The 62,955-nt window shown below is 42.9% G+C and overlaps 2 protein-coding genes across 2 annotated transcripts; both read left to right on the forward strand.

Moving 5' to 3' along the window:
- Nucleotides 1-6,705: 6,705 nt before the first annotated feature.
- Nucleotides 6,706-24,410, forward strand: LOC147881026 (hydroxyproline O-arabinosyltransferase NOD3-like). Its single transcript, XM_087369770.1, has 8 exons — nt 6,706-7,889; nt 8,170-8,237; nt 8,357-8,558; nt 8,743-8,840; nt 8,945-9,014; nt 9,112-9,183; nt 23,586-23,699; nt 23,824-24,410. Exons 1-8 carry the CDS (start codon nt 7,500-7,502, stop codon nt 23,887-23,889), a joined length of 1,080 nt encoding a protein of 359 aa, XP_087225896.1. The 5' UTR covers nt 6,706-7,499; the 3' UTR covers nt 23,890-24,410.
- A 10,350-nt stretch (nt 24,411-34,760) lies between these two features.
- LOC147881027 (callose synthase 3-like) lies at nt 34,761-60,015 on the forward strand. Its single transcript, XM_087402195.1, has 41 exons — nt 34,761-34,950; nt 35,041-35,141; nt 35,369-35,484; nt 35,780-35,873; nt 35,971-36,081; nt 45,582-45,710; nt 45,855-45,947; nt 46,041-46,132; nt 46,364-46,490; nt 46,591-46,728; nt 46,829-46,905; nt 47,005-47,092; nt 47,180-47,305; nt 47,394-47,511; nt 47,663-47,982; nt 48,150-48,202; nt 48,294-48,354; nt 48,547-48,631; nt 48,753-48,802; nt 48,900-48,986; nt 49,195-49,320; nt 49,413-49,592; nt 49,671-49,837; nt 49,933-50,056; nt 50,182-50,273; nt 50,605-50,734; nt 50,766-50,923; nt 51,012-51,121; nt 51,199-51,294; nt 51,384-51,452; nt 51,552-51,741; nt 54,878-54,980; nt 56,293-56,412; nt 56,541-56,656; nt 56,725-56,808; nt 57,738-57,850; nt 57,944-58,173; nt 58,291-59,085; nt 59,209-59,259; nt 59,348-59,533; nt 59,625-60,015. The coding sequence occupies exons 1-41, from the start codon at nt 34,761-34,763 to the stop codon at nt 59,853-59,855; spliced, it is 5,727 nt and encodes a 1,908-aa protein (XP_087258321.1). The 3' UTR covers nt 59,856-60,015.
- Nucleotides 60,016-62,955: the final 2,940 nt, after the last annotated feature.

Genomic DNA, 62,955 nt, shown 5'->3' on the forward strand with positions numbered 1-62,955 from the left:
CCTCTTCTGCTTCTTTATCTCCCTCTTCTTCATCATCCAATTGCTCGCCTTCCCATAATTAGATGGCACTCTACTTGTGGAGCTTGTTGTCTTTTTGGTCCTCTCCCATGTTAAGCTATGGCTCATGACCAAATTGCTATGATGTTCTATATCCCCCACCTCTACGAGTTAGTTCTTGCACATTTCCACTATGCTTGCAACTTTTGCCACTTGGCAATCCCTACAAATTTTTAGTACTCTTGCCTCTTTTGCCTACTTGTAGTCCTTCCACTCTTGGAGATGCCTCCCAACATTTCTTAAACTCTCATAACATTCTTCAAGGTGACCAACAAAAAACAATTGTTTTGATTCACAAGGGTGTATTAATCATGTTTGAAGATGTTAGTGGTCAAAATTGCCATTTTTCGACTTTGCTTTTCTATTCTCTACCAAAATTAAAACTGAAATTAGTTTAAACTCAATATTTAATAAAAAGGAATAAAAGTGTTTTAAAAAAATAAGACTAACATTTTTTTCAAATAAAATTGAATAAAATCACTTAATTTTCAAATGGGTCTAAATAAGATTATCATTATTATTTTTGGTAATAAAGAAGAGGTTTGGATGGTTGGACAGAGAGGCCGAGGCAAGGGGGGGAGAAGAGAGTAGAATGGTGGGAAGGCGAGGGTAGAGGGGGCAAAAGGGGAGGGGCATGATAGTAGGGGTGGGAGGGGAGAGGAAGAGAAAGGGGAGTGGGAAAGAAAAGGAAGAGGGAAAGAAGCGGCGGGGGGGCTTTGTGCATGGGAGGGTTGTTAAAAAGAAGGGGAAGAGGGAAAGAGAGGGAGGGGGGGTGAAGTGGGAGGGTTGTTAAAAAGAAGGGGAAGAGGGAAAGGGAGGGGAAAGGAGGAGAAGGGAGGGAAAGGCGAGGGGTACCTTAGGTAAGGGGAGCATGGGGAGAGGAGTCACGAGAGTAGAAGGGGGAAGAGAAAAAGGTAAGGGGGAGGCTAGGCCAAGGTGTTGTGCATGCAACCTCTTGGGGAGATTTCAGGGGATGGTGAGGGGGTGAGAGAGTAAGGGTGAGGCCACTTGAGGGGAGGATGGGTAGAGGAGTCCAAACTGTAGAAGGGGGTAGGGAAAGCTAAGAGGGAGGCTAGGCCAAAGTGATGTCCATGCAACACCTTGGGGAGAGGCCAGAGGGAGGTGGGTGAGGATGAGGGGGTGAGGATAGTTAGGGTGAGAAATAGGGTGGGTCTAGGTGAGGGGAGGGCAACATCTTGCCCTCCCCTCACTTGAACACCCTCACCTTCTTCGCCACACCTCGCCCTTCCCTCACCAAGGCTCATCCTAAGCTTTTGCCTTTGAAATCCTCATTACTCAACCTTTGATTATTTTATTATGTCCCTCTACCTTTGGAAATTTCTTTGATCCATTAAATTTTTCGTGGGGATATTTGAGAGAAAATTTTATGGGGCAAAATAGGGCTGGTTACAACCCCATCCTACCCCACTATTGGGTGAAGAGAATAGAAAGCATGTGGCTTTCCTTTTGCATTTTCAAGTTTTGTTTTCCATCAAGTTTGTTTGTCCAAAATTACATTAAACATGCTGGCTTTTATTATATGCAAAATGAAAAAAATATCCAAAATTGGCCAACTGAAAAGGGATAACGGCTCATGGTCTATGTCGTATAGGCAAGAAAAAAGTAACTTGGATCTAACCATGAACACCCCAACTTCCTAGATACCAACCCTCAAATCCAAGTCTTCCCAACTCACACAAACAGGCTCCCATCAAGGAGAATTTTTCTTCCCAACTATTCTCCCAAAGGCTGCCAACAAGGCATCCTTCTTCCCAACTATTCTCCCAAAGTCTGCCAACATTTGTCTGGTCAAGCTAAGGACAACAGATTCTCTGAATTAGTTCTTACTCTATTCTTGAAAATTGACTCATTAGGTATAGACCATATGGACAACATCGTAGTAGCTTGTATGTGTTCCCAACATGTCGCAAAGGAAGCCCTTGAGTATATCCTAGCATCTATAGTTTCCAATCGGTTTTAAGAGAAGACTTACACACCAAGCCAACCTCCCAAATTGTTGTCGTTGCTATACATCGTAGCCTCCTAGAGACATTGCAAGCCCATTGCAAATGCATAGTACTCTCAACATACCATTCACATAAAGGGCACATGGGATTTTGTTTAGAACATTGGGCCATTCTACTCCTCACAAGACAATTATGAAGACTCTTCTAAAGAAAATTGGCTTTGCTCGATCACCTTGAATACCAACATTGTCTCCTTGTCAAACAACTCAAACATCCCTAAGAGCCCACACAAAATTCCAACTAGCCCTTCTCACATTCCACAAATGTAGCCAATATGTGATACCCTTTTATGCAGAGAAAGTGCTACTATAGTTCCCTAGGGCTTTATCTTGAAAGGTGACTATCTAGCTCCACCACACCCCTCATGCAAACTGGCATCACCTCGCAGAATTGCACGTCCCTTCCATTTTCATAACTTGACTACACCCTTTCCACGCATCAACTAAATTAGCAACCAAGTTAGGCATCTATTTTGACAAGCAATGCAACATTCCTTTTGTTGATATCCGGGAGCCCTAGTCCCCCATTATTCTTAGTAGCCTTCATGGCCTCCCAAGGTATATAATGCCATTTCCTCCTATCCCCCTCCTCAGCCCAAATGACTCCTCAAAGAATTTGTTTCAATCTTATTGGAACTGCCAAATAGAGACTAAATAAGTCATGGCCGCTAAAACATGCTTAACAATCAACACCCGTGCATTCCATCCCATTTTGACTCCATACCAGGCTCTCACCTTTTGTCAGATCCTATCTTTAAATCTCTATCTCATGGTTAAACATACCCCTAAGGGGTCACCCTAATACCAGACCACAACCCCTCTTTACACCCAATTCATCGGCATTTGCCCCAGCCAATCTGGCTACTCCCCACACTCATTGTCCAACCCGAATACTATGTCCCAACTGCAAAACAACCCTGAGGCTTGGTAGAATCTTTCTAGTACCAAGCATAGATTCTTCACACTCCCCTGCTCCTCCAAGGGTAAGGTCACCATGTCATCTACAAAAAGGGAAAGACCACCCCCTCTAATCTCCACTTTAGCTACCCCTTTCTTTATCAACTGAATTTAGGGAACGGTACACAAAGCAGACAATAATGGTGCCAAGGTACACCCCTATCGAGTAGACCTTCTTAGATCGAATTTGGCTACTACCCCACTATTCAAGCAATGCACAGTTGTGCTACATTACCAAATAGAGATTTCACCATTCTGCAAAATCCTTCACCGAAACCCAGCTTATCCAAGATTGCCAAGATAAAGTCCCACCGAACCTACCATAGGCTTGATCAAAGTCAAACCCCAACAACACACACTTCTAACCTATTTTTAGTTGCATAACCTAAAGTAGAAGAAACATCCAAAATATTCTCAAATATGTCTCTAGATTTGACAAACACATTCTGCTTCCTGTACCACAAATTTCATACAAAGATATCTGATTCTCCCATCCATAGCTTTTGCAACAATTATCTTGTAAGAAGTTTTCAACATAGTTATAATTCTCCAGTCCCTTATTTTCAGTCTATTTTGCCTTTTAGGATATACTTTTATTAATCCCAAAACTCTTCATAGAATTTTGCGTGTGAGCCCATCCGAGCTAAGGGTCTTATCTGCCTCCAACGAGTCAAGTGCTTCCCAAAGTTCCTTTTCAAAGAAGACCCTTTCTAGACCAACTCATTGACCAACATCAACTGGAGGGACTAAATTCTGAGTCAGCTCATTGAGATTATTCCTCCATGCTTCATCCTGATCACATTCAAACCCAACAATTTGTGCGAACTCCTCCCTGAAACCTCAGCCACATTTGATGCCACATTCCTTCAAGCAATCTACATAGATCCACCATTTCCCTTTGATGCTTCTTCCTAACACTCTGAGAGAAAAACTTAGTGGACAATCACCCAGCTCTAGATTTGAAGAGGGTGGTGGCTGAGAGCTCTAATGGGAGGAAATGTGTTGCTTGATTCTGCTTTGTCTAATCATTGCCCGGTACTATGGTCCTTCTCTATTCTTGGGGAGGTAGGTAGATCTTTAGATATTCCTAACACATTTAATAAGACTTGCTAAAGAGGAATGGGTTTTGTGAGGATGTGGGCAGGACGTGGAGAAATGAGACAAGAGGTATGTTAGACCCATGTGCTCACTAGTATTAAGGGTTGCCAAAGCTTGGGATTGTAAGTTGCACAAGGAAAAGAATCATTTTAATGGCTTGCTGGTGGAGTGCATGGCCATCCTTAGAAAGGATCTGGAGCTTGATCTATCTGATTCTATTTTAGTTACATTACTGACAGAAGTTGAGGAGGCATTGATGGTGGAAGCGATGGGGAAGACAGAGAGTGCTAGATTAAAAAATCAACTTACATTGCTCTATTCTCCTCCCCTTGGCACCAACCATATTTTCCTTACCTTTTCCAGTCACCCCAACCATATTTTTTATCCTTTTCAACACACCTTTTGGAAAGTGCTTACCTTACGAGCTAGATTCCTGCACTTGCACATTCCGACTTCTCCTCCAAGAGCCAATTCTTACGGTTAGCATCACGTAATTCCTCTTCTAAACCATTTGCAGATTTAACATCAATTGCAACAGCATTCTCGCTTCACCTTCTTTAGGCTTCTCCCCTGTCTGGGGCAGCTCCATTAGAACTTTCGCTTGATCCTTCAGTTGGCCACTCCTCCTACAATTGTAGAGGTTGCTTACCACGCCTCTGGACAACCTTCCAATCAGCCTCATCCATCGCTTCCTTCTCCTTACTTGATTTGCCTTCATCCACGAAGGAATCCACCACCATATGTACTTTATTATGTAGGGATGGAGCCCGATCCGACCTTCCCACACCTTGCATGCCACTTCTCTTGAGCTCAGTAGCCTCCACTCTCTTGGCATGCTAAGAAAACAATATAGTTTTTTGGAAGGAAAAACGAGGTTTTCAGTACTCTAGTGAAACTATGGATGTAATCAGCCTTTGTCCCCTTAAAAAGGGCAGACTTTTTATATTTTTTAGACTATTGTAAATATTTTTTGTCGTTAATATGAGTTACTTTTCACCCGCCAAAAAAAAAAGTGATCTAATCTAGACCTGAAGTGCAATGAGAGACCCCTAGAGTATACTCCCCAAGTCTTTTCTTGGGGGACTCTAAGGGAATGTGGTTAGGCAGTGGGGGCTTAAGGACCCCCCACACATCGCACTTCTCAAGGCTTTGTGCCCTCTAGACAATGTGATGCCCCTTCAACAACCACCCATTGTGTACATTCTTTAAATACTCGTTTTATCAATCAAGAACTTTTAAATAGGCAAGGAAAACGTCAAGGGAGAAATTCTCATCACACCAACACCACCTCCTTGTTCTTATTTTCATTACAAACAATCCGCTCCTACCTATGATTTTGCCAAGGAAAGGTATGCCCACTTCCTCTTTTTCTATCCCTAGCTTGAATTGTCTTTGCAACCAATACCACCTTCTCCCACTTGAATAAGTTTTGAGCTTTGTATTGAAAAGTGGCAGTCTTATTAAAGAATTTTATGTATAACTAATGTTTGGTTAAGAGGGCTCAAATGCCCAAGAGTATCTCTAAAATGAGAAGTGACTTACACAACAAGAGAGAGTGAAGGCAAAGAAGAAGATGAGAAAGTGGGTGCTTGAACATTTTGAGGGGTGGAGAGGGGAGAATGGACCTACAAGGACATGGAATTTAAGGCATGATTTACTCTTTGGTATATATGTCTTAGTCAAAAGGAGTTAGAGATAACCTTGTAAAGGAGGTTAAGAGTGGGTGGGATGATGCATCTTTTGCCATTTTGTTTGTGTTAAGATGGGGTTTGCAATGGCTCTTGTAATGCTATTGCCGATCCCATTACATCCAAGCTTGACGGCCTTCCAAGAGGTCGTGACCTCCCATAAGTGTGATGCTTGGTCACATCTTATGAAAACAGGAAGCCTTTTGAGGTTGCTATTGTTTGCATTGTATGGATGATGAAGTTATTCCCTAGTCTGAGCTCAAGTGAGGACCTTACCACCATTAGTGAGGGTTCGAGTTGGGTTGCATGCTTCTATTTTGCAAGGGCTTCAAGGTTGGGATGATAGGCAAAATGATTCCTAGGGGTGCTTTTGAAAAACTCTTATGTTAGACAATGAAAATTAGGATGAGCCTCCAATTGCTTGGTTATTTACACTCAACAAGTTGAATGCCTTTTGTCATTTAGAAGGCCTGCCGAAAAGGAGTTGGAGCAAGGCTGTAGCTTCTTGGCTACATCACGATAATGTGGGATTGGAGATCAAGAGCTTGAGAGCTTGAGAGAGAGAGAGAGAGAGAGAGAGAGAGAGAGAGAGGTTGTCTTTATAAGTGAATACCAAAATCTTGACTAGCGTGCCCACATTAGAGGAAAGTTTTTCCGAGGAATTTCCAATACGCTAATTAGGGATTCGTGTTACTTTAAGAAAGGGTCAACGACTTTTTGAACGAGGGACCCAATTTAAATATAGGCTTAACGACTTTTCGAATACTTAAGAGAAAAGTGTTAATCAACAGTCAACTACTCCTTCTACTTCTTAAGTATTAAACCCATTTCATTTAACCTTTCACATCATCCCTACCAATTTTCTTGTTCATTCCCACTTTGGGTCTCCTTAAACCCTTTCTTTCTTTTCATTCAACCCTCCCCAATTCTCATCCCATCCCTCTCTTTGAAAATCCATTTCCTCTTCATTCTTCTTCTTCCTTCTCCTTAACGCCTTTCTTTTCATTCCAAGTTCCAACCCTGCCCAATTTGAGCTCGCCTCATCCCTCTCTTTAAACCCCATTTCAGCTCACTCATCTCTGCCCAGTTCACCACACACAGATGTTGGATCAGCTCAAGGGGGAGGGGTTTAAAAGCGAGAAATTGGAAGCCTTGAATTCCATTTCACTCACTGCCCATTCTCTCAACTGTCTGCCCAATTCTTCTTCCCCTGTCCAATCTCACCTGTGCAGTAGCAATTAAGCCCTTCAGCTGCTTCATCCTCTTCTGCAACCCATTCCTTTCAAGGGCCACGCAGAACTCTCCTCAATTCTTCTTCCTCTGCAAGAAACAGAAAAACGCCATACTAGATGCTCTCCTTGAACCCATTCAATTGCTTCATTTCTTTTCATTGAACTCTGCACCGTTCTTGCAAATCCTGCTCTCCTTGAACCCATTCAATTCCTTCATTTCTTCTCATTGAACTCTGCACAATTCTTCCTCCTGCTCTGCGGAGCTTTCATGGCGAAAACCCAGCCGTTGATTTCTCGTGTCCTCATTCAATTCAAACAAAGCACATATTGCAGCTTTTCCTGTTGCTGTGTAGCTATGATGGATGATGATCTCTGGTGGAGAAGCTGAGTAATTCTTTCCTTGGATCTCTAAGCTCTTCTCTTTCATTCAATTCATTCGCCATGGTGAACTGTGCCCATCTCTTCTTCCTGTGCACCCTCTCATTCTTGGCCTTCCTGGTCACCTACACCACCATCACCACCTTCGCCCACCTCAATCGCACCTCCCATTCTGCACCCATTTCCTCCTTTGACCCCCTCATCCGCATGCCCTCTCACGTCCTCTCTCAGAATAAACAGAAACGCCTCTTCCATACCGCCCTCACTGCCACCGACGCTGCCTACAATCGCTGGCAATGCCGCATCATGTACTACTGGTTCAAGCATTTCAAAGACCTCCCTGGCTCCGAAATGGGTGGATTCACCCGAGTTTTGCATTCTGGGAAGCCTGACAATCTCATGGACGAGATACCGACCTTCGTTGTCGACCCCTTGCCTCAAGGACTCGATCATGTGCGTCTCAGACACCACCCGTAAGCTCAATTTTGTCTTTCTTTGCCTCAAGGAACAGGAATGTCTGCATCCGCCCCTCAAATGGGGAAATCTCCTGCACTTTTCTGCGATTGTCATACAAAACAAAGAGGAAGTCGTGAATGCTCTCATAGAGCATTCTTCAGTCTGTACGCTGTGCGGTGAAATATCACCCGAGTGTTCGATTCGCTTTTGCTCACATTGTCGTGAGGAGATTTTGAAAGGGTTTAAACGAGTTAATCTATACCGTTTTTCTCTGCAGGGATACGTGGTTCTCAATAGACCTTGGGCGTTTGTACAGTGGCTTTCGAAAGCCAAAATCGAGGAAGAGTAAGTCTGAACGCCTGAGTCCGATTCCATCTTCTCAAAATTTGGAAGATTTCGAGCCGAGTCCGCTTCAGAGATGCAACAACCTGATCTTTGCTTACCTGTTTCCTTCGATACCGCAGATATATTTTAATGGCAGAGCCTGATCATGTCATCGTGAAACCGTTACCGAATTTGGCCACGGAAGATCTACCTGCAGCTTTTCCTTTTTTTTACATTACACCGAAGGAGCATGAAAAAATTCTTCGTAAATATTTTTCGGTGGAGAAGGGTCCGATTACCAACATCGATCCCATTGGAAACTCTCCGGTTATGATCAAGAAGGTATATCTGATTATCTTATGTTCCAAGCTCCTACTCACTTCTCTTTAAATGTTCTGTGCCAGACATCTTGTGCCTCTTCCAGACTGAATTTACATTTTAAAGTTCAAAGTATTTTAGTTAAGTAGCAAACGCAATTTTATTCTCGGCGCTGTTCTAGGGCTCACATTTGGGTCTTATTACACAGGCATATCTTGAGAAGATTGCTCCTACATGGGTCAACGTCTCGTTAGCCATGAAAAATGACCCAGATGCTGACAGAGCTTTTGGCTGGGTTCTAGAAATGTAAGGCATACAATTTGAGAGGAAGATGAGCTTGAACTAAGGAAAGGGACACTGAATATCTATGATACAAAAGTCCTGACATGTGGTCCCATCAATGGCTGCAGGTATGGCTATGCTCTGGCTTCTGCCCTTCATGGAGTGCAACATATTTTGCGGAAAGACTTTATGATTCAGGTGATTGTATGTAATGACTTTGTGAGCACGTGTCAAGACAAAGCTGTAGGTCCAGGCTTGTGGCCCAATCTAACTTGGCACGTGCCTCTCCTTCCAGCCTCCTTGGGATCTGGAGATTGGAGAAAAGTTCATCATTCACTACACTTATGGATGCGACTACGACTTGAAGGTAAGACTATTGCTACATGGTTATGCTACGTCCATTTGGGCTATTGAGTTTCATTATGCTACGTCCATTTGATTATTGCCAGGATATTGAGTTCTATCGTCTAGGAATTTGCAGGGACATATGTTTCTTCTAGAAAATTGTTTCTTTACATTGATGATAGAAGTATGCCTGACATGAGGAGGTTTCCCACCACAAGCTTCTTATGAAACCAGCTTTCAGCCAAAATTGTGTCCTTTTAGCTTCAAGAAATGCTGAAAGAGACTACAGCGAAAACTAAAAAACGCTTGTAGAAATAGAATATGGCCAAAAGCGTGTCCTTTCAGCCTCGAGAAGAAGTGAAAGAGACTACGTGAAGCTAAAAAACATTTGTAGAAATAGAACATGATCAAAAGCCCGTCCTTTTAGCTTCAATCAAAGCTGAAAGAGACTGGTTGAAAATTTAGAAAAGGAAAGAACAAAAAAACATTTTTAGAATATTGTGATTCCATGGAGTACATGAGGAATGATTGAGCATGGAAGTTGGTCCTCTAGCAAGTTCAAAATAATTATTAATGACTGTCATAATAAATAGGAGTGCAGCCATAAATCAGTTAATGCTTCCTTTCTGTGCTGGGCCTTTTATCAGAAAAGCTCTTTGACAGGTGCCGGGACTCTCAAGGGTCTACTGGGAAATAATAGAAAATTTATATACCTTTGTAAGACTGGAATATATCCAATCATACACAACCATTTCCTATAGGGGAATTAGGGGTCCATGGGTTAAGGCATAGACACCTACCCCATCCTATTGGCTGAAACAGGTACGATACCTCTAGGAGCGAGGCATTATGTCAATTCATGGCTTACCTCAACAAAGTTTCAAAGATGAACACCAGTAGGATACCACATAAGGCGATGGAAGCTACACAAATCACGAGATGGCACAGAGAGGGAATGAAGTGGATGGAATCATGGGGTATAACAGCTGCTGATACACCAGAAGATGCACGTTTAAATCAAGGAGTTAGTGACACAGAAAATGTTACAGAAACTATGGCAAGACCTGGGAGCAAAAATACAATTCTATAAATAGGAAATTAACTCAATGAATGCAAAAATATATCGGGGGAGACATATGAATATTTAAAAGGCATATAATCTGAAAAATCAGAACCAGCTTACATGATCTAGAGGTGGAGAGGGGCAGGACCCAGAATCCCTAGAGAAGAAAGGATCTGACCCAAAGGGGAGGTAGAAAATGTGCAGCATGTACTCCTAAGATGTAGAGCCTACACACATATCAGAGAAGGTTATGTGGACAGTGGGCGGCAGAGATAATTCAAATAATCTGCTGGAGCAGCAAGCCAAAAAGCTAGGAACTACTTAAAAGAGGTTTTGGAACACAGCAACAAGGCACTAAGGCTAGCACACAAGCTAGCCTGACAAGTACTCACTACCTAGCAAATTTGTAGTATTTTCTTTCACTGAATGTAAGGGATCACTATTAGTTAGTAGTGATCGCAAGTCCCATAGATCGTGAAGGGTCTCAGGCGGACTTTAGTAGCATCATATCACATCATTTCTCTGTGTGTGTGTGCGTGCGCGCACACTCACACACACATAGATTGCACGATTTTGATTTCTCTGCACACACACAGATTGCACGATTTTGATTGCACATGTAAGTGCAGGCGCGGACACATTCTTGGGGGGGGGGAGACAGAGAGAAAGAAAGAAAGAAACATTTATTAACGTCTTCGGGAGGCCTCGCGGGCCTATGAGACAGTGCAAAATAGAGGTAACTTGTACAAACCACAGTGGGCTGAAGCAAAGGGCTCGCTAAGACCCTAGCTGAGTGCTAAAGTGCTAATCTAGTACAAAATAGCAAAGTAGCAAAATGTCCTAGTATCAAGTGCTGAGAGCTAGTGCACCAAGTGCATGTACAGGCTCCATATACCCTGGTACCGTGGTGGCTCTCTGATGGGTCGAGAAGAGCTCATGTATCCGCGTTTGTCGGGCTGCGTCCCGCGGCGGTGGAGGTTGTGGTCTCCTCGATCTTTGTATCCAGTGGGCTACATCGTCGCCCCTCGTGCCATATGCGCTCTCTGCGTGCCTCGCCTGACAGCGTCGTGGTGACTCCCACTATGGATCCACATTGCTCTCGTGTCCTCGAGCTCCTCCACCTCAATCTCACCCGGGACTGGCTCAGATGTGTAGAAGTCGGTGACGTGTGTCTGTGCTCGGTTAGGCTTAGTGTCATGTGGCGTCGTCTCTAGCTACTCCCTAGTCTGCCGCAGTGATACTGTCCTCGTATCTCATAGTATACCGGGCAGACACACAGAAGATGCTCCTTTGTCTCGATCTCTCCCATTGTGCAAACTCTGCAAATCCACTGATTTCTAGGTATGCTTGCAGCTCTCCCTGCCTCAATCCTTAGCTGGAGGGACGAGACCCGTATCTCTCCGATGGCAATCCTCAGTGCATGTGAGACTCTCCTATCCTCAAGGTATGGGGGTTTGATAACAAGCCCATGCTATGATAACCTCAGAAAGTGATCATGGTAGAATTGGATCTTGGTAGGGAGCACCTGGTCCCCCTCCCAAGTCCGAGATGTGTGGAGCTGGAGGAGGTCCAACCGTATGATACAGTTAATCTCATCGTGTGGGATCAGCTCGGGTGGAGTGTCCATGTTGTACTGAAAGGGAGGGAGCCTGTCCATCTGAATGCCGTGGCTATCAAACGATGTGGACACACGCGCATACCATGCTGTGTGAATACCACTCTTTGCTAGTCGCCTGTATGACTCTAGTGCTAGCCTCGTCATGGCAAACTCTACCCGTATAATCTGATGGGGGCTGAGGGCTTACTCCGAATCATCCTGGATCCCATGGTCACCTGTAGCCTCTCAAATCTCTTCTGCTGAAAGATCACTCCCCTAGAAGGGCAATGCATACATGGCAGTCAGTCTCACAAGAGTGTCGAAAAGCCAGCCCTTCGTCGGTGGATCCTGGAAGTGCGCATGGAAACATTGTCTCTCTAGTCAGGCTAAGGCACCCTGCCCTCGTGTGAGTCGTGCTCTTGCGGCGTGGGTCATCGTGAAGACTGGCCCAGTGAACACTGTCCCCAAGTATGTGTAGGACTGCACTATCTCCATTGGCTCCTCTCGGTAAGTGAAACAATGTCGGTGGAGAACTGCTCAGGATGTATTAATGTCCACGGGAGACCAACAGGTCAAGGGGATAGTAAGAAACCAGCTAGTACATCCGAGCAGGGAGGGCACAAGGCAGGCTGCAGCTCCAAAGGGGCCCTACATTGTACATTGTAATTCTATCAGCTTGTAGGATTGGCGACGAAGAACCTTGATTCGTATGTCTCGTGTGCTGAGTGAATTACGGCATGCCCTCCAGAGTAGCGAATATTAGTTGTGGAATCTGGTCTATCTTCATCATCCTCTAGCTACTCCCTAGTTTGCCGCAGTGATACTGTCCTCGTATCTCATAGTATACCGGGCAGACACACAGAAGATGCTCCTTTGTTTCGATCTCTCCCATTGTGCAAACTCTGCAAATCCGCTGATCTCTAGGTATGCTTGCAACTCTCCCTGCCTCAATCCTCAGCTGGTGGGACGAGACCCGTATCTGTCCGATGGCAATCCTCAGTGCATGTGAGACTCTCCTATCCTCAAGGTATGGGGGTTTGATAACAAGCCCATGCTCTGATAACCTCAGAAAGTGATCATGGTAGAATTGGATCTTGGTAGGGAGCACCCAGCCCCCCTCCCAAGTCCAAGATGTATGGAGCTGGAGGAGGTCCAACCGTATGATACAGTTAATCTCATCGTGTGGGATCAGCTCGGGTGGAGTGTCCATGTTGTACTGAAAGGGAGGGAGCCTGTCCATCTGAATGCCGTGGCTATCAAACGATGTGGACACACGCGCATACCATGCTGTGTGAATACCACTCTTTGCTAGTCGCCTGTATGACTCTAGTGCTAGCCTTGTCATGGCAAACTCTGCCCGTATAATCTGATGGGGGCTGAGGGCTTACTCCGAATCATCCTGGATCCCATGGTCACCTGTAGCATCTCGAATCTCTTCCGCTGAAAGATCACTCCCCCAGAAGGGCAGTGCATACATGGCAGTCAGTCTCACAAGAGTGTCGAAAAGCCAGCCCTTCGTCGGTGGATCCTGCAAGTGTGCGTGGAAACATTGTCTCTCTAGTCAGGCTAAGGCACCCTGCCCTCGTGTGAGTCGTGCTCTTGCGGCGTGGGTCATCGTGAAGACTGGCCCAGTGAACACTGTCCCCAAGTATGTGTAGGACTGCACTATCTCCATTGGCTCCTCTCGGTAAGTGAAACAATGTCGGTGGAGAACTGCTCAGGATGTATTAATGTCCACGGGAGACCAGCAGGTCAAGGGGATAGTAAGAAACCAGCTAGTACATCCGAGCAGGGAGGGCACAAGGCAGGCTGCAGCTCCAAAGGGGCCCTACATTGTACATTGTAATTCTATCAGCTTGTAGGATTGGCGACGAAGAACCTTGATTCGTATGTCTCGTGTGCTGAGTGAATTACGGCATGCCCTCCAGAGTAGCGAATATTAGTTGTGGAATCTGGTCTATCTTCATCATCCTCTGGCCATTCAATGCTATGTGCTAGAGTCTTAGTGTACGTATCCTCCTTGTTGAACCAGCCCTTAAGAAGGCCTTCGATCCTGATCTTCAATGCATTGCTGCGTCTGGCTTTGTGCTGCTTGAATGCTGAATATATTTACCTTTGTGTCCAGCTCTACAATGACTTCCTTCTTGATTGTTTGCACTTCTGTGTGAACAAGATCCTTGACTTTTGACACCACTTGGGGAGTAGTAGGAGTGGCCTTGCAGGTCTGCACAGCGATTACGGTTAGCTTCCCAGTCCCTTTGAGGTCCTGGATTCGGCCGGCTACCAAAGCTGCCATCTGTAACCTTAGTTCTTGTACTTCTTTCTGTAGTTTGTAGATAGAAAATCTGTTCTTGGGGGCCAATGATAGGCAGTCAAGCCCCCCCCCCCCCCCCCGCAACACACACAGACAGATAGAGATGATGATTTTGACATCCTTTGGAGACTTACTAGGACCTATGGGATGGTGAAGGCTCGTGCAACATAGAGCATGGATGGGCGCATAAGCAACTTATGCTATTCTAAGCTACATCAGTTATACACTGCGTGTCTTTAGATTAGGCTCTGAAATCCTTTATGAGTGCCTTGTCCATCTCGATGAATTGCTCACTTGCCTCCTTTTCTGACTTCTTTTACCTTTTCTACTTCTGTTTCTTTTTTATCCAATTGAGCTCTTATGAGTTCTTCAGCTATCCACACCTTGTACCTTTCAGTTTGTTGGTTTGTTTGAGATGTTGACTCTTTATATGCCTTTGTATTTAAAGTGATTACTGCATGAGCTTCGTCTTGCCTTACACCTGAGTCATCTTGTCAAACGATGCCTAGTGTTGCCTTACAGATTTTATCAAAGGTCTCATCGAATTCCTGCACATACCTGTCATTTGGGAGCCCACCTATTCTGACCTTGGTTGCACTTTCTTGCATCTCAACATACTCTTTGGACTCATCTGCCCATGTTTCAATTTCCCTCTTTAATGTAGAATTCACCTTGTGCTTAAATATTGATTCAGTTTCTTTCACCTTCAATGATACTAGTACCATCTACTGGCTTCTGGAGTGCTTCCAGCAGCATGCTAGAGGTCAGCCAGAGGCCATCTGGGCAGATAGAAAGGCTTCCATGTGGTCAGATCTGAGTACACATGCAGGCTGACATGTGGGCAGCACCCTAGGCTGTTGCACAAGGCCCTGCAGATACAGTCGGCTGACATTGACATGTTCACAGACTGGGTTGGCCGAGTTGTACTGGTGAGCTGGGATCTGATCTGGTCGGCTAGATTTGGAAGGGCTTATGCCCTAGATAAGGGCCCCATTGCTGGGGGTCTGACATCCATCTTGTGCCTCAGATTTGGGCTGCATCCAGAGCAGCAGGGAGGCCAGGGATAATTCAGGAGAACACTCTCTGCAGCAGCAGGAAGAAGATGAGGAAAGAGAGCATTTGGAGCCAGATCTTTCCAGCCCACTGAAGCTCCATTGGAGCATGCAGGTTGACAAAGATCAGAGGTGCTCGATGGAGGTAGAAGGCAGCCTATTGGAGTGCCGACAGTCCACATCTAGGCAGCACACAGGCTGCTAATGGTGGTGGTTTGAGCACAACAGTTTGTAACAGTCTTTGCCTGTTTTGTGAAATCTATATTATATGGTTTGGCTATTCTACTTCATGAGCATGCTTTAGATTTGTACGTGTGGTAGACCTCAAGAGTACTTGTTCAGACAAGTCTATGGGAGTAAGATTTGATTTACGCTTTGTGTGATTTCTGGGCATATTCTTCCATTGCGTGACTGTTGGCTACAGCAGGTAACCTACATCTTTGTTTTCTAGCATGGTATTGGAGCCCTAAGAGAAATTCACAAGAGCATACTGCCTGGAACAGAAGACCTTTGCTTGAAAGGTGACCTGAGTTCAGAAGGTGCAGAATTATGGTTGACTCCTTTGTTTGAAGGACAGGTATCTTTGCAAGAAGGAAGGGGACCTAGATTCAAATAACTGTTCTTGTTCAAGTAGGGATTGCAAGAGTTTGTATTAGTTGCATTTGTGTTGTTAGGTCTGTCCTAGGATCTTCAGTCCAATGGCTTCACATGTGCTGATCCCAAACTTAAGAGAGACATGACTGTTCTCCTGCCCTGCCTTTGGTTGTGCGCCCTACTGCTGTCCTGCATGGATGCCCACGGCTCCAATGGCAGCCGGATTGATTATTCTAGGATCTTCACTCCAATGGCTTCACATGTGCTGATCTCAAACTTCAGAGAGGCATGACTGTTCTCATGCCCTTCCTTTGGTTGTGCGACCTGCTGCTGTCCTGCCTGGATGCCCAAGTGGCAGCCGGACTGCCTATTGGCTGCCAAACTGCTTCATAGGCCCACTGTTCTCCTGACCTGCTGCTGTCGTGGATGACTGCCCAAGGCTGCATGGCAGCTGCACTGCCTATTGGCTGCCACTGGGCTCTATGGCAGCCTGCTTGGATGTCCACGTTGCATTGCTGTGTGTTCCTTTCCCCTCCCCCTTCCTTGGCTGACGACCTGCATGCTGCATCCTACCTTATTGTTTTCATCCCCCAATGCCATTGTAAATAGAGGTGCACAGATGGAGGAAAAGCCTATACTGCTCATCAAGATAGAAGATGGGGAAGCATGTGCATACCATTGAGGGATACATGTGAAATCCCCTTCTACTATGGTCAGAACAGTCTAGTCCACTTGCATGGCCTCCTTCTATGTGAACAAGATTCTGGATGATCATTGAAGATTGCTTGTCCATTCAAATTGCCTCATGAATCCACCTAGTGCTTGAACTTGTTGAAGAAAATCCTCTGTTCGCGGTCCTACATTTGAATCTATGAAGAAGAATTCGCTGTCCTCAGCATCATCTATCTATCTTGGATAATCCTCTATGGTGTGCCAATGCATGTTTCAAGCCTTCCACATGAAGGAAATACTGAATGTTGTCTCAGGGAGACACCCATATGTTTGCCAATCCCGTCATGGCCACATGCAGACTGTAATCATAGATGGAATCATTGCAATTGAAATGAATTTCTGCCTGATAGACAAACTTCAGACCTGGATCAAAATAGGTCCATTGTACTTTCAGATTTGATCATTGTGGCTATGGAACTGAAATTTTTTATGCAATTACTTTCAAGGGATAATGCATTACACAGCCTTATGTGCATGCCACTATTTCAGTCCATAGATTTATGGAAACTTGGTTATCAGCTGACGGAAAATCCTGCAATGATATCAATCTTGGGAATTGTGCCTCATATGAAGAGCTTAAGCAGAGGCAGCTCTGCAAAAGAACTACTTGAACTTGAAAGGAATGATGGCAAGAGAATATATGACTAGTCCTTGCCATTTGAATTTGAGTGTTGATGTTACATGCAATTTGCTGGTGTTGTGTGGGAAAGGGTCAGAAGCATGCAGCCAGTGAATGGTAATTTTGTTACAGATTTTGGTTGCAACATATCTTTGATTATCAACATATTCAAGTTCATGTCTCACCTTGAAGAAAGAAGGCGTACTCATTATTGGATCTTGGTCAGTGGGATTTGAGGATTATGGCAGAGATGACTTGCTCATGGCGTTCAGCTGCAGTCAATATGGAATGCCTACTCAAGTCTATGGGTCAGCACATGCACTTTGGGTTACACATGGCTGATAGCTTTTGGGGGATGCAGCTGACCTTTTCAGCCTGAACCAAATGGAGGTCAAACAAGATCTGGCATTTGCCTGTTTTCATCCGAAGCCATTGACAAATAAAGATTGTGGGACCATGCTACATGACTCAGCAGGTCTGATTTGTGTCTCTCAGATTATTTGGCTGTACAGAGATGCACCATGTTTCAGCAAAGACATCATCCTTGGAGGACATCCAAAAGACGTGTGTGTTAGTTGTGAGAAGTGCAGCGATGCGGAGCAACAACAGAGAGAAAACAGCAAACACTTATGAGAGAAAACAGGAGAACAAGAGAGACTTGCACAGGATCTCAGGAAAAACCTCCTCTACTGCTGGAGAAAAACCCTCCACTGGTGACTGCTCCAAGTGTGAGCTGAGATGAGAAACAATGAGGGGAGGGGCCCCTATATATAAGGCCAGCCCCCTGCCCAAAAGGACCGACCAGAGGGGGGGAATTCAGCCGACTAGGGTCAGGCTGACCAGCAGGTCGGGTCTCATGGCCCTGGTTGGGGCTTGCATACCCCGCCAAGAGGGGCACCACCTAGGTGCCATGTGTGGGGCCTGGAAACAGGCCCAATGTGAGCGCATGTGCCCCCCCCGCAGCAGGCCCGTGTGGCCTCGTGCTGTCCCGCAGTAGACGTGGACTGGTGACGAGCTGGTACAGGCTCCGTATGCCTATGCTCCTGCTCCGTATGGTCCGTGTGCAAGGACAGCCATCGAAGTGTTCCCCCTCTGCCTCTCCTAGGGGTGGCAAACCCACAAGCAAGGCCCTCACTCTCCCTCACATGGGCGGGCAGACCCACAACCAAGGCCCTCACTCAAGGAGACATGAGGTGAACTCTAACATTAGCATCCAAGTACTGGAGCCCTGCGTTGTCTCATATGTGAGAATTCTAGACCCATAGAATGTTGGGAGATCAGAGAAACGTACGGAGCCGTTTGAGTCCAACTACAGCAGCTATAATGAAGATGATTTTCAGTTCTTCACATTTGATAAGGGCAGCATAACCAGAGACGCAATGCAAAGACATCTCATTGAAGTGCTCATTGAAGCTACCATGTGGTGTATATGGCAAGGTAAATGCCTCCCATGTGGAGAAAAGTGGACAGCAAGCACAATGGGGTGTGTAGAACGAAACCATGGGGACATCCAGAACTTTATAACTATGGAGCTTTGTGATGATGAGCGTGCCAGGATAGATTAGCACCCACATGACCCTCGAGGTGGCACAACACCCAAGGCAAAGGAGTATATCACATTTCGTTTTGATCCTGTGGCATGCATGATGGAGTGTGTCCTTTTTACAGCAGGGGGGCCTTGGTGCCTAACCATCACCTACAATTTTGAGGACAAAATTATTTTTCAGGAGGTATGGTTTGTAATGAAGGCCAAGATTGGGCCATGTTAGTGAGGGTTAGGACTACTTTGGCTCGGGGATGTTTAGGCCTAGAGATAGGCAAAAAGGAGATATAGTGGAGGGAGACTACGTAAGTCCACCTCCCCACCCTTTATACGGACTTTGATGTGACCTGTACTCTTATCCTACTCTCCGCCTCCCTCCTCCTACGTGTCTTCTTTCTCTCTCCCTCTCTCCCCCCTACCCCATTCCTTCAGCTCTCTTCCCTCTTCCACTTCCTTTCTCTCCCTTCCTCTCATTCTATCCCTCTCTCTAAATCAGCCCCTTTTCTAAATCAGCCCCATGTAGAAAAGGGGGTAGGGGCTGATTTAGAGAGAGGGATAGAATGAGAGGAAGGGAGAGAAAGGAAGGGAAAGAGTGGAAGAGTTGTGTGTGTGTGTGTAAGAGAGAGAGAGAGAGAGAGAGAGAGAGAGTTTATTAAAAAAGACCGAAGAGTCTATGAAACTTAAAGAACGTGATACAACGAGGAAAGGTTGGAGCCTCTTAGCGGAGGTCTATACCCATGACCAATATAAAAAGAGCCATATATATATTGTAATGAATTGCTGCAAAACTGAGAGTGGAGGCTCAAGAGAGAGCCAACATAACAAAACTCTAGGGCTAAATGCCCTAACCGGACCAAGTGTCCTAACTGACCTAGGTGTTACATGTACTAACTGTACCAACAGACCTAACTGACTGTAACTAGGCCTACAAGGCACATACCAAGGAATAAGTGGCACCTATGGATAGTCTATAGAATGGCCTACAAACCCCCCTCCATGGTATGGGCTGAAGTATCGTGGACATGACTCAGGATACTTGAATATCTAATGTGATGGTTGCACATGTTCATCCTGTAGGGATATAGCAACCTATGATTGTATAGAGTACAACATATCAAGTCACAAAAGGTACTAAGTTTAAAGCTTGCCGAAAAGCTTTAAGCTTAGGTCGAGGTAGAGCCTTTGTAAAAAGATCTGCCAAGTTGTCTTCAGTAGTAGGAAGTAATGTGCTTGCTAGCACCACTATCAAAGAACTAGGCCTGCATCATGAACATCAGAAACTATCATGCAGGCATCATGAACATCATGAACATCAGGATTATACTGACAAGTAACCAAGAAAGCCCAATGCTGGTCTTGTGCAAAATTAGCTGACTCATGTCGATCTTCTGCACTAGGAGAACCAGATACTGCAAGACTAGACTCTTTCTTCTTCTTTTCAGATGCAATTCTCTTCCTGCAACCAATACATGCCCCATCATGTATGACCACATGGGGTAATTTGTGCCATCAAGCTTGTCATCAGCCCCAAGCATCCCAAACAAATCATCCTTATTGCCAGCCATTGTGCCAAAAATGCAAGTCAAAAGCACCAATCTGACAACGTAAATGAGAGGAAGGCAACCTCTCAAAATCAATTGGCAAAATTCAGCTCAAGCTTCAAAGCTTATCACTGCAAAAGACTCTGATGTTCCAAGGTGTACCTATTGCTAGAAAATCCCCAAAAGGCAACACAAGGCCTTCCAAGGCAACACTGGGCCTTTCCAAAACGCAAATGAAGCAGAAATCGGAAAGAACCAATGCAACAACGGCTTACCCAATGATGTAGGCCGAATGGACAGCAGTGAAAAAGCTCTGAATGCGAGCAGAGAGATTCACCCTTGAAGGAGAGGTGAAAATGAGAGCAAAGGGCAATGAGAAATGCCAATAGTGGGCTGGAAATGAGAATTACAGCAAGAGAAAATGCTCCCATGAGGAGGAGAGCACTTGGAAATGAGAGGAGAGTGATCCAATGGAGGGGTACTCGTAGTCGAGGCAAAAGGAAGCCAAAAGAGAAGGAATGGGCTCAAGGAGAGGCCTCCGGATTGCAGCAACAAGCTCCAAATATCTCCAAATGCCAAGCACGAACCTTGAAATGAAGAAATGTGATGAGAAAATACTTCAAAAGGCTGGCATGCACCTTGAGGCAGACCTGTACTGCAATAAATGCCTGCTGAGATTTCCATACAGGGTGTACGGACCACACGTGTGAAAAGGTGCAGAAAAACAGGCCGTACTGCTCTTAAATGCTGGCGCAATTGTCCGTACAGCTGCAGAAATGAATTTCCGTACAGCCTCCAAAATACATTAAATGCTGGCACAAACTTCTGTACAGCAATAAATGCTGTTCTAACAGGTCCATATGGCTGTACGGATTCACACGTGAGGTAAATACAGCAGAAAAGTGCTCCGAATGCGCCTCCCTTCGTGGTAGCTGCTCCAAAATGCAGTCTTCTCGCATCAAAACCAGGGTTTTCACGACAGAAGTGCTTGGAGAGGCCTCAAACACTCACGGGTGTGTAAAAACCAGCAAGACCAGCAGGAATGAGGGCTCAAGAGGCTGCCAAACAGCTTGGGAAAGCTGTCAATGGATGAGGGAATGGATTCCTGACCTGCTCTGATACCACTGTAGCCTAGGGCAAGCAATGGAAGCTCAAAAATGGAGGTGATGAGAAAAACGAGATGCTGTAATGAATTGTTGCAAAACTAAGAGTGGAGGCTCAAGAGAGAGCCAACATAACAAAACCCTAGGGCTAAATGCCCTAATTGGACTAAGTGTCCTAACTAACCTAGGTGGTACATGTACTAACTGTACCAACAGACCTAACTAACTGTAACTAGGCCTACAAGGCACATACCAAGGAATAAGTGGCACCTATGGATAGCCCATAGAATGGCCTACAACCAATTGGGCCTCCTTTTTTAATGCATCTTGGTGTTTCTTGCCTTCCAAGAAGTAGCCTAGAGTGCTCTAAGGTGCCCTCCATTGTTGAGAGAGTGATGTAATGGACATGCCGAAGTCTCTCATGCCACAATTTGGAATGCACTTCTGATCTAGGACTAAGACATGCCTTTCTTGTGTGTTGAATTCTACCTTCATCTTATGCTTTGCAAAAGAAAGATTCGGAATAGTATGGCCTCTCCACCTTAGTTGGTGGTGAGAGGAGTGTCACCAATCCCTTTGATGAAAGGAGATCTTGCTAAGGTTTGGAATGGTAAGGCCATTTAATCACCTTAGTTGGTGGTGAGAGGAGTGCTGTCAGCCTTTGATTGGACAATCGTGTTGTCAGTCAATCCCTTGAACCACCCCTTCCTCTTTTTTTTTTGCAAGAAGTAAATTCTTTTAATGCTTGAAAAAACCATGCAACCAGCTTCCAATAGGAGCTGTCGATGAAAATAAAGAAAAGACTGCTTGCAATAACCATCCATTTTCGGATCTCATGGCTCATTGCCTATAGAGAGTCCGAAATAGGAACTAGCAGCCATGATGGTGGTCTATATGCCCAACGAATAACCCTCGCAAAAGGGGTGTAGAAAACTCCTGCTGGCCATGTCTAGCAGAAACGCTCCCACCTCTCGATAGTCGCTCTAGAGCTTGGAGTACCACGCTCCCAAATGGCGCGCACTGTGAGATGACCAGATGGCTACTAGAGTAGCCGTAGGAGGGATTGACTAGCCCTCCATCACCCTGCTACATCTAGCCACCCATACGTTCCAGGCGGTGATGCTAGAGACGGTCTCCCAAACACCATCCTCTGGGAGAGCTGGTGGGCATGAGCAGGTGGGCTGAAGTGCATCATGGATCTCAATCCGGGAAACCTGTTGTCCATGTATCCTATAAGGCGGTGTGACAGGGTCGATCGCAAAGGCGTGGCCGAACCACCCCTTCCTTGTTGGACACGTGCTTAGATGCACGATTGTGTGCAATCCACTCCTCTTTTGTTACATCCCTGGCTAACCATGTTACATCCCCCCACAACACTTTGAGCTATATTGCATTCTTTACAATGCACGGCAGGGTTTGGTCTGCATCTAACTCAATATGCCCCTACTTCAGATTGTTTCCTTTGAAAATTTGGCTTAAGGTTAGGGGAGACAGGCTAGACAGTTTGTTTTTTCGTTTGGTCTTCTTCCATGTTAGGCTATGAGGGATCAGAGTTCAGAATTATTGTTTTGCAGTTCTAGAGACCCAGGAGTTGGCAGATACAACTACGGGTAATCATTTTGCCTGTGGGTCGAGAGGCTGTCTGCTCGCATGTATAAGAGCCTGTTCCCGCTTAGGGCCCCTTGGGCGTAATTGCTACAAAGTATTGCTATTTTTGAAGGCTTGCAAGGTCCATGCTAGTCACCCCGATAATCAAGGGGCCAAAAGTTGACATCCCACCGCCCCGCACAAGAATCTCCCCACCTGGGGGTGGACTCAGCACTAAAAGAGGCTGACCCTGTTTATGGAGGCTTCCCAGCCGGCCTGCTGGTCCTGGGTCTCACCTGCTGCCTGATGCCTATGTGCTAGCTGTGATGCGGCTGCACCACTAGCATGGGCCCTGCTTGAATAACTCTTGATCATGCAGAACTGGCTGTTCTTACTCTCATGAATAAATGTCTTCTATGAGTGGACATGGACGTCTTCTTTACACACCTAATGATTTTGGTTGCCTCCAACGTATGCGAGATGCTTCAGTGTTATAGTCCTAACTGTCTCCACTCAGACGGTCATATAAGACCAACAAGCTTTTAGTAGACTTGTTCTGCCTTGGTTGACACTGGGAGAAATTTTGTAAACTAATGTTATTTGTGAAATTATCAACTTGAGCATTTTATTATAGCAGAGTTTCAATTTATGTTGTCTGTTCATGTGCTTGTTGCTGTAGGGTACCTTGACGTATGGTAAAATAGGAGAGTGGAGGTTTGATAAGCGATCTTATGGTTCTGGCGCCCCTCCAAGGAACTTGCCTCTACCACCCCCAGGGGTACCAGAAAGTGTGGTATGTTATTCTCCCGCTTTCTTATTCAGTTTGATTCTTTGCCACATTTTTTGTAGTGCTGTACCTTAATGAACATACTACCAAACCTTCAAGACCTAAGTAAATGCCAATGTCTAAATCCCAGGTCACCTTGGTCAAGATGGTGAATGAAGCAACTGCAAACATTCCCAACTGGAAAGAAGGGGAATAAAGACATACATTTTACAGTGTTACTTTCATACATCTCATCCAGCACTTTCTACCCGTTTTCACAAATTTGACAATGTTAAGCTGAATAAAAGTTCATATTGTGGAATTCATACAACGGCAGAATCTACAAATGTATACAGGCACAAGCAGAGCAAGAACATGAGAGGGGAGAACACACAGCGAAACACTACAAGGATATGGAAAGACAAAAAAATATCTGGCTACTAGACAAGCCAGGGGAATCAGGCTTTTATAAATTTCCCCGGGAAAGTTGTATCTTTATGTGCAAAATTTTTCCATTCCTTGCAACACCATTTCAAAAGTGGAAAATTTTAAAATTTTAGCAGCCTGTTTGATTAGATTCAGTTTCCTCTTGTCTTGGAAATAGTTCTGGTTGTGGCATTTTCTTACAGATATTAAAACCGCACAGAAATGTTGCTCTGCAATTTTGTTAAGCACCGAGTGTGCTATGTCTATGTGAAACGCTTTGCATGTGAGTGCTCTAAAGATGACGGAGCATTTGTACATTCTTCACTAAGATTGTCCCAATACCCTATGATGTTTTATAGTGTGTCACATGTGAATGTGTAGGGGGTTTTCTGAAACATTTATATCATAAGCAGGATCAAATGTAGGCTCTTACATGAAGTAAGTCTAGGCTGCGAGAGAGCAGGTTTGCATATCAAGAGCTGTGGTACAAAATGCATTGTTTTAATCAGCCAGATTTGTGCACACTTTGGCCAAGAATTGGATTGTGGAGCAGTGAATTTTGTTGGTGCAAAATCCATAGCAAGTAAATGTTATAGAGGTCATATATTTGTGCATCTATATGTGATGGCTCACAATCCCTTTGATGTGTTTGGAGTCCTCACTCGAGAGGACAAGTTGGATGGAACTAACTATTCCCTTCGGAGCTTAATCCACTACTTGAACTCTTCGTCGGAGTCCTCTTTGTTGGCTGACATGTGTCTTGCCCAGGATGCGCTGAGGATGGGCTACAAGTGCTCATTATTGTATATAGGACTAAGTCCCCATAATCCATGTTTCAACCAGTGCCAAGGCTCCCCCTTAAACCATTATGTACATGTGTGTGAGGTGTGAAGGCCACCTCCTCCAACATCCTTGGCGATTGAAGCGCACACAACCAGCATCATGACCACAAACAACACGCAGTATCACAGCTTCTTGTCACAAACACAAGCACAAGCCCTTCAATAGCCGTTGCCAAGCCTAAGAATTGCCCATGCCATGCCAGCTCAAGGCGATTGAGTCTTCAGATGCCATGTCCAGATGCTTGCATCAAGTAGTCAGGAGCCATTGCCCAACACAGTTCAGCTTACCAGTTATTTGGATGCTCCATGGGTCTCGATGTCTCACGATAGTGCATAGTCCAGAATTTATCGAGTTACAGCTTGCTCTGATACCATGTTGATGGGGCATGTATCATGTCCAAGACGCACGAGTAGGGGGTCCCACTCCCTTGCCTCCTAGCCACATAGCCTCCAGATCCTCCCAAAAGATCTTAGGAGGGATACTCTGGAGAGTCTCATTCATGCCATTATATCCAAGGGCCATAAGTGCTCATTTTTGTATACAGGACGAAGTCCCCTCAATCCACCTATTAAGCAGCGCGCTCCTCCCTTAAACCATGATTGTGTGAGGGATGAAGGCCACCACCTCCAATAGTATTTGTCTTTTCATACATCGCTCGATCCTTCCATAAGGGGTAATCCAAACCTTGACAGGAGCTATATGGAAAAATATGTCAGTCAATGTGTGGTGGAGAGCAAGGATTTGCTACTACCTACAAAGGTAAGGCAAAGATTTTTGGTTTTCAATCAAAGCATGATGCATGATAGTCATCTAGAAAGGACAAGAAGCAATAAGATCTCTGAGTATCCAAAGAGGATTGCAAGGGAGAAAAGGGAAGAGTCTGGCATGACCGTTAAGATTTTTCTGATTTGGATGCCAGTAAGGATGATGCTACTGCAAACTTTGTAGAGCATGATTAGGCATGTTTCACTTGTAGTTATGATGCCTCTTAGGAGTCGGTCTCATTCAGTGTTACTAGGCACATAACGTCTAGAAAAGGCCAATTCGATACATTGTATTTTGCTCTTGCCACTAACAATTCTTCTTATCTCATTACAAGCATTGAGGAGATCTTGCTTATAGACATCTCTGGCTCTTATCTTTGCCTTTATGACGTTTTGTTTGTTCTTGGGATTAAGAAGAATTTGTTGTTTGTCCCTCCTTTCATAAAAAGGGGATATATCATTTTCAGAGATGATAAATGCACGGTTTGAGATAGAGAAGATGAGTATGCCTTGGTTATGTCTGGTATTGTTTGTCGTTGGCTTATTTAAGCGTGATAGTTTTGAGAAGCAGTCACATAATGCTTGTATTGCTATGACTTCTACCTTTTTCATGCATGATGCTAAGTTCGGGCATGTCAACTATGACACTTGATGCTCTTACAAAGATATTAGATGATTGATGCAATTGCCACAATTGGAGGTTGCTTGAAGACATGTTCGTGACGTTGATTCTTGATAAAATGCACAGATTTTCTTTTCCAAAGGATGGTTAGGATGCTAGAAGATTGTAGCTGATTCATAATTCTTTTTGTGGTCCCATGAGGACTTCATCTTACTAATGATTTTTCAAGGTTTGCTTAGATGTTTCCACTGAAGAACAAATCAAAAGTTTTTATGGCCTTCAAGCCCTTCATTGCTCTGGTTGGAAATCAGTCAGTATGCAAAGTGTAAACTCTACGTTCTAATATAAGGGAGCCAAATGAATTTGCAAAATTCTTGGCTGAGAAGGACATAACGTATCAATGCGATGTGTTACGACCTCGACCAAAATGGTGTGGCTAAACATAAAAATCGGTCACTCGTGGAGATGGCTAGATGCATGGTCAAAGCAAAGAGGTTGCCCCACAATTTTTGGATGGAAGGAATTAATGAGTTCCCTCTTCCAGTGCCTTGAAAGAAGTTGCTCTGAAAAAGGTTATTTCAATTACGAGGTGCTCGTATTGTCCCCTGCATATGAGGAGTTCCGATTCAAAATTGTAAGAAAGTCCTACCTACTACGATAGCACTACTAGGTGTTCGTATTGTCCCCTGCATACAAGGCACCAGGCCAAAAGTGTAAGAAAGTTCTAATAAGGGCAAAAAGTGACACCCAGTCTTGCCACAGTGGTGGTTTTGACAAGTGCTTAGAAAAGTATTTAAAGAAGTGTCACAAAGACAAAGTGCTAGCATCTTTGAATGTAATCTATTTTGTTAAATGTTTGCTTTGAATGTAATTTATTTTGTTTCAATTTTGACGTAATACTATTATCGCAAAAACTTTCGGAACACTATTTTCCTTGGTTTAGAACTAAAACAGCTCCAACATCCAGCACAGTGGTTGTGGATATGGATCTTGAGGGATCCCCTTTAGAGATTGACATGCCACGGTGGTCTTCATGCCAACGTGGTGGTCTCTCCATGCCAACATCATTGCTTGAACCAGCATGGTGGTCAGGAAACATGGCAAGGCAAAGGCTGTGTGATGTAGTCAGGTCAGAGGCATAGCAACAGTCTCTGTGCTCATGAGTAAATGTATATAGTGTCATGTGTTGAGCTATGCGCTATTGACCATTAGAGATTAACATGCCACAATGGTCTTTTTGTGCTAACGTGGTGGTCTCTTTGTGCCAACATCATTACTTGAACCAGCATGGTGGTCACCAAACATGGCAAGGCAAAGGCTGTGTGATGTAGTCAACAGAGCAACAATCTCTATGCTCATGAGTAAATGCATATAGTTCCATGTGTAAAGCTCTGCGCAATTGACCATTAGAATTGTGATTGGGTCAGCTCAAGCACCAGTTAAAGCTAGAGGAGGTAGGCACTGGCAACGAAATGCATTTTTGTTCGTTTAGGATGAACTGCAACCCCCACAAAATATAACCTTTAGTAAATACCACACAACCAATGCGCTTGTTTCAGTAAATCCCAATCAATAAATCCCAAACAAGGGAAAATGTAAATCCCAAAAAGTATACTAATCCCCAACAACCAGCGTGTTTTAATGATAATGACCGTGAATGAGGGACCATCTAATTCATACGTTCATATTAGCATTTAGTCGGAATTAGACTATAATAACAATGATTGTGCATGAGGGACCATCTAATTCACACGCTTAGATTAGCATTGAGCCGGAATAAAGAATGATATAACAATGACTTTGCATCTAGTTCACAAACTTAGATTAGCATTCAGTCAGTTTATCAGGTTGTAATAGCAATAGTTTAGAATGAGAACTTTTGTTATTACAGCCTGATGAACTGACTCAATGCTAATTTGATGTCCTATTTTCATCTTGCCTTTATTCAGTTGACTGTAATAACAATGACTTTGCATGAGGGGCCATCTAGTTCACAGGACCAGATTAGCATCTAGTCAAAATCAAACTATAATAACAATGACTTTTCATGAGGGACCATCTAATTCACACGCTCAGATTAACATTACGCTAGAGATAGAATGTAAGAACATATTAGACTGTTAGATTTTCCAATGACTGAGAAACCATCTAATCGTAAGTCATGAGCAACCATCTAATCACATGTCATGGCTAGACGATGAGTGACCCCCTATGCTAGGCTACCAGCAAAGCAAAGCTGGGTGAGAGCTGGGTGTATGTGCTACCACTCCCCTCCCATCATCCCATTCAATTATTATGATCTTGGCTCGGATGACCAAGAAATTCTCTCATGGCAACCATCTAATTGCTCATCGTGGTAGACGATGATGTAAATGATTGCCTAGGCTAGGCTAGGCTACTAGCAAGCTGGGTGCATGTGCCACTGCTCCTCCCCCCTCATCCCATTGAATTATCATGATCTTGGCTCCGATGATCAAGAAATTCTAGCATGGCAACCAACTAATCGCACGTCATGGCTAGACAAGGATGTAGATGACTGCCTAGGCTAGGCTGGGCTACCAGCAAAATCCACCGGGTGGATTGTGTGCTCTTACTAGCAGCGATAGGCACCCAGTGTCGCGCAACTGACACAAGAAACAAAGGGGAAAAGAGTGGGAGGGCGGCAAGTCTAGCTATATAAATGCCTTAAGGGCAGAGAAACGATTCACCGCACCCTGGAGAATTTCTCTCCTACCCCCTTCCACGCTCTATCCAAGCCCCCTTCTACTCCTATGATGAATCTTTTACTGCAACCTCGATGCCCCTTCATAATGCTGCCCAAGTCATAAGACTCCTTACCATTCTGATACTAAAGTTGGGTTACTTAGTTTACCCCTTAACAGCTAGGCACACATGCATTGGCTAATCTACAGCCATTTGCCTCTAAAAGATGGTGCAATGACATTGCATGGGCATGCCACGTGGCTACTTTGAGATGGTGACTAGTTGCTATATGAAGAGCCGTGACTATTGATCTCCCTCCTTTTGTCCGATGAGAGTCTTTCAACGGATTAGTGTGGCAACCAATCCTATGTATCTTTAGGTCATCATCCTCTTAGCTAAGTTGACATTTGGGTCCTTGGTGGAGTCTATTTCCATAGTCTCTGTCTTTTTGTAACTAGCAAAAAATCATAGTGGTGGTGCGCCAAGTTGGCAATGTGAGTCGGTTTGTAGTCCTTCGATTATATAGTGTCTTTCAAAAACAAAATGTTAATTTCGTTCCTGCATATTAAATTTGAGAGGGAGAGTGTGGTCCAAGGGCAATATTACAAACCCAAATAATTTCTAATTTGTAACTCGTCATTTTATGTGAGAGAGGCTATCATTTTATTTGTGAGCACTTTATTTTGACACTTTAAACTCGTTCAGAAATGTGCTCATACACAAGAACAAATCGACTACATAAGCAACAAATGTTTTCATCCACGACCATAAGGTCATACCTTCCCACACCTACTTGTAAATGAATAAATGCAATGAGCTTATGCTTCAAATTGTACAAGGTAAGAGTTGTGCTAAGAGCAAGAGATCACTTCGTAGAAATGAATAAATGCAATGATCCTATCCTTCAAATTGTACAAGGTAAGAGTTATGTGCTAAGAGCAATAGATTACTTTATAGAAACACATCCTTGTCTTGTTTTTAAAAAATATTGGAACATCCTAAAGCAACAAATTATTAAAGAACATCTATAGAAATAAAGAAGGGGCTATATTTAGGAAACATAAACGAGCAAGACAGACTTGTGTGAGTGGAGCTGATGGAGTTTTCAAAACCATGTCCACATACAATGCCAAAGAAATTTTATGGATACAATTCTCACACATAGACATAGGATTAGACACAAGGCACAATAACATAAATGCATGCACCACACATAAACCAAGAATGGAGTCCTAGTTTTTGTATTGTGAAGGGAGTACAAATAGGACCATAAAAAATAAGCATCTTTAATAAGAGAGCAATTTCCTATACAACCCTCTTGCAAGAACAATACATGGAGTGCAAGGACTCACTATGGAAAACTTAGCCTTCTCTCCACAAGCTGTACGTGCACAATTGTTCACACAAGGTCTTTCACCAAATTCAATATGGACATACAAGAAACAAAAAATTTAATACAATCAGATGTGGTTTGCTTACAAGAAGCCCAAACCGAAAACTTTCAAACATTTGTGCCTCCAAGTTCTCCAAGTTCTAATGCATTAATCAACTTCTCCTCGTCTAGATCTTATATTTTATTGAGCAAAAGATAATGCTCCATCTATATCATACATATGCACTCACAACAACACAAAGCACCCACAGACGTGCACACAGACGCGTTTCCTTAACTAAAAAAAAACTTACGGGCGCATCTATTGACGCATCTACAGACTCGCTTCTATAGGCACGTCTATATAACAGACAGGTACGCATATAGACGCACAAATAGACACTCTACTAGAAATTTTAAAAAAATAAAAAGATGCATATATAGACACGTTTATAAACGCGCTACAGAATCTTTTTTGTTAATAAAAGCAAAATTTTGTGTGGTTGAACAGAATGCTGTGTATGTTGTGTATGCTATGTAGTTACAAGAATCCCATTTCCACATTGTGCAATTCAATTCTTACAGCCAACCACATTTTAATTAGCATGATTGCAAGCACGTCTATAGCCGACGATTACAATTCCGAATAAAACATTACAACTCCAAAACATTTAGTTCACAAGGCATTCATTGATAGAACGTTGCACAAGGAAATTGAAAGCCAAAAAAATAAAAGAAGTGTATATTAATTCATAGCTCAAAAAGTGCTTGTATATACATATAGCACGAAGCCAAGCCACAACCTGTGGCTTCAAGTATAAAAAATAAGAGGAGTGTATATACAAGAGAGGCACGAAGCCAAGCCAATGGCTTCAAGTACAAAAAAGAGTAGCTAGCACTACTTCTATGACTAATCTAAGTTCTCCATGTCCTCGCTCCCTTCTTTGCTCCCTTTTTCGCTCCCTTCTTCCTCATCTTCTTCCTCCTGATCAGTCGTAGGGCCCTGTAAACGAGGGACAACATGTATCAATGTATGAAAAATCAAATCTTTATTTACAATATTGACATTATTTAATTACTTTTAAAATATATACCTGGGGGGACGCTCCAGTAGCTTGGATATACTGCTTCTCAGTAATCAACCCGTCATCATAGAAGTGCCTCCATGTATCTCCTGTGCGATGGTGGCAGTGGTAGGTTGTCTCAACAGGAGTAGGGTACCTGCCCACGATATCAAGCTGCAAGATGACACAATTTACGGAGGGGTTAGCACAAAGAAACAACCTCCTAATAAACTACATAAACAATATAATTTGAGATCGATACTTACAAATTGGGCCTCCCATGATTCAACACCTCCTGCTCCAAAATGCACGCTTTCATATTGTTCCATTTAGATCCTTCGTGCCTCCACGTGCTGCAGACTGGGGTCTGTTGCCTTCGCTGCCTTTATTGCTTTCTTTCACTCATGCTTATGAGCGATGTGGGACTGGCCCCTTGGTGGTTGACCTCCCTCCTGGCAATCTCGGCTAGTGCCTGTCTCTTAAGCAAAGATCTTTTATTGCCAAGTATCGTAATAATCTTTGACTTGTTGGCCCATTTTTCTATGAACTGAACATTGGGGGGATCGGGATACCTAGAGCGAACAACAATGAGGGTCTCATCAGCTAACTTTTTTGGATGGTCTTTGTAGTGAATAAAGCAATCTCTGTAGTTGTTAGCAATTACAGAGCGCATGAAGACCATGATGTCTTTCCCCCGTGCATCCATCAAGATGCCTCCTGTCTGAGTGATGTCATAGAAGATCGTACCATCACCCTCTAGCATGTCTGCATTATCTGAATCATCCCCGTCCCCACCACTACCCCCCCAAAGCAGTGTGCCATGCATCCCCCACCGCTCTCCCTACTACTATGCCTGTTGCCCTGTCGTGTCGAGCTAGTACGCTGGCCACTCGTAGCTGGAGAAGCGACTCTCGACTACACGGGAGTATGCTGGTCACTTGTAGTTGGAGAAGTGACTCTGGACGGCACGAGAACTTCATTGGGATAATCTCACTGATAGACGCGCTATTGGACGCACTGATAGATGCGCTATTAGACGCGCCTGTATTTTTACTATTCTAGCAACGCCTATAGACACGCCCGCTATTTTGCACGTCTATCAAGCGCGTGTATAGTTGCTTTGTCTTGTTGTGACTAAATGGCATAGAGCATATGTTTGAAACCTAGATCCATCTACAAGCCATCACCAATCAACATAAACACTTTCTTGCACCTAATAAGAAAAATACTTTTAAAAATACATCATGGAAACAAATACAAAATATTGCTTTCACATTTTGAATTGACATGTCTAGAACCTCAATAAAGTTAAAGACAATTCAAAGGATGATGAAAAACTACAATTACCACTTGCATATCGATGAGTCCACAACAATTTAGGGCAGCCATCTTGATCACATCTCGGGCAACATACCACTTACATATGCGCCTAGAGAACAAAAGGTCACTCTATCACTTACATATGCGCCTAACTTCAACTTGTACAATCGTCCAAAATCCCTCCATCAAACATGGACTTATCTTCGCTACAATTAAACCCTGTCTTTATTGAGGAACAAAGTGGTTTGAAGCGTTTCCCAATGAGTGTGAAACGTTTCATAGCTATTAGACTATCTATTGTCTTCTCGTCCTTATTCCATGCGAGACAAGTATCTGCAGTAGATTGTTTGCATGATTCGATTCCTCCTAGCTCAACTAATTCAACTGTGTAGGTTTGCAGTAGATTGGTTTCATTATTCGAGTTCTCCCAGGTCAACTTCAAATTTGCAGGTTTGTTGGTTTGGAGCCACTCTCAGCAGGTGTGAATGCGAAGAGACATTAGAAACCACGTTGGAGTGCAGTTGGATTGACAAGGGAAAGTTATGCTCAGTAGTGCTGCATGCGCTGCAAAGGATTATCGCAGAATATAATGCCAGCGCCATATACGAAAGGAGCTTTATCGTGCAAATCAGACGGTATCACGGTTTTATAATATGATGGACGCTAATGACAGTGATACGATGATGTTTGAGTTGCTTTGTGAGCTTGTGGAGTACTATAAGGAACATTACATTATATGGTGAGATATATTGTTGACGAGTTGGATAACTTAAATTTGTAATTTGGCGGCTAAGCGAACAACGAGATCCTCGTCACGTTAATCGCAGCATCCATTATCCAAAATGCTGGTGCGCACTTTTTGCAGAACAGTAGTGGGAGACAGACGATGATCCAAAATGCTGGGATCCGGACACTGAAACATCATCACTCGTTCTAGCATCTACTGCTGCTCGTTCCTCAGTTATATGATTCTGTTCGTGCCAGGCACGCAATCTAAAAGAACAAGAGGGATCAAAAGCGAGCATGCATCACTGATTCAGTGCCAAGAAAGTAATTACTTGAGAATCTGGATCCAACATGCATCGCTATTCTATAGTAAGCCTTCACTGACCTAGATTCCACGAGGGAGAGATCGAAGCGAACACTAGAGATTCGCGAGGGGATATCTACCTTGAAAGCAAAGATGGATATGAGTTCACGTTCGTGCTTCGTATGCTGTAGCTGAACTGCGTACTAGTCGAGCGTCATGTACATGCTGCAGCTGAAACAGCCGAAAACTATTAATTAGCAACTCACGCCATTGTTGATGTATTATTGCAGACGATCATTCCGTTCTTTTTGGTGCATTTTTGCAGCCTCTTCGCAAAAGCAAAAGCATCATGCTAATCTAACCTTTCCTTCCACCGCCTATATGCAGCTGCAGTGTTCCTTCCTCCTCTTGCCCCTTGCTCCTCACCTCCACTCTGCCGTAAACTGAAACTTTTTACTCCACTCACACTTGAATGAAGGTTGGAGGTTGTTATCTTTCTGAGCGCTTGCTGTTGGGCAACAAGGAGTGTTTCCACGCCCCTCTGTATTGAGGTTGCCGCAAAGAGGAGCTGCTTCTCCGAGCTCGTGTATTTGGAGACACTCAATCTTATCGTGCATTACGTTAGTTTTTCTCCTTGTTTTCAATTCCTTCGTATGCAGCATTTTTCGACCCTCCCGTTGATCTTATTCTGGGTCTAGAATATCACTTCCCTGCAAGAAACCTTTCAATGCTTGCCATCTTCAAGGAAACGTATCCACACGCTAAATTGTAGTTGGCCACTCCATTCAGGTCGCTCTTTATACTTCGATATCACGTATATGTAGACAAGTTAGTTTGAACAAGCCATCCCGATCATGAGTACAACGTACCTCAAGAACTCTTTGCCAAGGCTGGATAGAGCAAACTGATCTTTTGCAACTTCTTCTCAACAGAACGTCGCACAGATGAAGCCCAGCTACCAAGGTCTTGACGGTGGTCCATCAAGGAGGCTGACCCGAACAGTTACAATAGGTGCGGACGTTTCTGATATAACGGACCCTGACGTTGTACCGGCATCTCTTGCAAAGGCTATTGCGCCCATTTTACGTGTCGCGAACGAGATTGATGCCAAAGATCCTCGTGTAGCATATCTTTGTGAGTAACTTTCTTGGTTATATTTTCCACTACGACGTCGTAGCTGCGACAGGAATTCTGATAATGCAAAAATCTGACGTTCCTTTACAGGCCGTGATTATGCGCTGAATGAAGCAAAGAACAAAGATCCCGACTCCAAAGGCAGAGGGGTCATGCAATTTATGACAAAATTACGTAATAAGCTAGGAGCGGTAAGCCTTGAATTTGGTTTGACATACGAACCCTTTATATGTCCCTCTCTGATCTACAGGTCCGATTGAAAACGGCCTGAAATACGCTCAGGAGTGAAGAAAAGCCTGTGCTGCTTTCCAATTGGCAGTCGAAACTAAATCGACACTCGAATAGACAATGCCGGGCCAGGGCAACCAGATACGATCTCCTGGTTGTTAATCGTGAGTGTTTTACTGCTTCTTTGCAGGGAGATCAGCTACAAAGGAGCGAGAACGATGCAAGAGTGATGTACAAGTATTATCAGCATTTCTACCAGAGATATGTTAAGTCATTAGAAAATACTGCCGGGGATAACATCCAACGGTACTGAACAATTATAAGTGCAAATTTACATCGTTTCCTCTTCCAGCTATTTACTGCCAACTGGGCAACATTTTAAGGTTCTAGCTAACGTTCTGAAAAGAGAAACAGAAACAGTAAAAGAATTCAGATTCCGTAGGTGGAAGCAGTAAAGATTAATCGCAAGAGATTAAGGGCTAGTGGGTCCCACAGTGTGTATGGAATATATTTCCAATTTCTTTCTCGTGGATGGGTATGTCACGTGTGCTCACGTAGTGATACATCTTGACTCACAATAAGTTTTTTTGGCCAACTGCAGTGCTCAACTTCACAAGGCATATCAGACAGCTCATATTCTTTTTAAGGTTTTAAAGGCAGTAACCCAGACAGAGTCCTACGAAATCCCCCCTGAGGTGCTTTCTTTACTTTCTGTCGCGTTCATTCTCTCTAATTATATTCAAATCCTTAGATGGATATTGACTGTGACTTAATCCTGTTAATTGCCATCAGATTATGGAATCAGGGAAGGATGTGGCAGATAAAACAGGTCTCTATGTGCCATACAACATATTGCCCCTTGATCCAGCTAGTACATCACAAGCAATCATGACCTTACCAGAGGTAACAAATATTTGCAAATAGCTATTTCACGAGTAGACTATCGGAGCACCCGACATTGATGCCTCTATTACATTTCAAACAAAAAACGTAAATGTGTTAACCCTTTTGTTTCAAGCTGCAGCAGCAGAATCTTTAGGAAGCATTTGCAGAAAACAGAAGGTTGACGTTCAGTAACACTCCAATGTCTTATTGTTAAGTACATGATGGAAGATACACCCCGGTTCCCATTCAAAGGAAAATGGTCTACTTAATATGTGGCGTTCTAAATTCTAGAGGGCAAGCAGCCAGCTACTTCTAGATTACAAATTTAGATTGGTTTACGGGAGCTCTTTTCCCCATTCTTTTCAAATGAAGATACCAAGGCATTGACAGGCACTGGAATAGAGATAGTATCGGTATCTATTTTCTAAGATGAAAGGTGATAAACAAAATCAATAACTCAAAATTACACTAATATAGTGACCATAATTGGCATACAGATAATACGTAGAAGCACAATCGATAATGTGAGGTACTAGTAGACTTGCATGTAAGAGGGGTGCACGGCTCATTTGCGGGTCAGGATGGAGGACCTAGATTGGTCACAATTTGAGCGATAACTCGTGCTTTATGGTCTCCAAAACCAATTAACAGCAAACAGTGACTATCCTATCAAATATAATTCTATTAGACTTTATTGCCAATCCGTTGAAGTAGTTTTAGTCTTCAAGAGTGTGACCTCTATGTATAGAGTTTAATCATGGTAAACTTAACTTCAGGATAGTTTAGAATTCAATGGCTTGCACGAAGTCATCATGACTACTTCATAGAGAAGGTGTACTGAGGGCGTACCTAGATGCTAGAATGCCTAGGTTATGCAATGGCTTGAGCCATTGGGCTCAAAATGGACGAAATGGATGCTAGTGTAGGTTCAATTTCCGAAGGGCTCTAAATTATCTAATAGGATAGGTCTCTTATGATTAGAGGTGACCATAATCTAGACTTCCACACCACACTAGGGAGAGGGGCTAAGTAATATGAGAGAACTTTCTCCACCTCACTCTACAGGGAAACATCGTACAACCCGCATAACTTAAAATCCATGTATCACATGCCTTGTTCATGTTCCTCACATTAACTATGCATTGAGCTAGGTAGATGTCAAGGGAATGGAGGCATTTAGATACTATAAAACAACACATATTCTAGTTATGCCATTTGAACATTACTTGATTAGGGAATGGCACTACCATGTGTCTTCAATGATGCTTATGACTTGATGTGGGTCCGTCATTGGGTCCATGATTTCATATCATTTTTAGTTGTAATAAGGCAACATTGCCATTTCTTCATTCAGTTTTACCCCTGAGGTTTCTATGGCTTGGAGCCTACTAACATGGATGATTTGTAATGTCTAATGTCATGGGAATGGTGAGGTCTTAGATGGTATCATTAGCTAGGACTAGGTATAATGGTTGGATCATTTGAGATGGATTAATGAATCAACTATAATGGTTGGACTAGGTATGGTTGGATCATTAGCTGGCAACTCAACTAGATAAATGCCTCCACCTAGATAAATGCTTCAAGGTGGACATAACCCTAGATTCGTGAGCCTTTGATGGCACTCTTAATCCCTAACAAGTTGGAAGAACAGACCTCAAGAAGCTCACTCTCTGGTAAAAAAGATTTATTTAATTCCAAGTTGTTGAAGAAACTTCATTTTCCTACTCGAGAATGTCATCCGCACCCCTACACCTTATCAAGGTCAATCTCTAAAAGTTACTTATTGATATCTTGCCAGGTTTTCTATGGTGATTTTCAAGCCCTGAATCCTCTATGTTGTTGAAAGTTGAATGGTAGAGACATCATTTTGGGCAAGCCTTACCAGTTTACTTGGCCAAGGAGAATATCTATAAATTCATCAAAGGTTGAAGGAAATTTCTCTACAACGTCTCAGTAACAATCCCCACCAAAATATGTCTCTCTCTGCTAAGAAATGTTGCACAGGTACTCAAGCAAACCCAAATAACTTTTCATTCACTCCTATATGATTGCCACTCTATTTAACCCATTGTTCCCACTCTCTTACGACTAGTGTTTAGTTATTATTGTGAAAACTCCCCTCAGTCCTTTGGGTCTTCCAAGGTTTATAGGTTTGTTGAATATGCTATAGACCTAGTTCTAAGGTCTTCCCTCTCAAACAAGCCTCTTTATATGAGTAGCCCCTTGTAGAATAAGGGAATCAAGAGACAACTGCAAGATTATTAGACCTTGGCTACATCCATTAGGGGGGATTTGGGTCTCAAAAGGGGCATATTAAGAATGGATTAGGGGATCTAATGCGGTCTTGAAATTCACGTTTGATGGTCCTAACCAGGTGGGTTACGTCCACAAATTTTGCTCACTAGTTGTCAAAAGTGGGGGGCAAGTTTCAAGCGGGGGAGGGGGGTGTAAATTCCTTTTTCCATACTAGAACTTGACTTCAAAGGGTCCTACAGGCTTCAACTTTTAAAAGTGCCCTCCCATTAGTTCTGGGTTGGACTCCATTGGACTTGTTGTCATGCTCTCCTTCTCTGAACCTCTATTACTCTTACTCTAAACCTCTGCATGTGCTTCTATGAATGTTTGTACTTACTCTCCTACTCTTGTACTCCTCTAAACCATCTCTAAACCTACGCATTTCCTTCTATAATAAGTAAAAATAGGTTACTCCAAGAACCAGCGCGGTGGTTGCTCCAAGCCAACCTTGAATTTTCTTGATCTGCATGGGTGCATTGCTTGGTGACGGGTGGCAAAGCTGCTACAAAAGACTGGGTAATAACAAGTGGTTAGGCCAGAGACAGTATTACGCGAAGCAAGTCAGAGTTATCATGTGTCGAGCTCTGCGGTGTTCAGAATGATGAATTGCATCTCATTATTACGCAAAGAACTAACGCGGTAGTCGCTCTAAGCCAACCTTGAATTTTCATGATCTACATGGGCGCACTGCCTAGTGATAGGTGACAAAGCTGCGGCAAAAGGCTGCGCAACATCTGACAGATGGTTAGGCCAGAGACTGCGCTGTGCAAAGTAGTCCAGAGATGCACGGTGTAGTCAAGCCAGGGACTACATTGCGTGAAGTAGGATAGAGCTGTCATGTGTCAAGCTCTACGGTGTTCAAAATATATAAATTGTGTCTCATTATTACGTCAGTGCGACATCATGACATCATGAAAATTTTCGGCGAGAGCGCGAGTCCGTCCCCAATTCAAAATTTCACCCAGGAGCGCATTGTGTCGCGGCTCCAAAAATAGTTCTGTGATTAGCTACACCTAAGCAAACATTGACCCTATATCCCTAAGGGGTTCACTATATGTAAATCATTTGTATTACATGTGTTTAAGGTCCTCATTTAAAAAGCCCTTTCTGTGAATTTTTCATGAATAAAACACACCCCTTTTCTATTCAATCAATGAATACCCCCTTTAAATGATATACTTATGTAGGTAGAAAAACATGGGTACCCAAAAAAAAATTAGCCCCCTTTTGTTGAAGCCAACATGCTATGCTTATATATTCATGAGTGACCTGGCCCTCGAGAATAAAACACACCCTTTTTATATTCAATGTGGGAATACCTCCTTTAAATGATATCCTTCTATATGTAAAAATTGAGCAAAAAAATATATTTTGAAAACCCTTTCTGTTGAATCCACGTGCTCCGCTCACATATTTATGAGTGACCCCCCAACCCAAGTACAATAAAGCAAATGCAACAAGTACGATAGAGTACATACAATGGCTCGTAATAGAAAAGATGCAATAGGTAGTAGAGCATGTATAGGAGATCATAGATGCTACAGGTGCTACAAGTTCAAATACAAAAAATGGAGGGAGGTCCAAGGGACTATCGTCCAAAGAGGCCCATAGGACATTGAAGGAGAGAGTGGGGATGATCTTGTGCAGCCAGTGGGAGGCGTATTGAGGAGAGTACAGCATGGGTTAAAGAGGCACGAGGTGGGTCAAGTGGCCCCTTGTGTAAAAGGAGGAACCGATGGGAACTCTCCTCATGAATGTCTATGTGCCACCTCAATATGGCATTGGCCCACAAAAAGGACTATTCCTATCATGCTCCCATTGGTCCACCTTAAAACCCTCCTTAATCCATAAATATTAGGAAACAATATTTGAGGCCCTTTTGAGACCACAAATGTCCCCTAATGAAGCCTCCTACTCTCCCTATGCATCCCTTATTATCTTGAATCCTAAATTTGATGGGCCTTACAAATTATTTATTGATTACTGAGATTTGAATAAGATCACTATAAGAATAGACATCCTCTTTTTCGATTGATGGCCAATTGGATGAACTTCAAGGAGCCAACATCTTCACTAATATTGACCTCAAAAGTAGATCCCATCAAGGCAAAAGCAAGACATCTGACAGTCGGAAAACAACATTCAACACAAGGCAAGGGCTCGATTAATTGGTTTTCCTACCTCCTTCAAAAGGGAACGAGTAAATGGACCCGTTTTAGCGGGCTAGGGACCCACCTTTTGAAAACCTCCCTTCCTCTCTCTCCTCTCTCTCTCTTCGCCACGTGAGGCCCTTCTTTGCTTAGAACCTGACTCTCCTCTAAGTGCCAAGTGGAACCTTCTCTATTAGAAAATATAAAAGAGGGCGGGGGGAGCACCCATAGCCTACAGTGTATGCGCATGAAGTGGGCATCGGTGTAACCAGCCTAAGATAGAGTAGAGCAACAGGTTACTCTCCATTCAGCTCCACTAGAGATAAGCTAATTCTCCCTGTCTACTAAGCAAGGCCACACCAACATTCCACCACTCTTCAACAAACCATTCAACATTCCTCACCATCACTCATCCCTCATGCGGTCCTATCTAGATGGGGCCTAGCATTCGAACATACCGGGAGACATTTACAAAGCAACGAGACATTCTTGAGACCATCCACAAGCCCCAGTCTACAAATTGGACCATCTGAAAAAAGATGAGCACAAATCAACCCTTCATCTACTCCCCTTTTAAATAGGTTTATCAACTGTGCACAGTGCAAACAGCAGTACTACCCAAGCAAGCAATAAAATAGAGAGCTCGCAATGTTGACAAAGGGCGAGCCAAACCCCAAATGCTCCAGTACTGCACACACGAAATCCCAACTGATCGTATCATAGGCCTTGTCGAGGACAAACCCAAAAACGACGCACCCCTACCCAAAGGCACAAGCACAATCTAAAGCAGTTGACACATTTAGCACATTCTCGAAAATCTCTCTACCTTTGATAAATCCATTTTGCTCCCAGTCCACAACCAGCATGCAGATTTCTCTAATTTTGAGAGCCAAAGCTTTGGCCAGCACCTTGCTGCCGATATCGAGTCTCCGACTATCAACTTGTTCTGGCGCTTGTGAAAGAGCTTCATTAAGCCAGCATTGACATCTTCTATAGGACTGAAAACAGCATTGCACTGCTAGTAAAGTGTGATGTGGGGTGGTCATTGCTAGTGGTTTCTGCATTATCAAGGGATTTCTTGAGGAAAAGCAGCAATATATGTGCTTGTCGCACTTGTGTGGCCTAGTTGTGAGAGGAAATAGAGAGAGAGAGAGAGAGAGAGAGAGAGAGAGAGAGAGCAAGTCTTGTTGTGTATTGTCCATGAGTGATCTAAGCTCTACGTGGGCTTGACTAGGATCCCACTTGAGCCTCAATGAGACCAAGTCTTATTGGTCTAAGCTCTATGTGTGCCTGACTAGGGCTCAGTGAGACTCCTAGCGTCTGAAATTTTTTGCTGCCATGCCATGCTTCACTCTGGGGGACGAACTTGTCAGCACAGTGAGGTAGCTTGACACTGTCACGTCACAATGAGAGTGCCTCGATTGAGGTGCAAACTCATTGATCCTTTGTCTAGCTTATGCTAGACTCGTGTCTTTGGCGAGGGGGCTTAAGGTCCAGATTGCTAATGCCTTCAGATAGTGTGGGCTCCTCTCATCTGAGCAAGTTTGTGGTAACTTGCTATCGGGGACCCTACTAGCTGTAGGCGTCATAATTTAGGATTGGATCTGTTTATCTCAACTAAAAAGAGCAGAGCTAGCATTGGTCCAGGTAGTCAATGGTCCAAAAACTTTCGATCAAACTAGTAGTAGTATCATCCTTGGACCTCACAGTACAAGGGACATCTCATCCATACATGATCCTCCATCGCCACTTTATGCATGCCACACGGAGTGCATAGCCTTACATCTTAGTGATATCATGTGGCCGCAATCCCACGCCGTGAATCTGAGGATTGAAATTTAGAGCTGACCCATAACTATCCATAGTACCTATGAGAGGTGTCTATAGGTCATAGTTACCAGGGAACAGGAACGTTTTGAAATTTCAAGTGCCGGAACGGGAACGTTCTGGGAAGGGGGAACCGGAACCGGAATGCCACGTCTTATGACACATCATCAATTCATATAAAAATATACCAATTATGAAAAGAAAACCACTTTTAGCAGCCATAAACTTTCCATTTCAGCTTTAGACATTTAAAGACACTCTTAGAATACTCAATACTGAAATGTACACGTTTGCAATTTGAATAAAGTGTAGTAGACTGTAGAATACTATAGATCTGAGAGCATATAATATGCAAAGTACAAAAAAGGGAGGCCATGCCTTGGGCCTGAAGGACTCAATACAAAATAGAAACTCCAGACTCTGGAGTCAAGTACATGGTGTATAGAAAAAAAAAGATTCAATCCTAATGGTCTAAGAGTGGCATAGCAATGGAGGCCTCTCCCTCACCCTGCTAGGCCTCATCATCCTGATCTTGGTCCTGGGCCTCATCATCCTCATGCTCAGGAGCATCCTCTGTCGCATCACTGTCGGAGTCCTCATCAGGTTTAAATCCAAGATGAGTGCACTCTGCCTTGAACTTGTTAAGCAATCGCAAAGTTTGCATTAACAAATACAAGATCATTTGCCTTCTAAACCCCAAGCATGTTCCTCTTTTTCGATGCAATGTTTCCAAAATTGCTCCACTACCGCTCAACGGGTGAAGAGCTAGCTTCCTGGCTGAGTATATGAATGGCCAAACGCTGCAACAATGGAGCATCTGCCCCATAGTCCTCCCACCAATGAACGGAGGAAATCTTGAACCTGTCATTTTGTGTATCCTCCAAACCAAACAACCCTTTTCCTTGTCTATAATATGACAGCTCCTCCTGCACCTATCATCTTGACTTGAGACAAGTCGTCTCAATCTCTTCTCCCATCCTTGCACCACCTCTTTATCTATTTCTTGCCCCTTTCCTTGAAATTCTGGATCCAAAACAAAGGCTGCAGCATCCAAAGGTGAATGTTATTATGTCCACCGAGAGGTTGCCAAAAACACCTTCCCAATACAAGGACCATCTCCATCAACAAGCCTAAACATCAAAATAATTGGCTTTGTAACCTAAAGCAAAAGGCGAACATCATCCCAAAAGAGGTCATCCAAGACAATGGACTTAAGTCTCTGAGCCCCTGCAGGGTTCCGTTCACGCCATGCATCCCACTCAACGGAAACAACAAGCTGTCTCAATTGAGATTTCAGCTTAAAAAGCCATTTCAACATGATGAAATTATAAGCAAAGCATGTGTCGGAATACTTCAAGAGATTCTTTTGAGAGGATATCTTACGAAAAATAGCCAAAATGTAGTGATGGCATGTGATGAAAGATACAACATGATTACCCATATCAATGGTAGGATCCATCCAATCCAACTTACCAATATCCTTCAAGAGATTATTCAGCCATGTGCCATACAGGTAAGGTGAGGTACTTCTCTTCCAAAATCCTCCCTGCTACCCTGTTGGAGTTCTCGTCATCAGAAACAAACAGAATAACCTTATCTGCCCCACATACTCAATGGACTCCATCCAAATGCTAGCCAACCTCTCGGCTGACTTTCCCTCCTCTGAATTATCAATAGCTTTAATGAAAAAGCTGGCACCCCTGGAGTATGCAATGATACCCTAAATAGAGCGGCTCCTAGTATCACTCCATCCATCTCCCATCAATGTGACACCACATTTCACCATATGTCTTTGATGGGAGTCAAAGCTTGCTCTATAGCAGTCTTCTCTGTTGCCAAAATTGTGGTGCGCAGGGACTCACATGAGGGAGGAATGTAAGATGGTTCAAAGGCTGCAATCTCCTTTACCATATCAATGAAGTAAGGATTGCAGGCCTTTGCTATGGGTACACTTGCTCCATAAAAGAATCGGCACACTGTAGTATGCCCTCCTCCCAGGATGCCATGATGCCACAAGGATAGCTTCCACAACTCTCAGGTTGGGGGCTGATGAAGCAGGAGCATGTGCCTGTGAAGCTGTACTCCCAAAGAAGGAGCTAGAAATGGAAGCAGCGGGAGAAGGTGCTGCATGTGAGGATGCCCTTGCTCGACCTCGAGGATCAAGAACCTTCTGCCGTGCTTCCTTAGCGTCCAATCTATTTGCAAGTGCCTAAAAACGTGCCATCTCTGAATCTGGAATATTCCCAGGGCAGCAGTTAATGTTTCTCCTCTTTACTCGCAATAAGTGATGTCGAACTCTGTCCGAGCCTCCAGATTTTTCATCTTGGCAAAATTTGCATCTCCACTTACATGCTCCTCCTTTTGACTTGTTGTAGAGGCTTCCAAGGCTCCACTTCCTTCCACCACGGAGATTTGTTGTCTTGGTTGATGCCATGAGGAGGAGCCATTGAGAGAAGGGGTACTAATAGAGTGGGCTGATGGCTAAAGGTGGAGAGAGTGGAGATAAGGGGGCTGAGAGAGTAGGCTGAATGGGAGAGAAGGGGGATGAGCCTTGAGGGAAGGGAGAGGGATTGAGACTTGAGGCTTTAGGGAAGGGAGGGGGCTGAAGCAAGAGTGATGGAGCAAGGAATATGTATAGGGAGGGAGGGAGTAGATGGAAGGATGGAGGGAGGGAGTAAAAGGATGAAGGGAGGGAGTAGTTGGATGAAAGGAGGAAGGGAGGGAGTAGTTGGAGAGCTGCTGGATAGAGGAGTCGGGCTGCTGAAGGAGCGAGAGAGAAGGAGGAGGGCTGCAAGTCGAAATGGCAGAAAACAGGCCACCGCCACTCGCAAAACAGGGTTGAGGAGGAAACCCTAAACCCAGAATGCCGGGTTTAGATCCGGAACGCGGGTTCCGGGTACCCCAGAACGGGGTTTCCTGGTAACACCCTGGCTGGAACGTTCCAGACAGGTTCCGGGGGGTTCCAGGGTTCCCTCTTCTCTGGAACATGGTTCCACGCATTCCGGATGGGGGAACGGCGTTCCCTGGTAACTATGCTATAGATAGTCGTCTTTAATGTGTGCATATCGGGGGCAGTGTAGGGCTATATGTGCCTCTGTCTCTACTGTCTGCGAATCACAGAATCTGCAAACTCTGACATGTCGCGGCAGATTTAGCCAAGCTCCTGTCTCTATTGCCGAGAGAGAGAGAGAGAGAGAGAGAGAGAAAGAGAGAGAGAGAGAATCTTCTCGTGTCTTATGTCAGATAAAGGCAGCAGTAACAGCACTTCAAAACATTCGTGGACTGCCATGGCCATCTGAATTTCAAGCATCTACATGGAAAGGCCCTGAACTTGATCTTCTTGATTGGCTTTGGACTGTATTTGGATTTCAGGTTGGTAATTATCGAGTAACATTTCAGGAGCTTCATTTGCATTAGAAAAGCTTACACCTTTTATTTACCTGCAGGTAATCTAATCTGGAGGCTTTATCTAGTACAATATGGTGCTTTACTAATCACTGTAGGTTTTTCTTACAGAAAGATAATGTTGCAAATCAGAGAGAGCACCTAATTTTACTCCTTGCAAATGTACATGTTCGCCATTCACCAGAGCCATATGCCAAAAGCAAGGTAGCTGTATTTTTGGAATTGCAAGCACCGACTATTAAGAAGGTCAAGAATCTACATCAGATAATGATGAGAACTTCCGGTTGAGTATTGTAGTTAAACGAACGGGCTCTTGGTGAGGTCATGGCAAGGTTGTTCAAGAATTACAAAAGATGGTGCAAATTCTTGGATCGCAAAAGCAACCTGGGGTACAATCAAAACATTAATTTCTACTAGTTTTGAAGTAGTTTACTGTACACAAAAGGGCATTGTAAATTCTGAACTGGACTGTATATTGAGCTTTGGGCATGCAACTTGAGCCTATTTCCCTGCAGTTAAAATTGAGAAAATGTAATATGCTGTCCAAATTGTGAATAAATTGTAAAAGATATGGCATTCTTTTAAATGTACAACAGCTTAATTTTACCCAACTTGTACAGGATGCCCCCTATACAGCGGGATATTCAACAACGACAAATTCTATACATGGGTCTTTATTTGTTAATTTGGGGGGAAGCTGCAAATTTGAGATTCATGCCAGAATGCCTTTGCTATATTTTCCATCATGTATGTTCTAATAATATGTTGTCACCATTCCTACACCCCTCTTCAATCCATCATCCAATGCAGGTTTACTCACAATCCTTTGTTCTGACTTTTATTGCAGATGGCATACGACCTTCATGGTATGCTGGCCAACAACATAAGCTATATAGCTGGTGGGAACATAAAGCCTGCGTATGGCAGTTATGAAAACTCATTCCTAACAAAAGTTGTGACACCGATTTATAACTTGATAGCTGAGGTATGAATTATAGATAAGTTGCTACTCCACAACTTTAGTCATCCAAATGATTGAGCCTGGGCTCATCTGGCTAAAATTCAAGAAATTCTGCCTTTCACAGGAAGTCAAGAGCAACAAAAATGGGACAGCTTCCCATTCAGCATGGAGAAATTACGATGATTTGAATGAGTATTTCTGGTCTGTATCTATGTAATTTTTTTCCATAAAACGTGGTCCTTTGGAAAGTGCCTCCTCCATGGCCTAATCCAGAAACAAACACATGGATCATGGTGATAGGTCTACAGACTGCTTCAGCCTAAGTTGGCCCCTGAAAACTGATGCAGAATTTTTTAGAACTCCCAAACGGAAAAGAAAACTTGTCCAGGTTAGCCTATGAATACTCACATATTTGTGGTGTGCTTAAGCTTTCCGATCCTCCAAAAAATGGCTTACGAAAATTCGTATTCTGTAGAGCTATCTTTATAAGAAACGACGACCTTCTTGGATTGGGAAGTCGAACTTTGTGGAGGCTCGCTCATTCTGGCATCTTTTCAGGAGCTTTGACAGGATGTGGTCATTTTTTATCCTAGCCCTCCATGTAATGCACTAATCATCAGTCCAGTTGCCCATACAGTTGTGCTTAGTCCCTAGATGCATGGCAATTTTTGATGGGTTTTCGCTTGCAGGCTATGATTGTGCTGGCATGGAATGGGTCTGGTACTATAAGTGATATGTTTGATGCAAATATTTTCAAAAAGCTTCTAAGCATTTTTATCACAGCTTCAGTCCTCGGATTGATTCAAGGTATTTAAAAAGATACTAATGTCTTTTTTCTTGGGTTTATTTACCTCCTTTTGGCACTTATTTACATTGTACATTCATGGCTCTTTTAAAATCTTGACTCATTTGTCATGAACTAAGGCTAATAGGGTTTTTGTCTTACTATTCTGATCAGCAATAGGGGATATTGGATTGAGCTTCAAGGCATGGCGAACCATGAAAATCACTGGCATGCTTAGGCACATTTTGAAAGTGGTGGTTGCTGTAGCTTGGGTCACCATCTTTGCTATTTGCTATGTACATACATCCGAAAAAACTATCACCTTGAAGGACTGGTTTGGGCAGACATTCAGAAGTTCATTGTATGAAACAGCCATTGTAGTATACCTGCTACCAAACGTCCTTCATGTGTCAATCTTCTTGTTTCCCATGTTGAGGCGGGGAATAGAAAACTCCCACTGGAGAGCTCTAAAGTTGTTTCTTTGGTGGTCCAAGGTAAAAAGCAACATCTACTATTTACCAATGTTGGTGAACGTGGACAGTTCCAATCATGTTTGCAAAGAAAACCAATGCACGCACACACACACACGAGAGAGAGAGAGAGAGAGAGAGAGAGAGAGAGAGAGAGAGAGATGTAACAGCTTTGGTCAATACTTCTGCAGGCTCGTTCGTTTATTGGCCGTGGAATGCATGAAAATCCATATGTTTTGTTCAAGTGAGTATCCAGGAAGCGGTGGTGGATATATCTATCATTTCTGTTAACTGAGCATATAGCATTTTAATATTGCTCTTGTTTGTTTTGCTAGGTATACTATATTCTGGGTTTTAGTTCTCATCAGCAAGTTTCTGTTTAGCTACTATTTTGAGGTAGACATATTCTTCTTTTGTAAAGAAGCCACTATAGCCTTGCATTCAGCGCTGCGAATAGCTGGAGCAGGAATGCTAGACTCAATTCAATTCCAAGAAGTTAGGGTGCCGTGGTGTATTTGAAATAGTGTACTCAGTCCTGTTTGGAAAGTGTTTGCATATGGCTTGACAAGAAAGAAATGATTCATTCAGGTGAGGCCATTGGTGGAGCCTACAAGACAAATCATGAGAGCCCATATGGAAGGGGACTACAAATTGCATAAATTGTTTCCTAAGGGTAAGCACCCATGTTGTCCATTTAGAATTTTGTTGCACGGCCGATAAGAGAAATTTACAGTGTAGAAGGAATGATTGTAAATTCACTGTATACCATACTTACCTCTCGTCACAATTTGCAGCAAAGAACAACTTGCTTGCTGTGATTTCTTTGTGGGCTCCTATCATAATGGTAATTAATCAAAACATGTGCCCGTGCTGGAGTTTAGGAACTCAGTTCCTTTCTCTTTCTGCTGAGGGGGTTGGCTTGTTCAATGCCTATTTCACAGATTTACTTCATGGATACACAAATCTGGTATGCAATCTGGTCAACCATATTTGGAGGCATTAATGGAGTATTTCTAGGATTTGATGAGGTGAGCATATTTTCAGGCCTTTTCAAAATTGCACCTCTAAACTTGGCATTCTCGTACTCTTTCCTAATTCAATGATGTGTGGTTCGTGGACCATGTTTTCAGGCTTCCTATTTTTGCTACTTCATGCAACATTGGAGGCTTTGCCTTTTCCAATTTCTTCGATTGGTGGATTCAATCTTCCTAATTTTCATATTGTTACTCATGGCAGATACGCACCGTAGTGATGATGAGGTCTCGTTTCTATTCCTTACCAGGAGCTTTCAAAGCAAACCTATTGCATGCTGCTGAAAAGCCATGCCCCAGATCTTTCTCTTTCTGCCGCTCTTATGAGAAGGTGCATTACAAAATTTTGTCAGTCATGAAAAGTTTTTTTCATGTGAAGCACTTAATGTACTAGTCCTTAAAACATATGTTTTAATATTTCAGGTACCAAATAAGGATAAAAGAGAGATTGCCAAGTTTTCTCAGCTCTGGAATGAGGTTATCAACAGTTTTCGGGAGGAAGACTATATAGATAACAGGGAGATGGAACTCCTTCGCATGCCTTGTTCATCAGACCCAAACATCAAATATGATCAGTGGCCTCTGTTTTTACTAGCGGGCAAGGTGAAATAAACCCCCCCCTCCTTTCCAATCTTAGTCTGTTGCCCTTGCTTTTTCTTGAAATTCCATTGACGCTCACAGATACCCAAAGCATTTGACATGGCAAAGGAGGTCACAGATAAACAGGATGAGTTTGATTTGATCAATCTGATCAGATCCGATAAGTACATGGCATGTGCTATAGAAGAATGCTACAATGTATTCAAAGTTATCATGGGTGCTATTGTTATTGGTGAGAAAGAGACAAAGTAAGTGCATGCCAAGATTATCTAGCATATTATTACAGATATTGCATTTTTCAATCCGCAGACATCTGAACTGCTTTGTTGGTAACATCCTGCAGAATCATAGAAGGAGTGATCGAAGAGGTGGAAAAAACCATTGCCGAGAAAACGCTCCTTCAAAACTTGAGGATGAGTGCTGTGCCTTTGCTGTACAAGACACTCGTTGACCTTGTGGAAATATTGGTAAACTACCTGTGATTCTTTTCTACAATGTGTCACTTTACAGTGGGAGGTATAATCACTCCTCAATGTACTCTTGGAATTTAGTGAGGCATTTTACACCTCAGCTCCTTCATGTATTCTTGTAGGAAGAGCAGGAAAACTTGAAGGTGGACAAAGTAACAATTCTTCTTCAGGATATGCTTGAAGCATATACCAAAGATATAAGAAGAGCTGAAATGTGAGCATGCTGTCCATTTTACTTCTGTATAGAATTCCTCTATTGGCAGGCTCGTGATTTGGAATCACTTTCATTAAGCGTAAGGTGTAGTTCATTAGAAGTACTTATCATAGTCAGTCAACAAGTGTTTATGACTATATTAAGATACACGAGTTAACCAATTGGTCTTGAATTTCTAAAGTGACTGAATTACAAAGAATCATAGCACGAAATACCAACTAGAAATGTATTGTGTTCACGGGTAAGGAAGGTATGACTTATTTTTCAGTTGACCATTTCATGTTATTATCAGAGAAACAAGCAGTTGGGGCTTCTTGTGCAAACATGAAAGTGATAAGAATTCTGGAGAAAGACATTGGCAATTATTTGGGAGAGATGGGATTCAGTATCCTCCTCCACAAGCAGATGCTTGGAGAAAGAAGGTAGCTTACATTGGGGATTTGCCTTATGGTTTCACGTCATATCAAACTCCAGTCTAATATTTCAGCCATTTTGCAGGTTAGGAGGCTTCACCTTCTCTTAACCACACAAGAGTCTTCAAGGCATATACCCACTAATATGGAAGCACAGCGCCGCATCACACATTTCACAAACTCTCTTTTTATGGATATGCCTCCTGCCCCAACAGTTCGCAGCATGCTGCCTTTCAGGTTTTTTTAGTTCCATCACCGTCCTCGTCTGTAAATGACTGATTATGTGATCACTTATGCCTCAGGTGTTGTATTGACTCTGTTGCAGTGTTCTTACTCCCTATTATGTTGAAGAAATACTGTACTCAGAAGAGTGTTTGAAAGAGGAGAATGAAGATGGTGTTTATACGCTTGATTATCTTCAGAAGATATATCCAGGTGTCATTCCTGATCTAAATACTTATTGAAATCTCATATGTATTAAGAATGTACATGAACATTTATTCTTCTAACAGATGAGTGGAAGAATTTTCTGGAGCGTATATGTTGCACCAACGTGGATGAAATTTGCAAATGGGCCTCTTATCGTTCACAAACCCTCATAAGAACAGGTAAATTTGATTGGTTCTTTGAAAATAATTTGGTCTGTCAATGTGCTATGTACCTCTGTGTGTTAATTTGACACTCACAACCATGTTAGTGAGGGGTATAATGTATTATCGAAGAGCCCTGGAGTTGCAGGCATTCTTGGATATGGCTTCAGATGAAGGTGAGTACTCCACTACGAGTTACTTCTGATCAGCTGCAATCTTCTTAAGACTCTACACATTCTATTGTCCTTTAGTCTCTTACATACCATTTGGTGCAGAGATCCAGCAAGGATACAAAGAATTTCTCCGGTCTGCCTCTAGAGAAATAAAATTCCAACAATCATTATACGCAAAAATTCAGGCTGTTGTTGACCTCAAGTTTACCTATGTGACTGCTTGTCAAAATTTTGGTGTGTTTAGACGCACTGGAGATACCCGTGCAAAAGGAATCGTACGTCTTTTGAACGAGTGAGTGATTCTAAGCATTCATTTCACAATATGGGATGAGAGATGGTTTTACACCGTTAGTAAAAGGTAGCTCGTAAAGCAGAACAAAACACACAAAAATTTAAAAACATGTTGCTCTTAAATGATGAAACAAAAAATGAGTCCTCTTGATTCCACATGACAGTGGATCTACAAGAGACCATATCTTGTGCTTTAATTAGGAGGTCTCACTGCACTGGTTGGCTGTATCACATCAAAGTTTGAGACCAATCTGTAAACGAGACGTGACACCAATAGTTTTCTATCTTCTTTAGAAAGACTACTGACAAACAAGAGACTCCCTGAAGTCTCATGAGTCTTAGTCTTTTTCCTCTGTATTGAACATGAAGGCAGCGTTTGATGCACCTTCAGTGGCAATTCTAGCTAATGTTTCTGCATCAACCTATATTGTAATAACCTCCAGCTCTACCTCCTTCAAATTGCATCCCATCATCCAATGCAGCCTTGCAACAACTTTTCATGAACATATTCATGTAACCAAGCCAGATTCTTCTATGTACATAGTTGGTCTTTACAAAACTGAGGCAAGATGTCATCTCCTTTAAACTTTTATCTAATGAAGAAGTAGTTCTGTTACAGAATTGTTATTCCCATTTTATTGGTACCTACTTTTTGTACCATTTGTGAGATATCTATTTACAACATGGAAAAGGGAAAACATGTTACGGGGCTGATGAAGATAATCCAAAGACTTAACATCAAGGAAATGTGATAGGCCAGTGGTGGCTGTAGTGTCAACGTGGGAGAGGCGAGAGAGAGGAGAGGAGTGCAAGAGTCGATGGAGTATGACTATACATGAACCCTATCAGGTCATCGTTAGAGTAAGGCCTAATAGAGCAATTTACATGATTTCTCAAAAGCTCCTCTTAAATTGCAATTCATATCTAAAGGGCCCTTTTAGGTCCACTTTAGACAAAGACTATGCACATAAAGGTGCAATTGATTCTATTTCTCAACAATTACAACCAGCCACACATCCAGTACCCCTCCTACTGACACGAGATCTTCCTAACAGCTTCTCACATCCCTCATCCCTCCCATAGCTTGATCCTCAAGGGGGGGGGGGGGGGGGGGAGATATAAGGCCAAGATAGAGAAGGCATGGGCTAACCACTCACATTAGATATGTAGCTACCGGAGGCGCTACCACCTGGATTTCCACAAGGGTCTATCCCACCACAAACAAGGATCCAACATAATTGAGCTAGGCAATTGGAGCCAAGCCCGTTACAAGGACCTTACTCTTAAACACATTGAAGCAAATCCTTCCTCATGTGAGGCCAAAGAAAACACTTTTTCCACATTATCAATGGCTCCTATAAAACCCTATGACCTGCATAAGGCCTAGAGTGTGATAAGTTCTTGACATATATATCTACCCAACAAGAGATATCCATCGTCCAATGAAGTCCCTTGTCTACTCCTTGCTGTAATTTGTAATATATTTCTGCATGGCCTTCACTATTAGAGCCACTCTCATATCGCCTACCCTTCAAGCCCCTCATCTACTCCTTGCTGTAGTTTTTGATATATTGCAGCGTAGTCTTCATTATGAGGAGAAGCTACTCTCATGTCACTCACACTCTTCTCTTGGATTATGGAGATTTACACTAGGCTTTCACCCCAACGGATATTTCACAATAGATTGATACTCCAGTGTAGATTTGTCCAAAAGAATGAAGATATTCATCCCACTTGATTTTGTCTAGGGGACACCATAGGCTGAGAGAATATATGCCTAATGATATGTCTTCACTTTGAGTTCAAATCCATATAATTGATGCTTCCAAACCTTGAGGGTGTGGACAACTACCAATGGCTCCTTCTCATAAGTGCTGCAAATTAATTCAGTACGTTGAAGCTTATAAATTTGGAAGGCTATTGGATGACTTTCTTGCACAAGGATGGCTCCTATAGACTCGCCACTCACTGTGATACAATCTGTGAAAAAACCCTTATCCAGATCAAAAAGAATTAAGACTGGAGGAGAGGTTGATGCACTCCTCAGATTCTCAAAAGATAGCTGATGTGTCTCATTCCAAGAATAAATACATTGTTTTTTTCAAAAGGCTAGTCAATGGTGAAGAAAACTTTGCAAATTTGTGAATGACCCTTACACATGTTACATTCTTGTTAGAATGTGATAGGACCTCGGATGCATCGGTGATAGAAGATCCTTGAGGAACCACTGGTAATGTATATACATGTAAAATCGGTGGTTGTTATGTGTGTTGAAATAAGTAAGGTCAAGGATTTGTTTGTCAAGATCCTTGGTGATGGGTCCTGAGATAATTAGAAGGTTTAATGGACCTTTGTGCATATTTTGTTTGGGGTGATTTGACTAGGGGCAAACAAGTGACTAGAATTTTGTGTGGACACCCAAGAGGGCTAAAAAGGTTAATGCACGTGTGATAGACAAAAGAATGGGGAATCGTCCTTTCAAAGATGTTGATCATGCCACGAATCCTTGAAAGTCTTCTTGGGAGTTGAATGGGGAGTTCAAGAGGAATTTTAAGTACAAATGGTATTTGGCGTGCCCACACATGTTCTCTTACACACCAAAGAGGGGTAATATGTGTACAAATTCACTTCAAAAGGCAGTGATGGCTTGTACAAACCTTTACACCTATGAAACTCGTGATTCCATGTTCCACAACTGCTCACTCTTCCCCGTTTCTGTGAAATACAAACTATGGGCACTCCTCTACTCACAAGTAACCTTGCTCAAGAAATGAACATCCAACTTGGAGGTTCAGCCTTTATGCTATAGGTTTGTTACTAGAATTCATCCATGTCAACATTATACTCTTTGATTGCAATTGCTTGTAACTCAAATCATTTTGCCTCCATCTCACAAACCAAGTCAAAGTCTGTTAGCTAGCTGAGCTCAAGAACAGTAGCATGTATCTCAAAATAAAAGAAAAGGAAAGAAAAGAAGAAAAAACTACAGCATGTATGCACTAAACCGTCTTAATTGTCTTTAGATGTTCGAACCAATTGATAGAAAGAAAGTCCAACATTGAACGTTTCATAATTCTAAATGCACATTATATCTTGTTAATGAAGGTTGTAGATTCATTTTTCAAAATTATTTGTAGATACCCAGCACTGAGAGTGGCATATATCGATGATACTAAGGCAAACAAGGAGGAATACTACTCTGTACTTGTCAAAGGAAATAGCGATGGTGATTGTCTCCAGGTGCGTGTCTCCTCTTCTCCGGATATAGGATATGACAGGACAGGACATGATAGAAGCAACTACCAATATATGGAGTTTGTCTCAGTTCAGCATGTTCTTAGTTTCAATTTATCAGTAATTTCTTGAATGCGTGATACGGACCTCTAGTTCCCAGTGTACTCTTCTTCTTTTTCTTTCTCCTTTCCTATGCAATCAACTGTATTCCTATATTCCTATACTCTCTAAGTTCCCTCCTCCAGCCTCATGAGTATTTCTGTATTCCATGATGACTGCACTATGCCATGCCATGTTGCATTTCAGAACATCCACCATTACAGGCTTAGACATTCCTATTCTGTCATAGGTTTCTTATTCTTGGTTGTTCGTCTTCAATTTCATCTTGTCGTAAACTCTCTAAGCATCCATTCTACTCTGCACTTGGCTCTCAAATGAGCGCTCAGTGAATTAAAGAACATAAGCATCCATTTGTACATGTAATAACTGGGAATCATTTTGTTATGCATGAGAACTGTTCTAGGCTCACACGTTTGAAATTAATGGCTATAGACCATCTCTTCTATAGCTTGTGCTGGGAATTCACATATATAGGTGGTCGGACATATATACATACAACTCTATGAATGCATGCATGCAAATCCATACTTCCACGTGTGTGTGTGTGTGCGCGCACATGTGCGCGAGTTTAGATCAACTCTCGTATGCAAAGGAAATCATTGACGTGTGCACACACGCATGTATGTATGTATGTATGGTGCATTAGTAAAATTAATTCACATGTGCAAGAAAACAATTGTAGTGTTGGGTGTTCTACCTGTTCATGTCATGTCAAAGTCATTGATAAAGTGATAAAGATCAAAATCAAGAAATTTTGTTAATTGAATACAAATGACACTTTTGCATAGACCAGTAATATCTTTTCAAGCTCAAGAGGATCTTCAGGTTAAGAGACTTCATTATAGGTCCTGACCCACCTTATAATGCTACTAATCTTTTATACCTGCTGGCCTTATCATGCTGTTTTTAAAATACTAAAAACATCAAATACAAACTTAAACACATTTTTTGTAAATGTGCTTGTTACCTGTTTTGTAAATTTGTCAATCTTTGGAGCCATCACAAAAATCAATGATTGTCCATAAAATGTTTTAACATTGACTCGTAGAACTTACTCGGGAATCCAGTTTCAGAATATGGTTGTAGAACAAACTGCTGATAAAACCTATTTAATATATTTGTAATCAGCGGTAATACAGATAAACATGCGCTCTGTTTCTTTGGTGCTCACGTAGAGTCAAACCTTGTCTGTGATTAGGACATTTACAAAATCAAGCTGCCAGGTAATCCTATTTTAGGGGAAGGTAAACCAGAGAATCAAAATCATGCCATCATTTTCACTCGAGGTGAGGCGCTGCAAGCTATAGACATGAACCAGGTATTAAGATTCACAGGACAAGGAATAGGTCCACAAATCTGTCTTTGTGCTCCATAATTGACTATAAAACATATCTTCCACCAGTATAGCGGTGGATTTCATGTAATTACTTTCTTGTTGTTTAGCAGGATAACTACCTGGAAGAAGCTTTCAAAATGAGAAATCTCCTCCAAGAGTTTTTGGAAAACAAGGGATTGGGGTTTCCTTCCATCCTGGGAATGCGGGAACACAGTTTTAATGGAAGGTAAGAATTGGAGGACCACAATCTTTTGTATCAATAAGAATTTTCTCAATCTGAAGTATTGTTTGCAGTGTTTCTTCTCTAGCTGGGTTCATGTCCAATGAGGAGTCCAGTTTTGCTACAATCAAACAACGCGTTCTTGCGAATCCTCTCAGGTATGCACTGTGCAGCTATGCTAGGGTAATTTAGTGTCCCCTACTGGATTTCTCTAAAAGGCATGAAAGTAATTGGTGATGATAAACTTTTGGATAATGTAGCTATAATGCATGCAAAAACAAATATAGTACAGAGCAATGCTTAAGCTGTCAAAACCCAAGGGCAGCACTCAATCTGTCATTCAACGAGAAAGCACGAAGTAAAGAAGACCTTAAATCCCTGCCTAAATTTCCGCCCCTAAATCAAGTACACAAGACTGCAGATATTCGCAGGTAAAACTCTCTAAAACCAGTGGACTGAGCAAAAGGTGCAAAACAAATGCTGCACCTATAAAGCGATAATAAACCTAAAAAGCTGGTAGGAAAAATCTCATTCCACAGATCTTCACCTTGCTGGAAATACATGACTAACAAGCCTCCAACACCCATCATAGCACCTGTGACTCAGAAGATGAGTAATGCACTTACAGGAACAAACAAACAGATGGAACAGCCAGGGGTCTCGGAATGAAATGGTCTATTGGTGGAAAAACACCAACATCCTTACCTAGCAACTGAGAAAGTGCTACGCAGCATCAAGAGCCAGGGCCCTTATGAGAATACTACCCATAGGTGACATCCAACGTCTGTTTGGGAAGAATAAAGGCATGGAGAGAAGGGATCTGCAGCAATCTTGGCCAATTTGAGATGATGTTTCCCAAAGTGCAAACTTTGCCTGCATAAAGAAGAGACAAGTGAGAGGACAGAAGAGGGGAGAGAGGAAAGCGAGTGAACATAGAGACTAGTTGCTGGGTTTGTTACCTAACATCGATAATTGAATTGGCTGATGGGTCTTTTGAAGTCGAGTAAATGTGGGGATGTATTGCCATATAGGACCCACGAACGACCATCTCCCACTGTTATTAATAACGTTGTTAATTCTGGACCAGGGTCCGCTTTCACTATGGACATCCTGATGTCTTTGATAGGCTCTTCCATTTGACCATTGGAGGCATAAGCAAAGCTTCTCAGGGTATCAATTCAAACGAGGGCATTTTTGCAGGTGATACAAATATAGATATTTTCAAAATTCCTGGGTTTTAAAGGCTAGTGCGAAGCTTCAAACTGAAGATGCTGGATTCGACCATTTTTGCAGGCTTCAACACAACTCTGCGCCAAGGTAATGTTACCCATCATGAGTATATACAGGTGGGCAAGGGACGAGATGTGACTCTGAATCAAATATCCCTATTGGACGCAAAACTTGCTTCAGGAAATGGCGAGCAGACAATGAGCCGTGACATCTATCGACTTGGTCAATGCTTTGATTTCTTTAGAATGTTATCACTATACTTTACAACCGTCGGCTATTACTTCAACACTTTGGTGTGTGCTCTTATGGAGTTTTCCTTAACTGAATGCTCAGTTCGATTTGAAGGATCCAAAAATGCTTGTTAATATTTTATCTCAGACTGCTTGTAACTGCTACTGTTGTTGGCACAGGTTTCTCTGCTTACTGTTTACATTTTCCTTTACGGTCGCCTCTATTTGGCCCTAAGTGGCCAAGAGCAGAGTCTCGTCAAATTTGCAGGCGTGCAGAACAATCCACCTCTGCAAGCTGCCTTGGCTTCTCAGTCATTTGTACAGATCCTTTTACTCATTACGCTTCCTATGATGATGGAAATTGGGTTAGAGCCAGGTTTTTATACAGCCCTGAGTGACTTGATTGTCATGCAACTCCAGCTTGCCTCAGTATTCTTCACCTTCTCCATGGGCACCAAAGTTCATTTCTATGGTCGGACTTTATATCGTGCTGGCGCAAAGTACCAGCCCTCTGAGCGTGGACTTGATGTGTTCCATACAAAATTTGCAGAGAACTATCGTCTATACTCGCGCAGTCACTTCACAAAGGGGCTAGAATTTTTGGTGCTTCTGATAGTCTATAATGCATATGGAGCTGTGCATCGAACAGTTACTTATTACCTGATAACCTTTTCTTTGTCGTTTCTAGTCGGAACGTGGCTTTTTGCACCATTCTTGTTCAATCCATTAGGTTTTGACTGGGGCAAGATCGTTGACGATTGGAATGACTGGATCAAGTGGCTGAGCACCTGTGGGGGAATTGGAGTGCCAGGGTCAAAGAGCTGGGAATCCTGGTGGGAAGAAGAACAAGCTCCTCTCAATAACTTAGATCTTCAAGGCCAGTGCATCGAGATCATGTTGTCAGCAAGGTTTCTCCTGTATCAATACGGACTTGTGTACCACCTTAATATCACTCATCAAAGCAAGAGCATTTTGGTATGTCTTTCTGTATATTGCTTGATAGTGTCTGCTAATATCTCCATATCACTTGATCATTCTGATGACTGTTTCTATCAACTTGGTCACGTGTCACTTAAGTGATAAGCGTGTGCTGTGCAGGTGTATGCACTGTCCTGGCTGGTTATCTTGCTGGTGCTGGCAATCTTGAAAGTAAGTATGGCAATCGTGTTAATACCTTTAAGACAACTATGCTGGAAGTAAATTTAGTCTCTCTTACAATTAATCGATGTTTATGCAGCTAATATCGTTCAGTAGGAGCAGGCTTCGGGCAACATATCAGCGACAATTCAGATTTGTAAAAGGAGGAGTTATTTTTGGGGCAGTGTTGATATTAACAGTTATGCTCATGGTGGGAAACCTTACTATAGGGGACATGTTTGTCAGTGCTTTGGCATTTATCCCCTCTGGATGGGCATTACTGCAGGTAAAACAACTCTATAGACTCTACAACCCAAACAATATTGACAGATTTACACAAACTTGTTTCATGGCTTCTATCCTTCTTCTCGTTGCAGATTGCTCGGGTTTTTAGCCTGCTTGTGCGAAAAGCTGGCATGTGGAACTCTGTTAAAGCATTAGCTCGAGGCTATGAGTACCTGATGGGATCGTTGCTGTTTGCACCGATAGCGCTATTGGCATGGTTTCCAATCATGTCTAATTTCCAGTCTCGTCTCCTCTTCAGCAAAGCAGTCTGCAAAGGCTTGGAGATCCCTGGTATCCTTAATGAGAAGAGAAAGCACAACTAAAAGGGAGAACTAATCAAGTTACCAACTGTTTCTCTGAAACTCCCTCGTCTTGCTCTGAATCTACAGGAATTTGACAACCCACCTTCCTCATTGATATGAAACTCCCTCGTCTTGCTCTGAATCTACAGGAAATTAACAACCCACTTTCTCGCATAGTTTCTTTTCCAAGTCCTTGTATCCAATTGCTAAAACAAATTTCCCATAAACATTTATTTAGATAGAAAGGGAGACATTACTTCCTTCCTTTCTTGGGCTGCCCCCAATGGGTAGGCCTTAGTAATGGTTTGTCTTTGAAAGAACTAGATTTGGTGCACACAGCCTTTCCATGGTGGAGCACTTAACCATACTAACATAAAATTGAGGAAAAAACCGAATGAGTAAAATGGTGGACATCAGACGCACCACAGGACCGGTAGGACCCGATCCTCTCTACCAATGTCAGGGGTGTTGAACTATTATTAGGCAGGTAGCATTGTGGAATGAAAAGGAATTCTAGCTTGTGGTTGAGCCACGTGTCTAGGTAATAACATTGGATTTACACTAATCCAAGGGTTATTGAATGTGGCAACTGCTTTCTGTGTTCCCAACGTGTTCTGAATCTTTGAACCTTCCCTTATCCATATCCTCCTCCTTCTCTCTAATGGGCAGAACAAGAATAGGCACCTATACAATTGTCACCTTCTTCACTCACAAGCTTCTCTATGGTAAGATTTTGGCCATCGACATATCTAGGAACCTCCAAGCAATCACAATATCCACTCGTGTTCAGCCTAATCTACACCTGCTCCATTAATTGCATCGGTTTCTCATCCTTGATGACCGATCTCTTGCCTCCCCCTCCTTGGCTCCCCTCCCCCCCCCCCAAAAGCCTTTTGGAACCAAATACACCAAGTCCAACCGTTCCACATGCAAGAAGTGTTGAAGACTTATCAGCAAGGATCGCTAAAGTTGTGCCCGCGACACAGTTTAATGGCTATATGCCTGTAAGTCTTTGTTCCCAGCTCTACTTTCTTTTTAATTGCAATGGAATGTTGTCTTGATGTGGAATCTAATCCTTATTGGTTGCCGTTCATTCTGCCTTCGCTTTATTTGTTGCTACAAGTTTGTGAAAATGTTATTGAATTCAAATAAATACAACGAATTCGATCGTCGCAGTATTGTATGCTAAATGTAGATCATCAACAAGCTGAAGGGAAAAGATAGGTGTGAAGAGCAGAAAGCATGGCAAAGTTTTTCAGGCTTCAATGCTCATATTTTTAAACAAGTGTCTCCTTAAGAATTTCGTGATGCTAATTTCCATTGGTGCTGTAGGTTTGGCATCACTCCTATATATTAAAGAAGCCAATCCAAATCAATCACAATTATAAGCAGACATACATCAGCTCTGTAGTTAATAGATTTCGTGATGTCCATATTTTGGAAGCTGCAAATACATGAATAAGGCGATACAATAACTGATCCATATTATAGTCTTTATAATATTGTCACATGGACTACAATCATTTGAATAAAGGTGTCGCCATCCTTCGATCTTGCATCTATCTTGGATTTCCTTACTCCCTCACATTGAGAACATGCATTAAACGAGATGAACGTTGTAAGAATTCAAATTAAAAACAAGCAATTTTGAATGGACGAGCAATTGAATTTATATCATAATATATAATATATAATTATTATAATCACACAGAGTGTGGGCGGGGAGGCAGCACGCTTCCTTCCCCAAAGAGTTATAATCCAAGCGGACGGGCCTTTCCCTGGGTGTCAAGATAACCTCGAGAATCTAAACGTCGTTATTATTAGCGTCGAGGATAAGTCTCACGAATGGATAAGATACTACCATATTACCTAAATGTCAATAGTCGTAATCATAGTTGAACACCAGTAAAATCACTACGAGCAGCACGCTAGGCGAAATTCAAATTCTCGTCGTCTTTTCGTGATTTCTTTGATCTTAGAGACAATATCCAATGTGAGCCTGAGACGATCTATGTGTGTCCTTGAGTGGGATGATTCCAACATTCTAAGATTGTTCAATAGACTGTGGACAGCACAAAAAGACAACTATCATTAGAGAAAGTCTGAAGAAAAGCACGTAACATTCTCACTCTTCACTTAGCCAATATTACAACCACATGGCTTAGAAATCTCGGTTTTTAAGGGAAAGCCTTTCTGAGCATGGTAATGGCTGTGTATATGTGGATCATCATATGTTTATACAATGGGTTGCTTTTCTACCAGTGGCTCCCTTGTCAATCTGTTGTCTGTGAGTCAGCTTTGCTATCTGGCTCTTGAGCCCCTATGCCTTTCACGATTGCATTGGACTAATTCCCATAAAGGGAAATGAACTGAATTTTGTCGCAGTTGCTTCCGAATTTGTAAATTGATAGATCCAAGAGTCTTACGACAAAAGACACTTGTAATGCCCCCTCCCCTTTATCATCATGGATGTCTTTTCTAGATGACTTTAGGATGTGGTAGACAAGCTCGTATTTTCTCAAGCTCTTTTGACTTCTTGATATTAGCTCCCGTGTGTGGCACAATAGAAGTCATGGTCGGCTGCCTTTGTTTGTATTGATCAGGCGCACTAAAAACATAGAGGCCATTGCTGAGGTGATGGGAGAGGACTCTATGAAAATGATTGGTGATAAAGACAAGGCCGCCAATCCTTGGGTCCCTTTCGTCTCTCCCATTAACACCTATCACTTTAAAGCTAACTGCTTTGTGCTGCCACTGCTGACCCTTCTTGCTACTATGGCTCGTCCATCATAGCTCGCCTTGTCATGTGTGTTGTACTTTGGCTTCATCTAGAGAAATAAGGCCAGGGACTCATGAGCGGTCAGGGGCCACCATCTGAGTGGAGCTCTTGTTGGGCAACTAAATGAAAACGTGCGCTTTGCTGATGCCGTCGCACAAGAGGAAGAGAACGTATCTCCTAATGAATCGGTGGGAGAGATGAAATTGTACTGAAGATTTGAGTGTAATTGTTACAAGCATTGGTGGATCTGTGCATGGATTGGAGCATGCCAAGGTCGTGCCATTGTTGGAGAATCAGAGCGTGGCAAAGCAATAGTCAAGGGCATCGCAATGTGGCTAGCAG

The sequence above is a fragment of the Dipteris shenzhenensis genome, chromosome 31 (genome assembly GCF_047967505.1).
Source record: "Dipteris shenzhenensis isolate YYH24624 ecotype China chromosome 31, Dip_SZ_1.0, whole genome shotgun sequence".
Classification (NCBI taxonomy): Eukaryota; Viridiplantae; Streptophyta; class Polypodiopsida; order Gleicheniales; family Dipteridaceae; genus Dipteris; species Dipteris shenzhenensis.

Bases quoted from the DNA above. Each gene is read 5' to 3' on its own strand.
- LOC147881026 (XM_087369770.1), top strand. From the start codon at position 7,500: ATGGTGAACTGTGCCCATCTCTTCTTCCTGTGCACCCTCTCATTCTTG. The intron at 8,238-8,356 runs GTAAGTCTGAAC...TCGATACCGCAG, and splicing joins AAAGCCAAAATCGAGGAAGA to ATATATTTTAATGGCAGAGC. The intron at 8,841-8,944 runs GTAAGGCATACA...CAATGGCTGCAG, and splicing joins TTTGGCTGGGTTCTAGAAAT to GTATGGCTATGCTCTGGCTT.
- LOC147881027 (XM_087402195.1), top strand. From the start codon at position 34,761: ATGAAGCCCAGCTACCAAGGTCTTGACGGTGGTCCATCAAGGAGGCTG. The intron at 49,321-49,412 runs GTGCATTACAAA...TTAATATTTCAG, and splicing joins TCTGCCGCTCTTATGAGAAG to GTACCAAATAAGGATAAAAG. The intron at 56,413-56,540 runs GTATTAAGATTC...GTTGTTTAGCAG, and splicing joins AAGCTATAGACATGAACCAG to GATAACTACCTGGAAGAAGC.